At 39.8% G+C, this 61,741-nt stretch overlaps 3 protein-coding genes and 1 pseudogene across 3 annotated transcripts; all 4 read left to right on the forward strand.

Moving 5' to 3' along the window:
• The first annotated feature begins 5,977 nt into the window (after positions 1-5,977).
• On the forward strand, positions 5,978-9,062 carry LOC140944872 (peroxidasin homolog). Its single transcript, XM_073393975.1, has 2 exons — positions 5,978-6,257; positions 7,292-9,062. The coding sequence occupies exons 1-2, from the start codon at positions 6,017-6,019 to the stop codon at positions 8,437-8,439; spliced, it is 1,389 nt and encodes a 462-aa protein (XP_073250076.1). The 5' UTR covers positions 5,978-6,016; the 3' UTR covers positions 8,440-9,062.
• An 18,650-nt stretch (positions 9,063-27,712) lies between these two features.
• On the forward strand, positions 27,713-40,600 carry LOC140944886 (uncharacterized). Its single transcript, XM_073393987.1, has 3 exons — positions 27,713-27,977; positions 28,493-29,071; positions 38,856-40,600. Exons 1-3 carry the CDS (start codon positions 27,755-27,757, stop codon positions 40,001-40,003), a joined length of 1,950 nt encoding a protein of 649 aa, XP_073250088.1. The 5' UTR covers positions 27,713-27,754; the 3' UTR covers positions 40,004-40,600.
• A 1,721-nt stretch (positions 40,601-42,321) lies between these two features.
• LOC140944517 (uncharacterized) lies at positions 42,322-45,539 on the forward strand (annotated as a pseudogene).
• Positions 45,540-48,400: 2,861 nt separating this feature from the next.
• LOC140944881 (uncharacterized) lies at positions 48,401-54,255 on the forward strand. Its single transcript, XM_073393983.1, has 3 exons — positions 48,401-48,626; positions 50,813-51,385; positions 52,755-54,255. Exons 1-3 carry the CDS (start codon positions 48,401-48,403, stop codon positions 53,906-53,908), a joined length of 1,953 nt encoding a protein of 650 aa, XP_073250084.1. The 3' UTR covers positions 53,909-54,255.
• Positions 54,256-61,741: the final 7,486 nt, after the last annotated feature.

Here is a 61,741-nt window from a genome sequence, read left to right on the forward strand (position 1 = left end):
GTCAACTCTACTGAAATAATCAGGGAGACTCCAGATTTTGAACTGTATCTCCCGGTCTCCAGATTAGAGTCTGATATCTCCAGGATAATCGTCAAAGTTGCTATTTCATGTAGACTCCCAGGGGTTTCAATAAAAATTGAAGTAGCCAGCAGGTTTGAAAAATGTAACCGACTGTATCAAAAAGAGGCTTTTACTCCCCTTCTTCTAGAGGGGACTGGGGGCATGCACCAATGCCCTAAAAAGCGATTTCCAGCTTTCTGGGCACAAAATTGAGTAGAAAAGATCATGTATTTTTGAGCAATTTGGACAAGTAATGTACACTAAGTCCCAGATTTTCTCAAATATTTTAAATCTGAAGCAAAAAGTCTGTCTGGGTCCTGCAACTTGAATTTTAATATACGTTCTGACGGAATATTTCTTTAATTTAACACTTTATTTCCAGCTTCCAATTTAAGGGGGAAAAGTAGCCAACTTCTGTGAGCAAAGTAGCCGATTTGTTTTGTCGGTCGTCGGAGCTTATTGAAACCGCTAGACTCCACTTTCTGATCATAAAATTTCAAATATTATGCATTAATTAATATCGGAATCAACCAGCATTTTTGGCACAAATGGCGTTATTTGTTGTGCGATATACATGTAACATCATCTATCATTCCTTCCCTATCAATTCTCAATATTTGATGACATGGGGGCTTGACAGCCCTGCAAAATGTGGTAGACAAAAAATTCAATTCCACGAATATGCTGCAAGGCTAATCAATCCAAAAAATTCCCTTCCCCCTTCCTCACAAAATTGTAGTCTGACACAGGACCGCAAAGCTTGGAAGCGCATGGAGGTGGACTGTTGGCATCACTGGGAACCCCAGGAGCACCTCAGCCACACAGAGAGAAAGAGAGAGTCTAGAACTGATGCTGACAATGGCTAAAAACTTTTCAATTTTCAATGATTGTAACAACTATTTAATAATTATTATTATTTACTTCATTAAAGAAGATCTTACATTCCTTTGGCCTTTGCCATTGCTGGCTATTTGTCATTTTGAATTTTTTGATGCTCTTATCTTAACCAGGAGCCATGATCAGCTCCTGTCTTAATAATTAATAACTTTCACATGGCCCAGGTAGTTACACCGAATTCATGTGAAGTACCTAAAAAATTGAAAATATGATTAGTATTGACTGACGCTTCTCAGGCATTGGCACCTTCTTTTAATTTTGTGTTTCCGTTTTAATAGGTTAATTCTCATGAAGTGAGTAGATAATCTCATTGCGTGCGCGTGTACCGTACGTGGTCTTAGCCAGCTGCAAAATTGGATGCCTCATCTTTCTGTCTCTGAAAATATGCTTGGGGTCCGCCAGTAAAGTCATGTATTGTTACATCATAGAGCATTTTTTGTTTCAAGGCAACACAGACTTTGCTGCTGATGACTAGGGTGCACTTTCATGTTGTACTCATGAAGGGCTGATGTGTTTATTCTCAGTCCACAAATTCTGCCTGGATCTGATCTGGGTATCATGCAGTGTCAAAGATACCCAATATATCATCATAAACACGGTGTACCGAAAAAATGCATAGTAAGATAAGATGTGTCAAGTTTCGCAAGACTTATAAAACAGGACTTTCCTACCTAGAATTTTCAGTTAAACAGTTTGCAGGCTTGAAATAAACTCTTGGGATGGATTTGTGGACCTTTGGAGGTGCGGGCAAATTCACTGCGTCCACCTGGTTCGGTTTGCGTCGTGCAAGACTTAAAGTTGTAGTTCTTCAACCTACAGTGATTTCGAGTTTTGGGTGCTTCGTTTTCAAGATCTGGGTGCTTTGTGCTTCGATCCTCATTTTTGAGTGCTTCGTTTTCGAAACTATACCGCTTTTACTTGTTATTTTCAATGCAGCATTATCTCCTACCATTTCATTCACTCACTACGAATGACACACTTCACAAGTGATAATATTATTATACTTATTATTGAACATAGCATGGGTTAGCAAGGCGGTGGGTCTAAAATACAAGGCACTTTTCCACAGGTCAGAGTACAGGTCACTACGGTACAGATAAATGAATAGCCTTAAAAGTATCTCCTAGCCCTAATCTCTTAACAAAATACTCCATTAGATCGAGGGGAATCTGTGCGGTTTGGTAATTTATCGATGAAGCAGTGACCTGTACTTTAACTACATCTCACCTTCCAACAGACTAGAGCCAGTGTTGAAACCCGCCCTCCCAAGCCACACAATTTACTCCAATTCTCTCCATCCTTCCATCGCTGACATTTTATGGACCTTTGCCGCCCCCGAGCTTCGAGAGGTTCTGCGATACACGTATTTCTAGAATCGAATCCGGACTAAATTTCCTCCCAGCAGTTGCTCCTGCCGCTGCTGCCGCCATATTGGAAAACTAATGAGTAGAGCCTAGGAATGAGTCGGGCCAAAAGTTTTCGGAGCCTGGGACGAGACGATGATCTTCTTCCCACAGGTCGCGATCCCGATCCCAATAATCCTCTTCATTGTAGCCCTTACCCCTCGGTAGTGCACACACTCCTGCGGGTATTAGCCACAAGTAGTCCTTCTTTTCTTCCTCAGAACAACGCACGGCGAGTGAAACGGTAAAATTCTGTCTTAAACCATGAAACAAGAGAGTGCTCGTGACCTAATAACTTCCCGTATGATATTCCCTCATTTTCCTCAAAGGAGGGAGAGAAAAATCGGCTAGCGCGTGTTAAAATTGCCACCCGCCCGAGGAAAGTGGCAAGCCAAAGCGCTCTCCTTCTCCCACTTCTCGCCTCTCCCTAGACTTAGTCTCCAACCTTGAGTGTCTCGATGCGCCCGAGGTATTCCCCAGGGGTGGAGACTGAGCCTACCTCGACGCCTACCTCTCCTTCGGGGTGGCAATGTTTGTGCGCGCTTGTGCATTATGCAGTTTTTTCAACTTTTGAACCTAATTTATATATAGGGTGACGTCTTCTATAGATTAACTTGTTTGCTATAGGCTTTTTGCAACAACAAAAAAATTGTTGTGGTATTTAATAACGTAATACTCTTTGTTGTCCCTCCAACATGTATAAGCATTGTTATCAATTTCTCTTAGGGCGATTGTAAGTCACAAGAAAAATTGAAAACCATGCTTATACAAAATTTTGGAGGGACAAGAAAGAGTATCATGGTATTTTTTGAAAAAGGCCTGTTGAATTAACAAAAATGTGAACAATGATGACAGAGAGGATTTTGAGAACTATCCTCTAGCAAGCACTAGCCGAAATTAAGCGCGCAAAGTAAGTTGGTCACACAAGCAAGCTTTCCGTTTCGGTTAACGTCACCAACAAACGAACAAACCCTTTGAATACCAGTGAAAGACCTTTCAAAACGGTGTCAAGACTACGGCGCGACTCGACCTAGCCTCCTCCCATTCGTTCTCTAAAACAGGACAGTGAAGCCTGCGGCGGAGGCTTGACTCGACCGTTGGAAAAATGTTTCCTGATAATTTCTATCGAAGAATTCAGGGCAGATGCAGAACTTGACAAGCTGGTACTGAAGAGGGGTGAACTTGGTAGCCTGTAGTGTGTCATGACAAAAGCGGAATTCTAAAAGAGCGCCTTTTAAAACAAGATAAGACTAAAGGTATTGATTTCAGGGATGCCTGGAGGGGTACTCCCTTATGAGGGCTTAATGGGGACGTGCGGCCAGCCAGGGTATGTTTTTGGGGATTTTTGTCTTAAACAGGGTATCGAATTTATCATTTTTTGTCTTAATCAGGGGATCGATTTATCAATTTTTGTCTTAAACAGGATATCTTTTCTTGGACGATAAACAGGAAAATTTTTACAAGCTCTAATGTTAATTAAATGTCTTAAACAGGGTATCAAAAATCGAAATTCTGTCTTAAACAGGGTATGAAAATCAGCGATATTTGTCTTAAACAGGGTCAGGGTATGAGGGGCCGCGCCGCACCTCCCTACCCAGGGATATATCGAGTACCCCCCCCCCCCCGGGCAGGAATGACAGATTTTGCTCATTTAAACGATTACATCTTGCTGGCAAATACGCTTTTGTCATGACACATCAGAGGATTTGATCGATCATTTATTTATAAAATCACACAGGGCCGTTTCCTGTTCGATCGGCAATCTTGGACACAAAATCACGTTTTCCCAATGTGGCACTAACGTGGCTTAAATCATTGCCGTAAAGTGCGGACTACCAAATACAAAAGACAACCTACCTAAACGTCCACCGATATCGTTCCTTAAGTTCGCCGTAAGTTCTGTCTAAATCGCCTCGAAAACAGCCCAGATATACGCGTTTTAAAAGATTCAGCACCAGCATTTTGCCTCATAAATTTATCACTAGAAGGTGTCCCCCACGGCGTTACTCCTTTATATTTAAGAAAAGCCTTTTCTACAAGCGAACATTAAAGGCGGGAACAACTTTTAAGTTGTAGTCAGAGTAGTTGCCAACATACGCGTAATCAGTCTTAAAGCATGGCTTTGCAAAAAAAAAGACCTCGCGGGGGTCCATGATTACCGAAGCTTTATACGGGGAGGTCGAACCCTTTACCCTTTTATATACTATTTTGGACAGAAAAGGTACTCATTTTTTATAACTTGAATTGACTCCTACTAACAAATGGCACCTATTTCACATACCTAGTTTAGAACAATGCATCTCTTTTACTATGAATAAATCACTAAACCAGAAATTTTCTGGTCTCTTTCATATCCCTTAAAATGAGCCTGGAAGCCCATTTTGGTATCTTTTACAGACCGAAATGAAAGATCTCCCTACCCTTTCACATCCCTCAACTAATGAAATCCCTGCATGGCATATACCGAAGGCCTAATAAAGGTACCCCTTTTGGACGGAGACTCTCCGTATAGGCCATTCTAGGGAGTACCCCCCCCCCCCCTGCCCTAGGGTCACCTGCCCCAGGGTCAGATGGAAAGCCACACAGTAATTCGACCTAAACTTCCTTTTTAACTACGACAACCGCAACTGCGTACTGGAAGTTGTTTCAACTGTTTTATTGCAAGTCTTTTTTTACTGACTTTGCCCCTCTGAGCACTACATTTTACAAACTGGGTCTATTAGAATGGAGGCGAAGAAGCGTCCGATCGGCAACACTCTAGCGTGTTCGGTAGTTGTGTTCTCTTTTGCTCTCTGTTTCGTGACATTGATCCATGTCGAGATCGAGCTTCACGCTCATCGAAACATGCTTCAAGTCTTGACTCTACAGAGAGAAGAAAGTATCCATTCACGACGCACTGTGAACGATGAATTGATTACTTCTGCGCTGCGTAGTGACAATGGCAAAGGTCAGTGCTTTTTTTAATTGTTCCCAGATTTTTGGGAAAATTAGAATTGTTCCTTTTGCAAGGAACCTTTATTTCGTAACAATGCCCTATTTCGTTACATTAAGAAACTAAGCCGTTATTTATTGACTCTAAAAGGAACTAAAAAGGTCAGTTTCCTAATTGTATCTTATCAGAAAAAGCATTCTGTCGCATCGGTTTCACCTGTCGTGGTATCAAAGGGTTGAGAAATACTAATCTGCGTAAATGTTTAAACGTGAGCCGCAGGTTTAATAGCTCAGTACAGTCAGTACCGAAAAAATAATTTAAAAAAGTAGGACAGAAGGTAGTTTCACGGAACGATCATAAGAATAACGTGCTGAATTCTCCCTTAGTTGCAGAAAAAAACTTTCGTCAAAAACGTAACGCCAGAAATGTAAACAAGAAATCAAACGTCAGTGAAATCGTCAGTAGTGAGTATATCAAAAGAGAAGTTCGGCTAGCGATAAGTAACCTGGCCTGCGTGGTGTATTGCCCGAAGGGAGTCAGGGGAAGACGAGGCAAGTCTGGTCCCCCAGGAAAACACGGGCCAGCTGGGCATCAGGGACCACAAGGACCAAGAGGAACTCAAGGAGATCAGGGGCCTCCTGGACCTAAAGGCGATCCGGGCCCTTAAGGACCCAAGGGCGATCCTGGTGAATCCATCTCAGCTCCTTCGATTGTGTCACCTCCGATGTCCACGGTGATAAACAAAACTGGTATAGCGTCACTGCAGTGTGGGGTCAAAGGAAATCCAGTGCCCCAGGTCACATGGCTGAAGGAAAATTCCAGTCTTCCCTCCGATAAACGAATCATGCAATCAGGTGGTGACCTTGTGATAAGAGATGTGACGTCACAAGACGGAGGAGAGTACACATGTAGGGCAAGAAATATTCTTGGAGTCGTGACTTCATCGGCCACATTGACTGTTCAAGGTAATTACTTTTAATATTAAAATTAATATTAATGTCCCAGTGTACAGGTGAAAAAATCTACAGTAGCTTTGAGATAACAAAGCTTAGCCATTCATGTTCAAACTACAGATAATTCTACTGTCTACTTGAAAAATTTCTCGTAGCAGAGAGTTTCGACATCAAGCCCAAAATATCTTACATGTATGGAAAGTCTATGAAGTTTCTGCACATTGTATTTGGCCTGTGTTTTCGGCACGTTCCAATAAGTTATAATTGAGTATCCTGTTCCCACATCTAAACAAGCTGAATACTGTTACATTATTAGAAAAAGTATATATTTACTTAAGATTCTTAAGAACGAAGAATTAATCTCTGGCATGATATACGCTTGAGCCTGTTTACATGAACAAAAGTCTTGTACCCCATACCCCATAACATCCCAGAGGTTGTCAAGAAAAGATTAGGATTATCACACGAGAAAATTGAATCACTGGACCAATGCAAATAAAACTTATTATGGCTTACGCTCTGCACGATAAATCCGTAGTCAACATCATTCCTTTTGTAATTAAGATATCTGTCTCTTAAGCATTTTCTTCGACTACCTCAGCTTGTCTTAAGATATTGGCTGCAGTGTTGGAGTTGCAGTTAAACCGATAAACTCTAAGTCAGAGTCGTAGTCGGGGTTGTTAAGAGCCCTAAGGGTTGTTATAGGCTTAACTGAATAGCAATCGCAAGAATCAAAATGTTTCCATTTTCTTCTTACTCTCCTCGGCTATTATGGCTCCGTCGAATCACGGGCTCGTGATCGACGGAGTTGCAAGCGAATGAGACCGCTGTTTGTACTAAATCATCACACGTGAGCTTTTGCGTACAACCTAAACTTCGAATCTGTCATTAACAAAATCCAGCCCTTTCTCATCAGGAGCTGTTACTTTACGCTGGCTGCAATAAATGGGACGGAAAAAGTCGGTTACGAACTTCAAAGTGATAGTCTAAGTGCTAGGTTATTTTTTAAGTTAATTGACGTGCAGTTTTTTGTGTCTGTTAATCAGTTGCTGCCTTGGTCACAAAAAAGCCCTCGTCTGTTATCCTTGAAGAAGGAGAAAACGTAACCCTTGTGTGCAAAGCTTCTGGTCGGCCGATACCAACGATCAAATGGCAAAAACCATTGGGTCATTTGCCAAGAGGAAGGACTGCAGTGATCGATGGGAATATGACTATACTTAGTGTAACTAAAGAGGATACTGGGACTTACGTATGCTCAGTAAAGAATCTCCTTGGAGAAGACTCCGCTTTGGCCATAATAACAGTGATTTACAGGCTGAAATTTACCCTGACACCTCCTTTGAAGGTTGCTGTATCTGAGTTCAACAATCTGATGCTAAATTGCAAAGCCCAGGGAGCCCTAGAAATAACCTGGAAGAGGACCAACAAAAATCTTCCTCAAAACCATATTTTTATTTCAAACGGAACTTTGTTTCTCAAACAGGTGACCGCAAATGATGAGGGATCATACACATGTGTTGCAAGAAACTATCAAAGAACAATTGAGGCATCATGTGTTGTCGAAGTGCTCAAACCCGTGTCCTGTAGCAGTATAAAATCAGGCCACAGTGGAAGCTCTTCAGGTAATTTTATTATTGACCCTGATGGCAAAGGAGGCGTGGCTCCGTTCAGTGTGTATTGTGATATGAGTGACAAGGGACGAGTTGGCGTGACAGTCATAAGTCACGACAGCGAGAGGAGAACATATGTTGCTAACATCCCTGGATGTGAGATTGATAAACCAGGATGTTACAGTAAAGATGTAACTTATAGTGGAGCCAACACCGCTCAGCTAGCAACACTCACTCGCATTTCACAGAACTGTGAACAATTCATCAAGTTTGAGTGTAATAAAGGCGTAGGCTTTGTACAAGAGTCGGTTGCCTGGTGGACGTCACGTGATGGGATGAAAATGAACTACTGGGGAGGAGCTGGCGGATCAGCTAATATGTGCGCATGCGGGGTAACAAACTCTTGCTCAAGTGGAAAAAAGTGCAATTGTTACAACGGTGGCAGCGGCTGGAGAGAGGACAGCGGTCTACTAACGGACAAGTCAGCATTACCTGTGTCACAGATCAGACTGTCAGACCTGAATGACCCAGGTGAAGAAGGATATCATACATTAGGAAAGCTCAAGTGTTATGGCCTGGCATGAGATATTTTACAAAAATATTGAGATAATACATAAATTTTTGTGGTTAAAAGCAATAATGTCATGCACCTAAACGTCGCAAAGAAAACTGTCCTTTAAGCAGACAGTTCCATATTTGCCTGCTTCCCGGCATTTAGTTACAGATCGCTGATTGCGTCAGAATGGGAAACAACCCACTAGAATGCGAGTTGTTTAAGTGGTCTCTTCATTTATCCAACCACGAATAATCTCATTTACATCAGCTTTTCCGGACAGCACGTTTGAAATCGCCCAAACGGCTTGGAAACTAAAATTTGATAGCATTTTGTTTTGAATTAGGGCATGGGCATGATTTTCAATTGAACATGCCTAGCGAGCGTAAAAATTGCTTTCAGTCTGAGGATTAATGAGAGAGGCGAAATTTTATATATTTAGGCGTGTAAAAATTAAAGGGACCATTGGTACTTAGAAATAACATCTCATTGGCATGGAAAAAATGGGTTCATGCCCTCGCAGCCCAAAATTGACGTAGGTCCCAGATCTCTCTCCGGGCTGATGTTTCATTCCCAGTTTTTGCTCGTCCGTGAGTCTTGGAATTTGAAAGGTGGACACTATTGTTAGCCTAAAAAGGCTTGTTCTTGATATACAACAACATTTTATATTATTCCTGCTTTTTTTTACCAAAAATTGATGAAAAAAATTGAATTTTGTTACCAAAATTATGGGTTAACCCCTTTGCAAAAATCCGATTTTTTGGTTCTTTGAAAAATGGACATTTTTGTTAGTGTAAAAAGGCTTGTTCTTTTCCTACAAATACATTTTACATTATTTCTAGCTTTTTTCACCAAAAATTGATGAAAGAAAAAATGGAACTTTTTGATCAAAATTATGGCTTAACCCCTTTAAAAAAAAAACGAATTTGATTCTTTCAAAAGTGGACATTTGTTCTAGTCTAAAAAAGGCTGGGTTTTATCCACCCCATCATTTTACATTATTTCTGGCTTCTTTTCACGAAAAATGTTTTAAAGGAAAAACTGAATGTTTTGACCAAATCATGGGTTAACCCTGTCGGAAAAATCCAATTCTGGGACTCTGAAAAAAGAACGTTTCTTAGCTATAGTCCAGAAAGATTTTTTTTAATCTAGAACAACATTTAACGTTTAAGGTTAGCAATTGATTTTACAGCACGACGCCGTTGTTCAAAACAGCCTATTACTAAGTTGGTGAAGAACATGCAACTGCCACAGACAAAATCAATGCAATCAACGTTGAATACGGCTCAGGTAAAACTCGCAAAATATACTCCGCTACCAAAGTCATTTTAGAATTCAAGCGAAACAAACACCGAACAAATTAATGACAGAACCCCAACGCTTTTTCGTTTTTGCAATCTTTGCTAAGTATAAATATAGATATATCTGTTACATCCCAGACCCTTTACGCAGTTTTTCAACTCCTCCGTGGCTTTTACCATATTCACTGAAGGTCTTTGCATTTTTCCGCCTCGTATTTCACGCCTTGAAGTTACGATACAAAACGTCTTCGGCAAGTCGTCGGGCTTGTTCGGAATTGAACGTCGCATCAGGGATCATTTTATAAGAGTTTTCCAGGAACGGAATTGACCTGTTGCCATATTTTTCGTCTTCCATGGAATTAAGGATAGAGGGTGTTTGTTAAGTCGTCAGCGTTCGGCGGCGCGAAAGGCTTTCCGGTTTTTTCAGCTCCTCGTAGCGGTATCTCGGCCCATAAACGTGCTTACAGAGCTTTTCATTGCTAATCAAAAGTTTTGCATAAGCCGTTTTGCCACATCCTCGGATGCACACCTTAGAGGTATTGCTAGATTTTCCAAAAAAGTACTCCTTCTGAAAGCCAAGGACCTTCGTTTCTGGTTGTCAATTTGACCACAGAAAAAAACAAGCCTCTTGTTTGATTCGGTCAAATGCTCAGTTGCGTGGTAAAAACAACAATGAGTGAGTTTAATTGAAGCTAAATAAATGAGCCATTTGTTCGCTAAGTGGCTTTCATTTGAATGGCCACACTTAGTTAAGGCTGACTTATCCCTAGATTCGAAAGTTAGAGCCCCCTTTTTAACAGCCAAATAAACAATTTGAAAGCAAAGTCCCAGTGGCTCCTAAGTGTTTATCAGGGTGTTCTTACTGTCGTTCAGACTCTTATCGACATAATAGCCTCCTTGTTCTGTCTATAAAATCTGAAACTAGAAGACTGTACTCAAATTCCGCTCTGGTTCGATCGTTCTGCTAGAAGTTTCATTTCTTAGCAAAGTCTGGCTAGGAAGTGTTCACATGATTATGAGCTTGCGGACTGAAGACTTTAATTCTCTAAATAGTCTATATTGTGCGTGAAAGAGACAGTCAACGTTAATCAAATTTAGTAATGCGATTCCAACGATCATCTTGAGTTTATAATTATAAGAAAGTTTGTTTTAGCCAATTTTTCGTGCTCCAACAAAAAGATAATCTCCGTGTCCTTAATTTAAAAGCTTTCATCCTGAGGGGATTACAACGGCTTATTTTGTGTGTTTTTTCCGGAAAAATAATTTCGAGATAAGCTTATTATCTTTATACTGTGAACAGATATAAATCATGGACAATTCTGCGCGGAAAATAGGTCGCTGAAAGATAAGATATCAATCTTTCGAAAAGCAAAAAAGACACCGTTATGACGACATCATAATGGGATTTTATGGCAAGGCATTTGATAATGGTTTGCAGGCCAAGGCTGCAGGTTCCAAGCCTATCTTTTTTCCAGCCAATCAGAATTTAGGGCGTTCCGGACGTTATAATAGAGAGTTTTAGATCCGAGTTTACCGCGAACCTCTAACCGCGGTTTGCGGTTACCCGTTTGCGGTTCGACGTTCAAACATAATTCGATTTAGATTGGCGGTGAATTAAGAGGGCCGCCATTTTGAATCAGCAGCAGTGAATGGCACTTGTTTTCAAGATCCAACAGAATTTATCAAATTTAGCATTTCGCCCGAATTTGTGCCTCTGTTAATGGATAAAGACTTGCTCAACAAGATTTTTGTATCATTACGTGGGATAAAACAAGAATTGTACGCTAAAAGCTTTCAGGTGAATGACATACGTGAAAACCTACCTCCCCACGTTGAAAACGCACGTTGTTAACCTCAAACGTGACGCGAAAGACTTGTCACGATCTCCAGCGGTTAGAGGTTCGCGGTAAATTCGGATCTAAAACTCTATAACATTTCCATGCGCTCCTCCCTTTCGATCGCTCACCATCACGTTGCTCACATCGCTTGTTCGTTTGAACCAATTTTCTGCATTTTCCACCATCTCCCCTTCCGCCTGCCTGCGAATTAATTCCTAGTTTGTTTCTCTTTCTTGTCTTAGCGGGTGGCGGTTTTTTCCCCCACCTTTGCTGAGAGATATTAGTTTATTATATATTGGCAGATCTTGAAAATAAAGTTCGTCACCTTTGGTGGTCAAATTTTCCTCAACCTAATCCGACGCCGTGTTTACCTTCTCAGCAAACAAGTGCGCCGCCACGCAGAGCTCTTGGTCACGCAAAGTTTTCAGCGTCCTTATCGTAAAATTGCCTTGATATAAAAGGAAGAGGAGTTTATTAAACCAAGTTACCCTACGATAAGAGCGAGCATGTTCTTGTTGACAAAATATTTTGCGTCCCCTTCATGTGAACAACCGAAAAAACCAACACGCAAATAAAGAAGCTTAAGACGTTGCACTTTATTGGTAAGAAAAGTTGTTAAGAATACATGTATCATAAAAAAATAATAATGAAAATACGACAACACCACAGCCCGACACGTAAACCCCGAAAAACCAATTTTGGCAAAAATGGGGACCGTGTACCCCCAACCAGACTATGGTGCTGCCTTTGGGGTTTTAAGGCCTGCTAACTTATGTAAATACGAGAAAATATCAAACTTTAAGTTAACAGAAATAACCTCTTAGCTTAGCTAGGCTATAAGAAAGGAAAAAACCGTTTGCTCGCTGAGTTGTTGAGTAGGCAGGGCTGACCCCAGAGGAGCGCGCGCGACTTAATCATCTCACTACTGTCGCCGTTTCAAAGTGCGCAAACAATGATATCAAAGCGCTTTATGAGGGTATTAACCTGAATATCTGTTTTTGTGCCTGCAGAACTGAATTAAATCATGTTCATTGAACCAATGTAAAGGTTTGAAAGCTGGATAGCAGATATAGCCATTATAATGTTTTATTATTTTTATTTTTTGTTCAGGCAAATTCACATCAGCCAAAACATCTCATTGGAACCTCTAAAAATCTTCATGCATTATAAGGTTATTGCTGGTTATGTTACATGTTAAGCTATGGAATCAGCAAAGTTAGTGGCATTAATGAAGAAGAACTCAGAAGTTCCAAGTTACGCTGTTACGTTCGTGGCCGAATTGATAAATTCTAAATCTCTCTAAAATATCTTGCCAATTGTAAAATAGCTTTCTCACTTTACATCATGGTTCTCACACTATTCGTTACATATTGACCTTTTTTAATTATTCCATGTTCATCTAGCACGAAACCAATACTGTTAGGTACAAATAATCTACGGATTTTTATTATTCCTTTTGCTCTAACAGACTTTTGAGAATACTAAAGCCAATTCATGAACATCTATTTACTGTCTTGCTTTCTAGTTCGTAAAATCCTAAACAATTATTGTTAATACGAGGAAGTAGTGTTGAGAAAGTCTTATTTCCATGGTGAGACCATAGGGTTTGCTCAACAAACTCCGAGGTAACAAACACAATTTCTTTATTTTCATAAATGCTTTGGAAGAGTTCAGTTCGTATAAACCGGCCGTTAAACCGTATGATTCATCGACCAGGAATGATGTTACTGCTTCTTCCTCAGAACAAAGGCCCAAATTCCAAACTCGTTGCTGCTTAGAACCGTTGGCCGGTTTACAAAGTAAAATAAAAGGGGTCAAAGCTTAGTAGAAGAACAATTTGTCGAGTTTAAACCTTATAGAATTTGCTGAATCCGTTTTCTTCAACGATCAGTGTTTGCTAGCGAAACTGCAAGGGAGAGCGGTGCGCAGACAGTCTATCGTAGTTTAAAGTTCTTCTTTGCTTGGTTTCTCCTCCACGTAGGGTGTAAGAGTCGTGCAAGTACATCCACAATCTCCCTCCAATACGAAATATGGACTCTTAAATTGCACTCTTTCCTCATGGGTGCTGTTGGGACAAAACAGTTTGGAATCAACTTTTTTCAATTTTTAAATAAGAATCTCTCAGGTTTATTTTACTATAGCTGCAGAGTATTTTCGTGGTGTATTTTGTTTTAGTAAAATCCAACTAGTGGTCTTTATGAATGCTGCGTTCTGATTGGTTGAGCTACTACAAGGCTATAAGTTAAAGCCCACTAGTCATTGCCGAAAAGCGCCGGCTTTGAAAAAAAGAACAATAGCGGCTGAATCGTGTTTTGCCAGCAAAAGTTGTTTTGTCTCGATATTTTTGTCCAACTAGTCGGATTTTACTAAAACAATTATTCTTCTCGCCCTCATGGCCTCTGAGTCAATAGCTTATTCGGCCTTCGGCCTCATGGGCTATTGACTCACAGGGGCGGATCTAGGGGGAGGGTGCAGGGGGTGCGCACCCCCCCCCCCCCCCCCCCCTGAGATGACCTGCGGTTTTCTAATACAACTGGTATTCTGCAAAAAGAAAAAAAAACTATGTGGTTTATTGGTGTTGAAGTAGAGCAAGAGACGAGTGCACCCCCTCCTAGAAAAAATCCTGGATCCGCCCCTGACTCAGAGCCCATTCGGGCTCGAAGAATATTTGTTAAATATCCTTAATTTTATTATAGGGGCAGGTGCTTTCAATGACATTTCTAGTTTCAGTTATAGGTCTTTGCCTTTACTATTATAAAGATGACTCGTTCTCAGCCTTCTCTTTTGACTCTTTTGTTCAGGGAATGGTCACGTGAGACTTGCGGCATCTGAGCGAGAAGAGAGGCGACTGGAGATCGAGTCAGCAATTGAAGAAGGAAAAAGGTGCTCACCAGGTGAAGACGCCATGGCCATTTACTGAGCTGTGGGGTTCCTTCAAGTACAAGAACAAAACCATCATTATCATCATCATCATCGTCAGCATCACTGACATCGTTAGCGTCATCAACTAAATAGTCAGCACCCGTTATTGTCAGCATCATCATCATCATCATCATCATCATCGTCAGCTGCATCATCAGCATCATCGTCAACGTCATGAAAATAATCGTCAGCATTCGCCACGTCATCATCATCGTAATCATCAACATTACTATGGTCATCATCGTCGTCAGAGACATCGTCATTGTTAGCGTCATCAGCATCATCGTTAGCATCTTCTGCAGTCTTTGTCATGATCTTCATCTTCATCATCCTATTTGTCAGCACATCAGCATCAGCATCATCATCATCACAATCTTTATCTTTTCATCACCATCATCATCGTCAACATTGTCGTCCTCGTCATCATCAATGTAATAGGCAGCACATCGCAATGCCACGTCAGGCTGCTCAGCTTGTTCATGTTCACGGCTCCTAAATCTCTCAAGACCAAGTCAAGACGACACGTTTAACACTGAAATTATTATCAAAGCTTACTAGCCCCCCCCCCCCCTCCCCACTCCTTCCTTGAGTCCTCGCGTTTGATCAGCTATAATAACAAAACAGCAAAGACAAAAGCTATATTGCGTTTTCAGATATTGCAGATGGTCAGGTCGTGTTTATAAAGTATGACTGTAGCATAGTTGAAAATTTTATACAATTGTTTAAAACTTAAAAATAATACAGGTCAATAGGGATAAATCTTGAAAATAATGACTTGCTAGCAAAAGAACAAAGAGAAAAAAGGTCAAAAAAGTAAATAAATTTAAAGAATGTAACAAAAATGAACTAACTTTAAAATAATACTTAATAAATAGAGTTGATAAAATATATTCAAATAATAATAATAATGATCGTATATAATGATTGTAATAGGAAAGGAAAGCGTTAATACTCTAGCTGAATTTTTGAAACGTAACTGCTTAGTTACGTTGTCAAAAAATCAGTCTAGTTTTTTTTGTTGTTGTTGCAGCTGCTTGTTAAATCCTTTTCTATTATTATTATCATTATCGTGATCATCATTACTATCCCTATTTTTTTCATTGAAATTTGTATTTAGTTTCATTATAGGACATTTTATTATTTATTATTTTATCACTATTTATCTATTTGTTTTTTTATTTTCTTTTATTCATGTCATTTTAAATTCATTTCTGCTCCATTTTTCTACATTTAGTTCCTCTTTTGACCTTTTTCGTTTCTTTACTTTTGTGATTCCAATCAGTCCACCCGCATTTTAATTAATATTTCAAATGTTATCCCTACTGGCCTTAAAATCCTCCGAGAAGAACATCTAGACCATCTGAAGTATCGGGAGAACTCAGGTCGCTTTTGTCTTTGCTGTTGTGTCAATTACAGTTCGATCGTTTTAGTTAAAATAACTGCATTTGGACGTCGTCTAAATTACTAAAGTTTCAATGGACAATTTCCCCTGTTGAAGAAAGACATGGCATCTCCATCATCGTCGTTGTTTGACGTCATCATTACCATTATCGTGGTCGTCCTCATCATCATCATTGCAATCAACAAGATAATTAGCAATTACTGAATGAGGTTTTAGTGATATCCGGAATAAGGTCGAGGTAAGTGTTATCAGCCCAGCAGAAGGCTGAGGCTGATAACACTCATCGAGACCTTGATTATTTAGGATATTACAAAACCGAATTTCATAATTGTTTCATTGTACGTTGTTTTGAAGAGAATGACGACAATCACACCCGACGCATGGAACCTGAATTGCTATTGTTAGTGGCGCAATCTACAGATTACGGCAGTTATCTACTAACAGATAACTAACTAATCTGTAGGTTGCATTGATTTCCAAAATTAGTTGTAGGCACCTAGTAGCCAATGAGAAGACAGGTAATGAGTACAATGTACAATAATTATCATAATCGATGAAAAAGGGTCAGCCATTTACCTAACCTTCTACTCACCGACGTTGCCTCGTCAGACTGCCCCTAAATCTCGCTAGAAAAAAAACTTGGCGGTAAGCAAATTTAGTGAAACTTCGGACAGAATAAAGGTTTAGCGAAGCACTTTTACTCCTTGATTATTGCAGTTTTAGCATATGTTTAGTCCAGTTAATTCCATACAAAACTTAAAATTCCCGCACGGTTTGGATGCCGCCAACCGAATTTCTTTAATTCTATTCTTTGCAAATTAGATGGAGAAAGATTTTACTTGCCTCTGTCGAGTTATGCAAGGCAGCTCCTTCACGATATTTTCGAGCCACTCACTGCAGGCCAGACGAGGTGCGACATCTGAAATCTTCTGGATCTGTATAAAATAGATTTCAAGAACAAGATATTTAGCTTATCAAAGGGATATTTGTTACTCAGCGACTAAGAGGCTATTACATATTTCGCTCTTTTTAGTTAAGTAGGCCTGGGTTTGAATTCCACTAACACCTTGTATTTGTTTGAAGTAACGTCACAATTAATCAAAGTTCATGGATTAGACGTCCATTGAAGGAGCAGAAGTGTTTAGGGGCCTTCAAATGAAAGTTACGATTTTTCTCTAGGGTACAATTAACAGCTACATGCAGCCAGCATAGACTCCTCTTGTTGCGGGTCCTTTCTGTATATTTTGCAATATGCAGTTTTAGTAGACTTAGTTGTGACCTAGTTCACAACTTGAGTAAACGCACATTGTGAGTTCTTTTATCATCACTTTTCTTTCCTGGTATTTTTTGGTGGGGCAAGGTTAGGTTGAACGTGTTCGTATTTTCTCTTCTTTACTTACCTATGATCTGCCAGTTGGGTCGTTCCAATCACTTTCTTTGTGATAGTCAAAGAGAGTCTTCTAGGTTGCTTTTCCGCTAGATGACTTCTATCAACAATTTTCCGACCTAAAGATAAAGTTTCTCAAAAACATGGATTAAGAATGCAAGCAAACGTTTGCCATTGTTTTTAAAGAATAATTCTGTCACTAATTCATTTTAATCCTTGGTTGTTGCTCCTTTGCCTTTTGGTCTACCTAAGTGGTATCCAAACCCTGTTTCGGGTAACCTCTTGGCATGGATTTGCATTCCATTTAAACGTGACATTTATTAATTATCTTGATAGAGGTTCGAATACGATAAATATTAGAGTCAAATTCATGGCTTGAAATGGTAATCAAAGGCTTCATTTCCTTTCAGAATGCTTGGGTAAAATCATCCGAGGATAAGTGCATTACCTTTCCACTACTTACCTCGGATCTGGTAGCTGGGGTCACCTGTCCCAATGTCAATGGGCGGGCTACGACAGCGGGTTGGAAACAACTTCTGGAATTGCACAGACCTGAACAAAAAGCTTCTTAAAAAGGGATTATCAAAGCAACAGTTTTAACATGGCAGTTGAAAGTATACAACTTCGGTCTCTCAGACACCCTAGCGATTGAGTCTTATTAACGCTTCATAACGATTTGCTTACTGATGAAGCAATGTTTATGGGTTGGAATCCCTGACTGGGAAATAGTATTTCCCTTCAAAGTTACGACTTTTGCTGCAGTAGGAGCACAATTGCTTACAAAACTCTTTTTTTAAAAGACCCTGTCTTTTTGTGGGTGTGTTTAACCTCTTAAAGACAAGGGATTCCTATATTCTTCTACTTACTGGTCGCACGTCACTGCTGGACGTCTCCGACCTAAATGAAATATTTCTTAAAAACAGAATCAATAAATAACATCAAAACACTGGCTTTGTTGCACACTTGGAAACCAATCGCAGACTCCATTTGCTACTGTCAGCTATTATCAAACAGATTCGAATTCAGCCGAATATCATTTGGAATTCCAAGTCTTGAAAATTGCTTTCTTTGGTACACTAGGAGCACCAGTAAATAAAGAAATGTCGTAGGTTGGAATCCTACTACAGTGTGGACGAATAAATTCAGTTTAGTATCATCCGAGGATAAGTGTATGTATCAGCACTATACTCACTTTCCTTTTCTGTCATTCTTCCTTGCATCTTAGACGCTACTGTCGAACGCACTAAATCTGAAACCCAAAGATATAATCTAACAGTTAGAGCATAAACAGATCTGTCTTACCTTTAAAACTTTGACTTGTTTTCCAGTCTTAATCAGCATCGACATGCGTTTCTTCAGGAACGCAGCCAGAAAGAACTTCCAAATGAGCTTCTAGAGAGTATGCGTTACATGCATTCTGTTTGCTGTAGTCGGTCTTCAGAGGGCGCGCCCAAAAAGACGTCTTTGAGGCGGCGATGTTCGAGCAAAAAAAAGATTTAAAAAACGACATACGATGTTCCTGAAATGAAACTTTTTAACTATTTATTATCGGTTTAAAGAATAAATACAATGATGAAACGGCAATGTCTTGGTCACACTTTATTATTTTTCTGAGAAGCAACTCCGTTACAACATAATCAGTACCTTATCTAAATTTGTTAGTGCTGGTTTAATTAACTAAAAAAACCCAAATAAACAAACAAGCTGATTATATACCTTTCGTTTGTTAAACTTTATTTTTCATCAACTTTTAATTACGTACAATTCAATTACATTAACCTTAATATTAATGTTTCTGCCCTTCCTTCAGCACCTCACGTACGACTTCAAAATAGGTAGTGCCATGCGTTTCTTCAAGAACGCATCAAAAACGCAGTACAATGGTCGGAAAAAAGTCATCTTGAGAGGGCGCGCCCAAACAATTTGCGTCCATTCAACCTCGCAAAAAGTGGCGGAGGAGTCCAAAAACGATAAACTTATTGATTTTCGACGCACCTGAAATTAAATGAGTTAGTTATTTGTGTTTTAATAACGAGCAGACTGATGGGACACTCAGTGTCACTCAATGAGGTTAGTTAAAAGACATCACACTCACAACTCAGTGTTTTATTTTTGTTTTATTTTTTCTTTGCCGTTGTTACATCAAGTGTTATGTAATATCCCTGCAAATTAAATCATCATTAGTATTTATAATTAATTACCTAAAGATTTAGCTGTAAAGTAAAAGAAAAAACCACGAAGACAACACATTAGATGAAGTGTTTTTATTAAATTGCGTTGGCTGTTTACAGAAATGAAGTAGTCTATATAGATGGGGTGCTAGTTATTTGTGTTTTAATAACGAGCTTACTGATGCGACACTCGGTGTCACTCAGTGAGGTTAGTTAAAAGACATCACACTCACTACTCAGTGTTTTATTTCTGTTTTATTTTTTTTGCCGTCATTACATCAAGTGTTATGTAATATCCCTGCAAATTTAATCATCATTAGTACTTATAATTAATTACCTAAAGATTTAGCTTTAAAGTAAAAGAAAAAACCACGAAGACAACACATTAGATGAAGTGTTTTTATTACATTGAGTTGGCAGTTTACAGAAATTAATGAAGTAGTCTATATAGATGGGGTGCGCTTCTAAGAATTTCACGTCTGAGCAAGACCGAGGAGTGTGACATGCGTCCATAAAACCTTGACACCTCGAATGAAGCACACCAGGGTCCCCCGGACGGTACGCAGGGATATTTGGCGGCTTGCTATGGAAACTTTGTCTATACCAAGCCTTCACAGTTTTTGAAGCCGAATCCGGAATCAGATCAAAAGTCGAATGGAAAACCGAAAAAAGACGAAAGGACCGAACCGAAAATCTAATGGCCTAAAATACAAAAAAAATCCACATACCTTGTGCCACATTGGATTATTACTTGGACTGATTGATGAGGTGCAAAGTTTACATAAGCTACGAACCTTAGCTTGTTTCAAACAAAGCGTTACGAGGAAGTTCAATGAGCGGCCGATTTTCCTATTTAAGACCGAGCGAGTCAGCTTCGCGTAAAATTTGTACCAGCATAAATCAGCCCTACCTTATATGGGCTGCTGTAAACTGTCATGTTCCTCCACCAAAAGACCAAGGAGACTGAGATCCACAATCCAAAAAAAGGCGTAGGCCATTGGGGAAAAAAAAAGAAGTCGTAGAGGCCCATGACGAGGTGAAGTTGCCCAAAGGTGAAGTTCGGCCGGCCAATTAGATTTTAATTATAAAATATTGGTGGCTGTCTTAACTAACATTGGACTATGCGAGTTTAACAACCGCGCAACAAGGTATCAGACATGACGAAAATTCAACTAATTTTAGAATTACGGTGACTAAGAATTTTTATGAAAAATTGAAAAGGGTTGGGGGAGTGGATATGGGCCATTACAGATATCAACGTTAGTTAAGACAGCTTATTTAAGTTATTGCTATATGCTGTCTCCTTTGTCTTTACCTTGCCTTCCTAATGATGAAGTCGTTTTCACTATGATGTCATCGGCTTCTGTTTGCAAAATAGCCAATTTACATTTTAACGTGATTTTCTTCAGTTCAATTATGACCCTAAAGCAACGGCAAATAAAATAACTTTTAGTAGAAGCAGAATGACGTCTTAGCTCAAGCGATCATCATCATCATAAACGTCGTCATCGTCATCGCCATCCTCATCATCATTGTCTGGTTTGGTCCTATGCGTTTCTTCTAAATTCATCGCCGCAAAGGCAGCTACCTCGCCTACTTAATAAACTGGACTATCTTTCTGTACATCTGGAGGTTCTTTGTTCTTCTTTCTTCGGCCGGCCTCTTCCCTTAATGTAGCAATGGACCCACAATATAATCACACACAATACGATCAAGCATACGATCACAAGCATTTTATTTATATTTGCAAAAGCAACTATTTCTTGTTACAAGATTCAGGGAAAAAAGTAAATAGACAGCGTACTGCCTTAGGATTCACTCCCAGTCATGAAGTACTTCAAGAGTTGTCTGGGGTAGATCGGGAGCACTGCAGGCCACTCTCGGATGAAGACTAAGAAACCAATACCCACGAACGGTCGACTTGAAGACTACGTACGCCTACCATTTGTAGACGATCTGTGCCTGCGTAGTGCAATGCAGGACTTCCTAAGAAGAAAACTCTCCAGCAAAGCAAAATTAACAAGAAGAAAAACTAAATCGTCTTAATGTTAACGATGCCACGCCAGAGTATCCTCTCCTGCTATTCCTGTGGCCTCTGAAAAACTATCTATAACCTGCGAGGTTTTCACCTGAATGCCATTCAGGGACACGCATATCAAGGTATGGTGGGCGTTCACATGTGTTTCCCTGAAATATTCGGCCTAGTGGCATTCTCGTAATCACTCCGCGGGTTAATAACGTTGCTAAATGCTGATCGGCTTGTTCGTGCTCCTCCAGCGATGAAACTGCGTCGTAGATTGGTCTCGAAGACTTCCTACGCTTACGATTTGTAAACGATCTAGCCTGTGGTGTGTGGATTGTCCCATGTTGCCCTGGCAACCTGCAACAAGGTGTTGGCTCTTCATGGGAAGAAACGTCTGATTGCAGATTACCTTCTTTGTAAGACTAAACCTGTCAACTGATCTATCCTCACAAGTTCGAAGTCTGAAAATCAACGCGCATCAAACATGTTCGCTTCGCATTCGCACTGTTTAACATGAAAAGTCAAATTGGTATAGGTAGGTGCAGACTCGAATTTGCGAGACTAACCTGACTATCTACCTGTAACCAGAGAGACCATTGAGCCTGTAAGTGGAGGCCAAATGAGGTCCTCTCACTGCAGTAGCTGAATGGTCTTATGTCTCTAGTTTACTAAAGTTTCGTCTTAAAATAATAACTGTCTGGTTGAACCTTGCGAGTGAATGCTTCACTTGCCCAGCGCAATGACTATCAAGTGAAGTGTAATGAATTGAATTTGGCGCAACTAAGCGGGAGACTGCAGTGACGACGACGACGACGAAAAAAGGCGGTGAGTCCATCCGAAAAAGATGAAAGAACGTGGTCCAACCGTTTCCTAGAAGCCAAGCCGAATCCTAAAAGCCGAACTTATGTCGCTGACCGAACACCTGCAAAGGAACCCAACCTATGAAAAAGGGCAGGGGAGGCCCTTATCAGCCCAGGGAGCCCGCTAACTGATCTAACTACAGTTAAGTTAAGCCGAAAAAGATGTCCGAAAACTTCAGGCCGAACGTGTGTGGAAAGTATATGCTTTGCAAGGTTCATCCAGAGCTCTATATACCCCCCTTGACCCAACCCACAAACAATGCACCTGACCTGTACCATTTTATGAGGTTGGGTGTGCTGTGCTGATTTGAACTGGAGCAGTCATGGATGGTAGTCTGTGGGCTGATCTGATCTGGTGGTCTGGTCTGACGATGGTCTGATGTGGGAGTTGGTGCATGGTCTGATCTGTGGCCGGATATGAGACTCATCTGTTTGTCTGTTGTGGTGGTCTGATCTGGGACGGATCTTATGGCCTGCCGTTGTGGTCTGGTTGCACGACCTAATCTGAAGGACTGACTGAGGAAGATGGTCTGCGCTGACGGCTGAAAATTAAAAACATGAGAAGCTGAGGTAACAGTAGTGAAAAGGCTTTAAACGCTTCAGAGAGCTACGTAAAGAGAAATGTAGAAAAAAATACGGAAATACTTTACTTTTCAAATTCAGTTGCAATCGAATACTCTCATGCCCTGGAAAGCTTTGCAAAGACTCAATCAAACTAATACAGGGCTGTGCTGACGATCTTTTCGAATCTTTTCCATTTGTATTAAGGATCGTATATTGTAATATTCGTCGCCATGGTAACAATCCAGGCTCGGCTGCAATATATTCGCGCGAGAGATCGCGCGTGATGCAGTGAAAAGGTAAGGTGAAGGGAAAAGGTTTGATTACAAATGGTTGGTACAAACCGGTTTTTACCATGGCAATTAAGCCGAAATCTGGCTAAATATAATGAAAACTATCCAACTCATGTGAAAACTGATCACTAGTTTACAACTTTATATGGCAAGTCAAAAGTCATTATTGATTCCAATCTATTTACATATCGTAATTTGTCTAATTATGAATCGTATGTGACTGTTTAAATTTATTCTAAACGGAAAGTTGCATGCATGCATATCTTGTTTCGTCAATTCACTCAATTAACTACGGTTCGTTTTTTGCACGACCCTGTTTGAATGTAGGGGCAATCTCATTCAACGTAAGACAGTAAGAAATCAATAATTTCTGAAAGACATCAATAAATTTCCAAAGCTGTTTAGTAGTTGTACTCGAGGAAGCTAAAACTCAAGAAGCGAGTTTACAAAAAGAGTTGTTTGAAATTGCCGAACTAAAAACGTTGACAACCAAAGTACTAACTAATGAAGTCACATTTTCCCATCCTCCCAAATTAACTTTACTGTGCAAGGTACTTTTTCTTTATTCTTTTAAGTATAAATGTTAGTTCAAATTCATGGGAAAAAATTAAAAAAACCTTCGGCAAACTTTGAAGCTTTCCGTCCAAGCTTCTATTTAGGAGCACCTAACGACGGTTTCCCCCCAATGCATTGAGAACACTTTTTGAGACTATCCAGAATACTTTTAGACCATTAAAATGTATTCTAAGCGGTGCTATACAATTTGTACCTGTTCGTTTATCCTAGGGGAACTTAAGCATTTTCGAAATTTCAAGGGCTTTAGTATTATTGTCCCGAAAATTTTAGATGCAATTTAGCGCATTACGAAAGTGAAAAATTTTTTATTCCTCTCTCCATCACATTTTTGAATCCGAGATTTTTAGGTTTCCTTTTTCCTTCGCAAAATAGTCTACCCTGGCGTGGAAATGTGAAAAATTAAAACTTCAGAAAATCGTAGGGAGCTTATTAGATAAGCTTTGAAAATTGCACATGAATGGAACGGTCATCCAAAAATTTTTAGCTGTCCTTAAGTAATAGAAAATTCTGATTAAATTCAGATTAAATATTCTCGCTATCATGTTGCCTAGTATAGTACCGGGGAAAGAAAATGAATCAAATTTTCTGTTTTTCATTGTGAATTACTTTGTCTGTGTCACCAGTATGAAATTGCATGAATAGCAAAATATGATTTGCTGGGCCCAATTTTTTATCAAAGACTCCACTGAGCTAAGCTTGTATTTGAGAGGGCCACGTGTTCGACATGTACGGAAATACGCAGGGCTTTCAAAATAATAATAATAAAAAAAACTAATAAATTTTACTGAGTGAGCATTTGGCTTCGTTTCTACCCGCTATGTCTCCTCTCGGAACTAATTAGTTTAAAACAAGAACATTCGACAACTAAAATAACTTAATTTTAAGTTGGACTCGTCGGACCACATATTTCAGCCGTACTGATTATAAATTTAACAAGACAGTATAATTTACCTCATGCGCTGGTTTTAACATTCCAGACTGCTTCGTTCATAGTTAGCCGTCTTTGTGAAGCTGAGAAAGACGGCTAGGCAGTTTAAACGAGAGAGTCTTTTTTCTTCTTCGTGAGCAACCTTCGCCAGCTCTCAAAACTGAAGTTACCAATTTTTGAATATGGTGCGGAGCACCGTTTTAATTTGCATAATAATTTCTGATTGGATTTTCGTACTGCACGTGTCTATGTAGCAAGCCAACAAATTAAAGATTGTTTACCACGTACACCATTTGGACCCATTTGGGACTTGTAAGGTTAATTAACATTTCAAATAAATTCTTTAAAAAGGTCTTGGGGGAGTAAACCATTTTAAAGGCGGAAAAATCGGTCAATTTATGTGCTTGGTAAGGAAAACTTGCAAAGTCGTGACATTTTGCTCCTGTGTATTACGTCGTAAATGAGACTTGACAAATGTTTGCTTGGCAAAATAATTGCAAAGATTTCCTACGTTAATACAGCAGTTTGCGGTCTTTTGATGCAGCTCAACATAAAACGTCACCCAAGGTTTTCAAAAACATTATTAATACAAGAAATCTCTACGGTGAAAACATTGTGATACAACAGCGACAACAATAAGCTTACCCCAGTCCATTCCGTTTAAACTTTCTTTTCTCCGTATGATAAATTTTTCGCTGTCAACTTGGCGACGTGCTTTACATTTTTAGGGGTGTCAGTAAGATGCGGGGTCGGGGTCTATCTTTTTAGAATACTGTTTTAGAGTTAGGGTTGGGGTTAGGGTTAGGGTTTTCCCTTGTATAGATGAGATGTTCAGAAAGGGTTGCTTGTGAGATGGGGTCAATACTAGGAGAGAGGTTCTTCTGAAGGGAGTTGTTGTCCGAAATGTCAATTTCTCATTTCATTTTCATTTTTTCATTTTATTTGTTTCTCCAAAGCTTAGTAGATGATAGTACAGAATTGGATATAAGGTAAAAAAAAATATCAATGATAAAAAAGTAACAAATAAAATTTACAAGGAAAAAAAAGTACAATATAACATTACAGCACTTATATTAAATCACATTGTATATAGGAAGAAGAGCAGAGGGGCACATCGAGATAAACTAATATTGTGCCACTTAAAGTTACGTCAGTATAACAAAAAAGCCGATAATTTTAATTTTTACTTCCAGTATTACTTGAAAAAGCAGCGTAAGCAGACACTGCATACGTACAAAAACCATGACAAGTATCAGGGTTTAAAAACAGTCTACGAATGTAAGTAGATGACAAACATGGAATGATATGTAACTAATGGCTCAAAGTTAAGGCGCCATCAGCATAGGTTCAGTTACAATGTCATCAATGTACGGCATATGTTGTGTACCGCTTGTCAAAAATACTTTTTTCAAATCCCACCCCTCCCAAAAAAACTTTCAGATTGTGAATCTAAAAAATCCGGACTTGGATTTATGGATTCATGATGTAGATCCACCTTTGGATTTGCCAAAAAAAATTACTGCAAAATACATTATTATTACATTATTCATTTCGTGAATAAACTACGGAACCAACGAATGGAAAAAAATTGCCATTAATGAATTTATTAGTCCGTTAGCGAAGGGAACGCTTGGCCTGGTTTGACTGTAAGAGAAGTTCTCATAAATGGTTTTCTGATCAGTACTCCCACACGGCAAATATGTAAAACAGTTTTTGAGAATTCTTATTAATTAATTTTCTATCTTAGACTGATGTTTTTAACCGTGTATAAATAAAATTATCATTCATTCATTCATTCATTCATTCATTCAGTTGTTTTGCTTGCTGTTTGTTGTTTGTTTACTTCAACATGATTTCGCCTGTCGTTTATTATATATAGTCTTAATTAAGAGAGGGAGCTGATAGTAATAAGCCTCTTCGATTTAAATTTGAGCTTCCCCGCGCCAAAAAATTAATATTTATAATACTTTAACTAATGTAATTTAATTACATCACCTTAGACCCTCAACTATTATTATTATTTTTTTTCATGCAATGTATTGAATGTCTTAATTTTTCCTGGTAGATAAATGAACTAAACTGAACTAAACTAAACGAAATTTTGAAACTTTTAAAGGCCAAGAAGAAACCTTACCACTGGTGAAAGGGTAGAAAACGTACCCACCCTACCCTCCATTCCCGATTATGCCTGAGTAAGCGCATCCCCTCCCTCCCCTCGTTATATTTTAGTTATTTAATAATGAATGAATTTATTTATTTACTTATTTATTTTGTTTCTTCTTTTTCGTGGGCCCATCTTAACAAATGACTCGTTTGGTGTAAAGTGAAAACGGGGTAAAATTAACGAATACTCAATGCGAACAATGAGTGTGTTCGGTTAAATAATTTTCGTTGTTTATCAGACTTTTGCTCTGTTTCTATCAATCTATCGTTTTAGTTTGTTTCAGACTTCACTGTGTAGTCTTTTTAACGAAGGGATGTTTTCAAGATGATATTCAGGGATGTTATGAATGCAGTAGCTGGTTAACAGTCCAACGGTAGACTATTTAGACTATTTAGTTCGCTTAACAGCCCTTTCAATTGCATACTTTCATCTCCGTGATGTTGTTTTACGGTAGGGTGTTGGTTGACAGTATATCTTAGCCTGCGTGAAATTTCCTTCCTCCTTCCCTTTCGAATGCTAGATGCCTTACTTTAGTGCTCTATATACCCAGAGCGTTCTAATACCCAGCCCAGCAAACTCGACTCTGAGTTACAACACTGACAAATGAAAACAAAAAAAAGTTTAAGTTCAGTATGATAAATGTGATATAGGTTAGATATCGTATGAGTATTAGTGAATATCCTCCTTTAGTTCATTGGATAAAAAGGTTAAGCGTGTTTACACAAAAGGCCTCCTCAGCCACTTGGAAGACAGCCAGTATTAATAGCCGGAAAAAGGGTCAGAGAGAGGGCCCAAGGCACGACTCGTCTGCAAAAACATCCTTTTAAACTACAACAGCCGTAACTGCGTTCAAGAGTTGGTTCCAGTTCAACTGACTGGCTTTAAGCCCCCTGATAACCACAATTGACTGCGTTGTTGAAATGGAAACGAAGAAGCGACCGATCAACAACCCTCTAGTGTTTCCGTCGATAGTTTTATCTTTTGCTGCCTGCTTCGTGGCATTGATTCACGTCGAGATCGAGCTTCACGCTCATCGAAAAATGCTTCAAGTCTTGACTCAACAGAGAGAAGAAAACATTCACCCACGAGGCACTGTGAACGATAAATCGATTGCCTCCGCGCTGTGTGGTGACACTGGTAAAGGTGAGTGCTTTGGTTTACTGGTTTGATTCTCGCAGGCTTGGAGTGCGAACTGTTGCCTCACAATGGACCTTTTTGTCAAAACTTTAAACTCCTCAACAATGCCCTCAATAGTTAGATTCAGAAACTAAGCCGTTATTTTTTTACTCCAAAAAGAACTGATTTTTTTAATTGTACATAATACTGATCAGAAACGACATTCTGGCGTATCGGTTTCAGCTAGTTTGGTACAAATCGAGAAGATTTCCCTTTCTCTTTTGAAGGGCTGAAACCTAACGCCGTGACAAAGCGTAAGATATGGCTCTTCAATTTCAGTATTTGTTGATTAGAATGTTCTATTCTTTTTAGACCATGAAAATATATGGCATGCAGTCCAATATAGAAAAAAGTTTGTCTTGAAGCAGTGTTGTAAGCTATGTTACTGCATAATTTAGTTTCAGTTGTTACAGGGGGTAATTGAATCGACCAAAACATTCTTTCACTGAGAGATCATGAGAGTGACATAAATTATCCCTCAGTTGCAGAAATACAAATTCGTCACAAACGCAACGCCAACAATGTAAACAAGAAATCAAACGTCAGTGAGATCATTAGTAGAGAGGACATAAAAAGGGAAGTTAAACTGGCGATAAGTAACCTGGCCTGCATGGCGCATTGCCCAAAGGGAGTCAGGGGAAGACGAGGAAGGCCAGGTCCCCCAGGCAAACATGGACCAGCTGGGCCCCAGGGACCACACGGACCGAGAGGTTCTCAAGGAGATCAGGGGCCTCCTGGACTTAGAGGCGATCAAGGCCCTCAAGGACCCAAGGGTGATCCTGGTGAATCCATCTCAGATCCTTCGATTGTGTCACCTCCGATATCCATGGTGGTGAACGAAACTGGTATAGCGTCACTGCAGTGTGAGGTTAAGGGAAATCCAGTGCCCCGGGTCACGTGGCTGAAAGAAAATTCCAGTCTTCCCGCCGACAAACGAATCATGCAATCACGTGGTGGCCTTTTGATAAGAGATGTGACGTCACAAGATGGAGGAATGTACACGTGTAGGGCAAAAAATATTCTTGGAGTCGTGACCTCAGCAGCCACAGTGACTGTTCAAGGTAAATTTCTTGTATTTATTTTCCATTGAAGTCTTAATTCACCGTCATTTTCTCTTACTGTCATACATTTAAACAAGGTGAATACTGTTACATTACTAACGAGGGTAGGTACATATTTATCTTCTGAAGAACTTAGAGGCTCTTATAAGGTATACCGTTGAGGCTGTTTACGAAAATCTTGTTCCCGATACCACTAACAGCCCAGAGGTTGTTAAGAGAAGATTAGGATTATCACAGGACAAAATTCAATCATGGGAACAATGCAAATAAACTGTATGGCTTGCATTTTTCTGCAGTCGTCGTCAAGATATATTTCTTTTTAAGCGTTTTCTTCCATAAGTTTGTCTTTAGATATTGGTAGCCGTGTTGGGTTGAATTTCGCAGTCAAACCTAGAACAAAGTTTTTAAGCCAAGATTCTCTCTTCTTGACATGAGGGTCCCTAATAGGGTTCTTCAATCCCGTAATCCCGATCCAAAATTTCGTGCAATCCCGTCATCCCGACAGTTATTTTAGATATTCTAACTGGCACGCATGCTTTCAATCCCAAATCTTGCCCGATTTTGCTTTAAAATCCTGAATGCCGAGCTTCAAATTAGGGTCGTGATAAAACGTGTTGAAAGTCTAGCCCCTTGTTTTTTTGTAGCAACGTAGTCAGAATGGTAGTCGGGGTGATAGGAGCACTTGACCCAAAGTCAATCAATAATCGGAGTCGTACTAAGCAGTGTCATTATAAGCTCACAGGAATTGCAATGTTAAATGAGGATGTTTTCATTTTCTTCTTTCGCATCGCACTAATTATGACTCCGTCCAACCTTGTTCCCAGGGTTCTCTTTTTCTCGTCCGAAAGGAGCAAGAGGAGAGGATTCCGTACACTTTTTTCAACAAGATTTTGGTTTAACTTGTTCCCATGAACTGTATAAAAAATGACCTTTGAGACTCATTTATTTCAAAGCCACACTTTCAACTAACCTGGTTACGTTCAATAGAGACAAATCTCGCACTAATCTGCCCTTCCTCTAAGTCGTTTATTTGTAATCTCCTCTCTCTCACTTAGGTAGGGACGGTTAGGAGAGAACCCTGGGAGCGAAGTTGGACTCGAGGTCGAGTTCAGAGTTTCTTAAAACGAGTCCCAAGCAGAAAAGAAAAAAGAAACCATTCCCAATGCCACAACAACAACAATGACGACAACAACAACAACAACAACAACAGCAACACCAACTTTATTGGGGTAAACTGAAAAGTAGTGGAGGAGGGACCGGTTACACCGGTTCTTTGCGGGGGAATTTCATTAACTTGCGGGGGAATAAATTAACGCAAATGACGTCATGCATCTCATTAAGAGAGGATGATGTCATAGTTTAAATTAATGCCGTTGACGTCATGCATTCCATTAAGATAGGATGATGTCATAATTTATTTTTAGCTGGCTGACGTCATGCATGTCATATAGATGGGATGATGTCACAGTTTATTTGTAGCTGGCAAGGAGCAAGTGACGTCAGAATTTCCTAGAGTTGACGTCATCAAAAAATGTTGAGATCATGATCTATAAACAGAAAAGTGATTTTTATATAATTAGCTATTTGCTACAGTCTTTCTGATTAGATATTGTTTGCTATAGTCTTCTGATTGGATATTGTAGAAACTGTCATGTGTTCAAAATAAAAACGGGCAAATTTTGAAGGTGTTATCTTTGCAGATTATACTAAATGAAAAATCTTTTATCATTAAATTATTTTCACTAAAAATCGGGTATAAACAAAACCAAGACACGGAAGTTAATTGAAAAATCTTTACTTCAAAAGAAGGAAAAAGGAGGTTAAGCGAATGCGAAATCGTTCAAATTTTTCAGGCAAAACATGAAAACGAGGTCGAAGCTCAGCGAAGCGAAAAACTGCCTATTGAGCAAACATGTCAATCTTTGTTTACTTGACTCTGTAGAAAGTATTGCACAGGGTATGAAAATTCTATAGAAAACAACAGGTGGTTCTAAAGTAAACCTTAACTCTTTTGGTTCTTAAATAAACCCCATTCTTGTTCCTAATGAGTGGAAAGTCTATTTAGAAAAATAGGAATAAGAGGTGCGATCGCCTAGCAACACATGTCTTCTTAGTTAGCGCTAAAAATCGGATATATAACAAAACACACACACACATATACAAAAAGTGGAGCTGAAAGCTCTCTACTTCAATTTTGACTCACCATTGCAAAAGCGTTTTCTCCGTTGTATCTCGAGGAAACTCAACGCTTGGTGAGCTTATGGTCTTGTCAATTCACGCGTCGTTAGCGTTAGTCAGTTAATTATGCGGGTTAACAAGCCCAAAGTTGAATACAAATTAGTTCATCTCTACAGCTAGACCTAAGGGAGCACCTTGACTTATTATTGTAAAAGCACAAACAATTAATAACTTAACAAGGATCAATCTAAACACGCGCCACAAATAAATTGACAAGACAGGAGATACAGTTTTAAAAACTTTATTGAAAACCAGTGACAAAAATAGTCAAATAAACAGCGATTTGGAAGGGATGGAAATTAGACCTCCTCTTCGTTCTCCTCTTTAGAAGGTGAAGAAAAATTGGTTTCCAACGTCTTGGCGTTTTTTTGTGTAATTAATCCACAATCGTGACACCGAAGAAAGCCCTCTTGGATGTGTTTTCTCTCCTCGGGGATCTGGTGATCGCATATAGGACAAATCTTGTAGTTAACGTGCCAAAAGCATTTAGGACATTTCATGATCAATGTGGAGTACACATTAGAGTTTTCGCAATGCTCACAGGGACTTTTAGAGTGAAAGGTGGTGGATGTTTCAGGGCTACTACTTTCTGTTTCCTCACTATCTTTTTCAGTGTCGTTGTCGCTCTCTTGGGTGCCTTCAGTTTCAACGCCATTCTCAGAAGCCACTTCCTCCTCCTCCTCCTGATTTTCAATATCCGATGAACTCTCCTCATTATTAATCTCATTATCGGATGTATTTTCTACATTTCGGTAGCCTTTTTCCTTTTCTATTAAATCACTTAACAACTTTTTGTTCTTGATTAATCCTTTATCGATTCCTAACTTTGCAAGTCCATCTAGAAACGTATTCAACGCATGGGGCTTGGTAACCTCATTGTTATGTGGGAGTAACACATACTCAACTAGCTCAGCGATGTTTGTGACGGAAATAGTGCGTTTATTTCGTAGTAATTGTCCGCTGGGAGTCTAGAAAAGAATATCTTTGGACGCGGCCATACTATGCAACAAATCGGAAGCACGCTTTTCCGACACTGCTCGGGAAAGATGACTCAAAACATCTTTTATTCTTGGTTCTTCTTTTATTCTTGGTCCTTCATCCTCGCTTTCATCACCAGAACATTCGTTTTCTTCATGTTCACTCTCGTGTTCTTCTTCAACCAAATCTATCTTTCTCTTCATTTTGATGAGTACCCGTGACAGACCGTAGCTTCAAATGAGTAACTTATAGTTTCGTTTCCTCTTTTATAGCATCAAAAATCCTAGACTTGTAACAGCAGGTACCAATAGGTCTTGAATAAAACCATCACCCTCTTGTACAATGATTCGCTTCTTTGTTTGGTAAGGGACATTTGCTTCTGCTAGGTTTACTAGAGCATCCTTATATGGCAACACGTTCCGCTAATTTTCTTCGGGGATAAGAATGTATTCCTTAAGTATATTGTATAAGACTTGGACTAATGGATGTAGTTGTTGTGGACTGGCTGTCCGTAAAAGAAACTGTCGCTGATGAGCTGGACAAACAGCTAAGAATTGAAGAAAACCACGATTGTTCTTGACAACTTGAGACATTAGGGAACTTAAGAACCACGACGAAGTTCACGACGACGACGTCTGTTGACTGGGAAAGGACTGGAACGAGAACGTCAGTTTCGGCGGGAAAAAGGAAACTTAAGATGCAGTCGATCGGTAGGTCGACGACGACGACACTGAATGTAAACAAACATGTAGAAGTAGTACAACTGTGAGGTTCGTTCGCAACAAAGTTTTTTCGCAAAGGCGTCTTTTAAGACGATGCAAGATCTTATTTTATAAGCCGTACGTCTACTTTCATTGACGACGAACAATTTTTAGTGTTGTCTGACCTTTTCGAATGGAAAAATCTCTGCTTTCCGTACGAAGGTTATTCAACTTTCAACCTGAATGACATGACCGAGTCCGATTGTCTGTCAGAGTTTAGATTTGGAAAAAGGGACATTCCGATGCGATAGCTGTTTTTTATATAAAGTTCATTTCCTGTATATTAAAGATATATGATTTGCCTGACCTAAATACGTACAAATAAATTTGTCACTTACGAGTTCGCTCGCTCGGCCTGCACAGCTCAGTGTTGTCTTCGAAGTAAACACAATTCATCAGTCAAATTTTCAATCAACATCGCTTGTTAGCAGAAAAAAGAAAGGATACCTGGATTTACGAGGTGAAAAAATACAAAGCCCTTGAAAAATCGCTTAAAAACAGGGAGTTATACCTGTCGAAGCTTGTGGACTGCAGGACGACGTGACTCTACTGTGTTTGGCGTCGTCGACGCGCAGTGCACGGTATCTCACTTCCGGTCGTCGTCGACAAAGTCGTCGTCGTGGTTCTTAAGTTCCCTATTGCGAGAAACTGAACTTATGATTGTAGTTTGCAGTCTTTTATTGACTGTCGTGGGGAAAAACAATGGAAATGTGGTGGCGGTGGTGGTGGTGAAGGGAAAACAATAGAAATGTGGTGGCGGTGGTGGTGGTGGAGGGAAGGCAATAGAAATGTGGTGGCGGTGGTGGTGGTGGTAAAGGGAAAACAATAGAAATGTGGTGGCGGTGGAGGAAAACTATTGAATTTTATAGCCTTCAAAACTATATCAATGCGCATTATGCTATCATTTTCTCAGTCTACATTCTGCTCCTGAGGAGCTGACATGAGTTGGTTCTGTTCCGTTTGCGAAAAATCGTTTAGTAGAAAGGATAGCATGCAAAGGCACGTTATGTCTAAACACCACAATGTTGGTCTCACACCATTTCAAACAGCTCTGTTTTCACAGAAATGTCAGCGGTTTCGATTCGAGCATCCTTTTACCTCCATGATTGCCGGAATGACCGGCTCAGGAAAAACGGCCTGGGTTCGATCTCTATTGCAACAAGCTTCAGAGACAATTTACCCTCCCCCGGAGAGGATTGTTTGGTGTTATTCACAATGGAAGCCTGCGGATACAGAAATGCTAGTCGCCATGCCACACATTGAATTCGTCAAGGGAATTCCCACGGCTTTGGAGCAGGATTCCTATTTTGATGTGAACAAACAGAATTTGATCGTGTTTGATGATCAAATGATTGACGCCAATAAAGACAAGCGAATTGTGAAGCTCTTTACTCGTGGTTCTCATCATCGCAATCTAAGCGTGATTTATATCGTGCGGAATCTATTTCACCGGGGGAAAGGTAGTCGCAGCATAAACCTAAAAAGCCATTATTTGGTGTTATTCAAGAACCCACGAGACAAATTGCAAATCTTGACTCTTGCCAAGCAAATGTATCCCGGACAAACTGATTTCTTTTTAAGTCGGTACGAGGAGGCTGTAAAAAGACCTTTTGGTTATCTGCTGATTGATCTGAAAACTACTACCCAAGACAATTGTCGACTGCGAACAAACGTCCTGCCCAGTGAAGAAGGTTTTAACCAAGCAGTGTTTCAAGAAAATATTCCTCACGAGCTTTTAAAATATCTAAAGCAGCAAAATCTTTCGCCTGTCCCACTTCTTCCAGCTATGCAAGAAATACAGGGCAACATGGATGACTTGCTTTCTCGAAACGATCTTCTGGACGATGAAAAAGCTAAGACATACTCTCGGTTGCAAAACAGATACCTGGCTTTTAAAGAACAATTAAATACAAGAACCCGACCGGAAGAAAGCACTGTTCCAGACTTAACATCAAGCACACAAGATTCTTTGACCGCAACGGCAGCATTCTCCACTCCCATTAACCCCTTCAACGCAACACCTAAATTAACAGAAGCGGCTATCTTACAAAAACCTGAAAACGAAAGCTCCACCCAACCTCTAACCTTAAATCCTGCTTTCCTGACCCCTCCTTCCACAGTAGAAACCCCATCACAAGTCCCGAAGCGCAAAAGGCGTCGGATTCAATTTGTAAATTATTTGGATGATCATAATACTCATGGCAAACAGAGGCATAAGAACATCGGCATAAGAAATTTTGAGTTAGATTAATTTCCATCCCCTTCCAAATCGTCACTGGTTTTCAATAAAGGTTTTAAAACTGTATCTCCTGTCTTGTCAATTTATTTGTGGCGTGTTTAAATTGATCCTTGTTAAGTTATCAATTGTTTGTGCTGTTACAGTAACAAGTCAAGGTGCTCCCTTAGGTCTAGCTGTAGAGATGAACTAATTTGTATTCAACTTTGGGCTTGTTAACCCGCATAATTAACTGACTAACGCTAACGGCGCGTGAATTGACAAGACCATAAGCTCACCAAGCGTTGAGTTTCCTCGAGATAGAACGGAGAAAACGCTTTTACAATGGAGAGTCAAAATTGAAGTAGAGAGCTTTCAGCTCCACTTTTTGTATGTGCGTGGTTGTGTGTTTAGTTATATATCCGATTTTTAGCGCTAACTAAGAAGACATGTGTTGCTAGGCGATCGCACCTCTTATTCCTATTTTTCTAAATAGACTTTCCACTCATTAGGAACAAGAATGGGGTTTATTTAAGAACCAAAAGAGTTAAGGTTTACTTTAGAACCACCTGTTGTTTTCTATAGAATTTTCATACCCTGTGCAATACTTTCTACAGAGTCAAGTAAACAAAGATTGACATTTTTGCTCGATAGGCAGTTTTTCGCTTCTCCTTTTTCCTTCCTTTGAAGTAAAGATTTTTCAGTTAACTTCCGTGTCTTGGTTTTGTTTATACCCGATTTTTAGTGAAAATAATTTAATGATAAAAGATTTTTCATTTAGTATAATCTGCAAAGATAACACCTTCAAAATTTGCCCGCTTTTATTTTGAACACATGACAGTTTCTACAATATCCAATCAGAAGACTATAGCAAACAATATCTAATCAGAAGACTGTAGCAAATAGCTAATTATATAAAAATCACTTTTCTGTTTATAGATTATGATCTCAACATTTTTTGATGACGTCAACTCTAGGAAATTCTGACGTCACTTGCTCCTTGCCAGCTACAAATAAACTGTGACATCATCCCATCTATATGACATGCATGACGTCAGCCAGCTAAAAATAAATTATGACATCATCCTATCTTAAAGGAATGCATGACGTCATCGGCATTAATTTAAACTATGACATCATCCTCTCTTAATGAGATGCATGACGTCATTTGCGTTAATTTATTCCCCCGCAAGTTAATGAAATTCCCCCGCAAAGAACCGGCGTAACCGGTCCCTCCTCCACTACTCTGAAAGATGCGCAGTGGCATCCTTGTATTTTTCCTTGTGGCCCTCTTGTTTCCATTCTCAGTTTAACAAATAGATTCCATGTTGCCGTGCGTCTGTTCAGTAAAAGATCACAGATGACGTCAAAATGTCGTAAAAACAAAGAAGTGGTACACGAGCCGTTTTTACCACATTTTGACGTCCTCTGGGATCTATTACTGACGTCCTCTGTGATCTATTACTGAACAGACCCACGGCAACATGGAATCTATTTGTTTTATACAATGATCAGAAAAGAAAAAGACCGATACACATACCTGCCTCGAACCGCTTGACCTTTTGCGGATTTGCGCTAGTTTAGGCATTTTTTAAGTCCCAAACCCAACTTTTCACCTTAGCTTCTGCTTTATCTTACTTGTGTACAGTTTCTTCGAAAAGTTTTTCACCGTCTTTTCTTGCTCAAAGAAGAATAATAGCGAAAACATTTTGCAAAACAGCGAGTCTCTCGTAGCGTAGACACACGATGGCAACTGTTGTGAAGATTTCTTGTAGTTTAGGCATTGTCAAGTAGTCAATAGCTTTTTTGGTCTCCGTGTCTCCATTTTTCTTCTTTGTAAATAGCTCCAGCTAAACTTTTTCCGAAGCTTTCACTTGCCTCAATCCGAAATAATCTCACAAACATTTTCAAAACCGCGTGCCATGTTGAATAAAACAAAGAAAACAACTTTCCCGTGATGTCATCCATGTATCTGTACGCTAATAGATCATGGGCAACGACCAATCACAGCGCGCGTAGCATTCACATCATTGTATAATTAACAATTATTCCACGAGGGCGCGTTGGATATGAGATGAGAGATAGTCAACGAGGCGCGTAGCGCCGAGTTGGCTATAATCATCTCATATCCAACAAGCGCGAGTGGAATAATTGTTTTATTAAAAACGCTCTAAAAATCTCGTTGAATCTCCCCGACTAGAACAAACCGGAAAAGACAAGGGACTTCCGCTATTCACATGTCACACGTCCATCAAAACTGTCAACGCGCGAACGGACTCGCCTGGACTGCATAAATGAAAAATCAAAACATTGTAGCGATGAACATTAGTTTTTTAAAATCTCATCGGGATTCTAGGATTTTACACAGCAGAACGGCTAAAAAAACCTGGCAGATAATGTGAAGGAAAAGAATTTTCAAGTGACAGCTGTCGAAATTACTGTGAATTTGGATTTTGGGGGCAGTTATAAAAGTAAGAACAACGGAGAAAAACTATTACTTCGGTCGCTTGTTATGAAATTGTTTGAAGCCACAAGCTGGTTTTGCTGAACGAGAAAAGAAGCTATACTGCCGCCTCGCTTGCTCTAGTGAATGGGCTGCATAGCCTGTATTTGTAGCTGGTTACTTGTGATTTATATTCTTGATGTCGGATAAGCAAGCCGCAGTTATCTATCGGCGAGTGACTCGATCGGCGAATGGCTTCGCGATCATAAAGAAACAACACTTGTCTTCTTTCATAGTTGGTCAAGGTAGTTTAGTTCCATGTGTTTTTGGGCAAACTTTCAAACAAGCTCTTGTGGCTTTTTTGTTTGTTTTTGTCTTTTTTCTTTCGATGAAATTGCATGTCTAGTATTCTAAGAAATCAATTAAAACAATTTGCTTCGGGCGCCGTTCTATCCTTCGCGAAAAAAAATCTCAGCTAGCTTCCAATTTTAAACTGTCGCGTACACCGACCATATATGGAGAGCATGGTATAAGAGCTCATATACCATAACGGCTAAGCCAATCAAAATGCCAGAATTGCATTATCCAATGATTCAGTTTTTAATAATTTATGTTATAACATAGCGCGCGTGCTTGCCCTATACAAGTCCTATTGAGCCGCTATGAACAAATTCTGCGCACGAGCTACTCTTACGCATTTTTTGTGTTCTCCAAACTTCCCGCGTGCATCCATGACTCGATATACGCACGCTAAGTATGAACAAATTCTTAATTCGTTTAGTTCTTCCGCTTCCGATCCGCTGGCGACTTAAAAATTTGGTTTTCATCAGGAGCTCGAAATTGACGGAGTTACAACCGAAATTGGAGCACTCTTTCTATTAGATTTTTACATTGCACTTTTGATCGCAACTCTAACTTCGACTCTGTCACTAATGAAATCCAGCCCTAATTCATAATTAACCGTAGGCTTGACTCCTTAGGGGTGCGGTTGCTTTACACTGGTTACATACAAACGCGGAATAGAGAAACTGAAGTGGGCCACGTACTTGAAATCAAGATGATCGACTAAGTTGTAATAGAGGAAATTCCTCCAGGAGGGATTTAACGTTTTTTGGTTTGCATTTTTGTTTTTGTGTCTGTTATTTTCAGTTGCGGCCTTGATCACAAAAAAGCCCTCCTCTATTATTGCTGAAGAAGGAGAAAAGGTGACCCTACTGTGCAAAGCTTCTGGTCTGCCGATACCAACGATAAAGTGGCAAAAACCATTAGGTCAATTACCAAGAGGAAGGACTGCAGTGATCGATGGGAACATGACTATATTAAGTGTAACTAAAAAGGATACTGGGGCTTACGTATGCTCAGTAAAGAATCTCCTTGGAGAAGACTCAGCTTTGGCCGTGATAACAGTGATTGACACGCTCAAATTTACCCTGACACCTCCTTTAAAGGTTGCCGCATTTGTGTACAACAACCTGATGCTAAATTGCAAAGCCAAGGGAGCCCTAGAAATAACCTGGAAGAGGACCAACAAATATCTTCCTCGTACTCACGTTATTTTCACAAACGGAACTTTGCTTCTCAAGAAGGTGACCACAAATGACGCTGGATCCTACACATGTTTAGCGAGAAATTATCAACGGACAATAATGGCATCATCTACTGTTGAAGTGCTCAAACCCATGTCCTGTAGTAGTATAAAATCAGGCCCCAGTGGAAGCTCTTCAGGTAATTATATTATTGACCCTGATGGCAAAGGAGGCGTGGCTCCGTTCAGTGTGTATTGTGACATGAGTGACAAGGGAGGAGTTGGCGTAACAGTCATAAGTCACGACAGCGAGAGTAGAACTCATGTTGCCAATATCCCTGAGTGTGGTGTGACTCCTGGATGTTACAGAAAAGATGTATCTTACACTGGAGTTAGCACAGCTCAATTGGCGGCACTAACTCGAGTCTCAAAGAACTGTGAGCAGTTTATCAGGTTTGAGTGTAATAATGCTGTAGCCTTTATACCGGAGTCAGTTGCCTGGTGGGTGTCACGTGATGGAAGGAAAATGAAGTACTGGGGAGGCGCAGGTGGATCAGTTAACACGTGCGCATGCGGAGTAGCAAATTCTTGCTCTAGTAGCAGAAAAAAGTGTAACTGTTACAACGGTGGTAGTGGCTGGAGAGAGGACAGCGGTCTACTAACAGCTAAGTCTGCTCTTCCTGTGTCACAGATCAGACTGGCAGACTTTGATAGCTCAAGTGAAGAAGGATATCATACATTGGGAAAACTCAAGTGTTATGGCCAGGCATGAGATATCTGATTCGCCAAATATCCATAGACATTGCTAATTTTCATGTTTAAAAGTGTTAAGATAAATAATAGCTAAATAATAGTACTGAAAACGGGGTGAAATTAATAATCCAGTACAAAAGCAGAGTTTGCGCATTGGTACATATATATGCAGCGTATAACTCAGTTAACTCTAAGCATGCCCATCCCGCCTCTTCCAGCTAAGTGCGGTTGTCGGGGATTCGTCAGGTCGTGTAGAGAGGAATTCGATAGCAAAGTTCACCCAAGGGTGGGAAATTTTGTTAATTTTTCCGAATGCGACCAGAATTGATGACAGGACAACATGTACAGTACATGTCATTTTTACATTTACATATAAACAGAAAGTTCGGACTTCAGTATACAATGGCACCACGGGCTTCCACTGTCGGTCCATTTATAAGCTCACTGTATGATTATTTGTGATACGTAAAGCCGGATGACAGAGGTAGAGCTAGACCTCACAACCAGGAAAATGTACCCTTCTCTTCTCGAACAGTAGTGTGGGTTCTTTAAGTTCACCTTCGAGTTCACCTGATAAAGGAAGAACAAAGGAGAGAAGGTTTAAGGCTTAACGTCATGACCCGTAATGTTAGTTTTTCTTTCAGTAAATGACTGAACAGGTTTGCGAATTTCAGCTTCATCTTTGTTTTCGATTTTCTTCTTTAATAATCAGGTTGAAGTAAAACCAGCTACAGAAAGCATGAGGGACATTACACATTGAGCCCTTCTCGTCCTAATGCACCCCTCCTACATTTCGCGCGCGCGCTCTCGGAGCTCTGGGGCCCTTGAAAAAACTACAGTATTATTGCAGTTTTATTCTACTCTCTTATACTTTTTTTGTAATAACAAAATAGTCGAGCTTTTGAGCGCGTAGCGCGACTGTGAGCGCGAAGCGCGGAGCGCGAAGTGCGAGCGAGCGAAAGCTCGACTTGTTTCCCTTGCAGCGAATCACATCAAGTGACGTGCCGGGTCCTACCACACCAGACCAGAAAACCAAGCGAACGACTTTGAGAAAGTCTACGATTTTGCATAAAAGGTCTAATTATTACTTCATGATGATCAGTGTTGTATTGAGTAGGTCCTAGATTTTTCTCAACATCTTTACTTAGTTTGAAATTCACATAATTGGTCAAATGACTCACACAATTGCAAGAAAACAATGATAAACATCGACGTGCTTTACATTTTAGTTTCATTATCCTGTGATAAAGCCTGCTAAAGAAAGACAACAAATAAGCTTTCTTGGGTATGGCCATTTTATTTAAGTTAATTATCTTTGGATCGCGTTTGTTATTACATTTATATCGTGCATGATAAAGTTTTCTCACCTTATTAACATAGCGATGGAGCTTTGAAGACTTCGGTATGTCAATCGTTGAAATCTTTTTGAAGACAAATTTTGATAAGTGTTCGCTTTGATTCTCGATAAATTTCACGATGGAAGGTTCACTCAATTTCTCGATAAGTTTCACGATGGAAGGTTCACTCTTAAGTGATCGCTCGTAAATTTGTCTCTCCAAATATTCACTCTTAAATTTTCGCTCATAAACTAGTGCATCCAGGAGCCCATCATGGTGCATCGTAAAGGTTGGGGATCGTGCTCTTCAAAATGGCGGATAAGATTTCACTGAGCCAGCGATGTAACAATGTAACGTTGAAAAAACGACAGAAACCGTCTGCATTTTATGACCGGTGTCCAGCCTTCGGCTGGGCCCCGGTAATAACCGACGAATCACGTGAGCGCCGAGGGTGCGAGCCACCAAGGGGGTCTGGAAGCATGTTATCCGAGAAAATTTTGAAATTTAGATGCTCTGAAACGTTATTCTTGTGTTCTGAGAGGCGATTTCTTTCTAAAATGTTCGCTAAATTGAGTGTTATTTTTATGCTGATTTTTGTTTGCGCGTTTTCACATACAAGTACTCGATTTTGTTTTATATTCTTTTAAATAAACAGTTAAATGTCCAAAAAAAAGAATGCCTTGTTCTTTACCAAATTGAGGTCCATTTCTGCATGCTTAATCAGTTGCGGTTGCGTAATAAAACTTGCTGCGTAGATTGAAATAACTGGTATTTCAAAATAGATGCTTCTGGAAAATTTCCTCAGAGGGCCGGGAAGTAGCCAAATTGAAAGGTGGAAACAAGGTCATGTTGAAACGTCAGTCCTTACAGGACAAAGCTATTTTTCGGCAAACAATAACAATTGCACGAACTTAGCTATTCGTTTAACAGTGGTGTAAAATCTTCCAGTTGTTTTAAGGCAATCATTCGCCAATAATTACTTACCGCGTAAAGTTGAGTCATGGAGTCGTCGAAGATGCGCCGGGGCCCCAACACTTTGGCGTTTTCTTCAATATTTCTCTCCCTTGTTGTCTGCTTTGTGGCACTGGTTCACGTCGAGGTCGAACTTCATGCTCATCGACAAATGCTTCAAGTCTTAAGTCAACAAAGAGCGGACAAATTTGAACCACGCAAAACTGTTCAAAATGAGCCGATCAGCTCGTCCTTTCACAGAAACTCTGTTGAAGGTAGGTTGCGTCATTTCTTATATTTTATACTGAAACTGTTCACTGACTGAGACATAGCGCGTCGAGGATGCGTCGCATAAATATTTTCGTTCGAGGTAAGTATTTGACCTCGTTTTTTGTTTATCTTTTGACATGGACAAGGTAGGGAACGTCCATTGACTCCAATGAAAAGAGCGCCCTAAATTAGTAAAAGTGCTAAGTTCGAACGTGATTTGTTAAAAACTTGCTAGCGAATTCGAAGATATAGCTCCTCAATGTCTTTAAGACATTCAATGCATGGTGTATGTATGGCATGGTATCAATATCCAACAACTAACAGCAGCAGCTCAGCAACCCGCAGCAGTTTGAAAAATATAACATTGCTTCCTGATACTGAAAAAAGTTTGGCTTTTCATAGTGCGCAATTTAAGGGAATCTTTGATCTTGTATCCGTTTCAGCTGTTGTGCTATCGAAAAGACTTAATTGTTTTTGTCTGAAAGGATAAACGATTGTCAGTTACATAAGGTCACATCCGAGATAGTCATATTACCATCAAGTCAATACGCAATAGAAACACTCCCAACTTGTCATGGCGCAATGAGATACTGATGACCGGATGATGATACTTTTAACAGCATCAACAACGTAAACAACATTCTCAACAAAAAAGACTTAGGAAAGGAAACATCAAAGAGTTTGATATCAAAGATATAGTAGGCCCAGGCAAAGGAACGCGGACGACCAAAATTCCCCTAACTGAAGACATGTGATCAGATAAATAGTATTTAGGGCAGCTCCAAAATAATCAAACAGGCTTTTAAAGCATAGGGAAAACCATTTGAGAGAATTCTGAGGTATTTGGTCATTGGGTGCCCCTTATCAATAACGTCAGTAAAAACCGGAAATGATTTCTTAAAAACCTGCAACAAAGTAGAGCGTTTTGGGGGTGGCATTAGGCCATTTGCACGATAACATAATTTTACTACTATGACCCTTGAGGGTATTGCTTTCTTGTGCAAATAAGGGCTCTTGTTTTTTAGACCTTACTGGGACTATCAAGTTCAAATACGATGAAAAGAAAAGTGAGAAGGATTCTGGTCGTAGTAGTACAAGGTATAATGTAGCCATCGTGCAAAGAAATGGTCTATTATCCTCCCTATTTATTATTAACAAAGTATAAACATCACTGTTTTTTTCTTTTCTTTCCTTGCAGTTGAAGGAGTTCACAGTCGCCAGAAACCCAACCACAAAAATGTAAAAAACAACTCCAGTGCAACTGTCAGTCACAACGATCGTGATGGCATCAAAAGGGAAGTCCAGCTTGCCCTGAGAAGCCTGGCCTGCACGATGCATTGTCCAAGAGGTATTAGGGGAAGACGTGGCAGGCCTGGTCTCCCAGGTAAGCATGGTCCACCCGGACCAAGCGGGCCCCAAGGACCTAACGGAAACAAAGGTGCACAAGGAGATGAGGGACCACCTGGTCCTGAAGGCTAAGATGGCCCTCCAGGACCTAAGGGCGATCCTGGTGAATCCATCTCAGCTCCCTCTATTGTGTCACCTCCGGTGTCTATGGTGGTAAACGAAACTAATATAGCGTCACTGAAGTGCGAGTTTAAAGGAAATCCAACACCTCAGGTCACGTGGATGAAACAAAATTCCAGTCTTCCTTTGAACAAACGAATTACACAATCACGTGGTGGACTGACGATTCGGAATGTGACATCACAAGACGGAGGTGTGTACACATGTCCGGCTAGAAATATTCTTGGAGTCATGACTTCATCGGCCACATTAGCTGTTCAAGGTGATTTACTTCCCAATCCTAATGTCCCAGTAGTCTTAGTTCACTGTCATACAACTAAACAACTAAAATACTGTTACAGTATTAGCAATTAAGTATATTGCACTTAAGCTTCGAAAGAACTTAGGGTCGATCTCTTGGATATGCAATTGCTAGAATATCTACTTGCACCCCATGCTACTAGGCCCCAGGGCATGTCCAGAAAAGATCGCGGCTATCTTAAGCGGAATCCTTGACGAAAATCATGACGCTGTGAGATTCTGATTACGAATATGACATCCGACTCCGTCGCTATCGAAAACCAGCATTAAAACGAAACTGTAGCCTTAGACTTCACAGGGGCGACGGCCTTACGCTTGTTGCATTCAGTGAAATAAATTTTTTGTTCACTAGTATGAAATTACTGTATTGCAAGGTTGACTCAAAGAAAACTCCTCATGGGTGCCTCAAAATTATCTGGTGATATGCTCTTTCGTGTTTATTAATTGAAGTTGCTACCTTGATCACACAAAAGCCCCCCTCTGTTATCGTTGAAGAAGGAGAAAACGTAACCCTTGTATGCAAAGCTACTGGAGTGCCGATGCCAACGGTTACGTGGCGAAAAAATCTCCTTGGAGAAGACTCTGCTGTCACATTAGTAGCTGTGATTGACAGGCTCACATTTACCCTAACGCCTCCAGTAAAGTTTGTAGCCCCTCAGTTAGGTAACTTGATGCTCAATTGCAAAGCCCAGGGATCCATAGAGATTTCTTGGAAAAGAAAAAACAAAAATCTTCCTCAGAATCACGTTATCTTCCCAAACGGAACTTTATTTCTAACTCATATGACCATAAGTGATGCCGGAACTTACACATGTGTAGCTAAATAAGGCATCGTCTGTTGTTGAAGTGCTAAAGAGAACGTCTTATAGCAGCTTTAAATCAGGCGTCAGTGGAAGTTCATCAGGTAATTATATTATTGACCCTGATGGCAAAGGAGGCGTGGCTCCGTTCAGTGTGTATTGTGACATGACTGACAAGGGAGGAGTTGGCGTAACAGTTATAAGTGACGACAGCGAGAGCAGAACATATGTTGGTAACATTCCTGGATGCGGGTTTAATAACCCTGGTTGTTACAGTAAAGATGTGACTTACAATGGAGTGAGCACCCCTCAGCTAGCAGCATTCACCCGAGTGTCACAAAACTGTGAACAGTCTATCAAGTTTGAGTGAAAAAAGTTTGAGATAAAAATTAAATGCCCGTCCTTTTTGGCGATTTAATACGAACTGCTAAGTTTCTTTAGGGGCCCTTTATATTAAAAGATATATACGATATTGTTATCAAAATCCTACAAATTTACATCAAGTGACCTGTCTAGAGTGCTGAATGAAGGTGATAGCTCCACGTCTTCGGCATTCTGATTGGCTATATTTTAGCGGAGTTTACGGTATAATGATAATTACGTTTGCTTTAGTACCCACAAGGCAGTGTGGTCTCACCCTTCCCGGTAGAAGTTGGCTTCCGGATGTTGTTCTCATATAAAAAGATGAAGCTCATTGTATTTGTAACACATCTTATTTAAGTAACATACTCGTAATCAATATGGTTTTAAGTTTAATTAAGCAGGTTAACAAAAAAGAAAAAGGCCCCCTCAGCAACCTGGAGGAAAGTCGAGCCAGGTGTAAATCAGAATGCGAAAATAGGCTCAGAAAACATCCTTTTGAACAATAGCAGTTGTTCAAAGGTTTGTTCATAGCACTCATAGCGCTATCCACCGGATAAATCACTATCCAACGGATAAGTTTTAGGGAAACCAATCAGGCTATCCAGTGGATAGTGATTTATTCAACGTGGATAGGGTTATCCAACAAGAGAGAAAAAAATACCTACCATTAACTCGCACTGTGGTCGTCATATAAACCGATTGCTTTTAACTGTTGCTTAGCAACACTGGTAATGTAGGTAGATACTTTATTGTAGTTATTGGCAGCTTTTCGCAAACTTAGAGCTGTGTTACTTTGCATTGCAGCTTTTTTGTCAAAACATCAATAACTTGATTCCCGTACTAACAATGGTGATATGTAAGACAAGAGGTCTGAAGATGAGCTATTGCCATCAGCTTGACTCTGACTTGTTTTCTTCTTTTTTGCTCACTCTTTACGTTTCCTTTTGTACCTCAGGCCCTGAGTTTTCCGGCTCTTTCTTCTCTCTAACTCCCACGGACTAATTTTAGGAGACCACTGCCATGAAATTTAAACTTACTGACTGAAACCCCGTGATATAGGGTTGCGTAACAGACCTCGCCACGCTGATTTTGGAATTTAGGAAATGGATACATTTGAGAAAAAGCTTATAATAATCCTCCCTTAAGCGGTCTGGAAAATAGCCAAAACTGAAGGCAGAAACATGGTCAGGTTTACATGACACGTCTAAAAAACCAAGCCACTGTACGGAAAGAATGAAAATTGTACGAGCAAGTTACGTTAAAATTTCGTTTAAGACATTTAAAGCTGATACACCGTATTCACAAATGGCGGACACGCGGGAAAAAACTGGTGCCTAGTCATGAAAGCGAGGCGTTGGAGGATAAACAAAAATTGCAAATGAAGACTTTCAGTGAACTTGCAGAGTGTTTAGCACGGATTCCACCTAAAATAACTTTCTACGGACTTCTTTATAAATACAATTACGTGGGATGTCTTCTGCTTTTAATGTTTAGTAGCGATTTGCTGTTTGCAATCAAAAGGGACGCGTATATCTTCAAGGAAACAGAATGATTTTGTAGGCTTCCGAAGCATCAGAAGCTTGACAAGTGGACGATGGCTGGAGAAAAGCGGCAAACATGTTAACCCAAACTTCACTTTGAAACCGAGTACGAAAGCCAGCTCACTGCAATTCGGTGAAACAGAAATATAAACAAATCTTGGTGGCAAGAAAAAAGGAAATAAGCGACAGATGTATGGCCTACTTGCAACTGTTAACGCAAGAGACGTCTGCCGTTGAACAAAACAGTTCAAGTCGAGATGGAAAAAAGGAAGACAGGAAAGAAGAGGTGACTGAGGTTTCGATGAAGTTATGTTTGGTTTTTGTTTGCCAGGACGTTATTCTCTGGTCTTTATCAATAAAGAACATCAATTAGACAGCGGGGTTGACCTTTTTTTTAAGCGGTTTTTCGGTAATTTATTTTTAATGTGCGGAAGCGATCGAGAGGACTACGCTCAAAATTTCAACTTGTTACTCGGCAGACTCGGTAAGCCGGCCACATATCATTTCAGCGAGTAATTTCGTATTTCTTACCTTTAGCTGTTAAGAGTTTTAACTTTATGTTTCATAATATTTTAAAGTTGAAGAATACATAAATAAATAAAATGATGGTCTTCTTAAACTGATCCAGACTCGAATTCAATTATTCGAAACAGAAGCTTGCCGTGTTCAGTCCTGACAAAAACATTGCCTTAAAATTTTAACCTAGTAAAATGTAAGCTTTATACCACTTTTTTACCAAGAGCTCTCTGAGATAATGCCCTAAAAGAAACCAGGCAAATAGCAAGCCATAAGATTCACACACTACAGCTTCTAATTTTGATAAAATTATTTTTAATTGTTTCGCAATGACAAAGAAATCATGAGATGTTTGCTAAGCTCTGCCAACGTACCTCTAACAATTTCCTCCAAAGCGACGGAATTAATCTAATCCAATACAGAATTGTAGTGATCCGGCTTTCGTATTCGGTTTCAGTGTGAAGTTTGGGCCAACATGTTTGCCGCTTTTCTCCAGCGATCGCCTACTCTTCGAGCTTCTGATCGATGCTTCGGAAACCTACAAAATCATCCTGTTTGCTGAAGATATACGCGTCCCTTTTGATTGCAAACAGCAAATAGCTACTAAACATTAAAAGCAGAAGACATCCCACGTAATTGTATTTAAAAAGAAGTCCGTAAAAAGTTATTTTAGGTGGAATCCGTGCTAAACACTCTGCAAGTTCACTGAAAGTCTTCATTTGCAATTTTTTGTTATCCTCCAACGCCTCGCTTTCATGACTAGGCACCAGTTTTTTCCCGCGTGTCCGCCATTTGTGAATACGGTGTATTGATGGATTCATCAAAGACGCACCCAGTCTCCAACACTTTATCGTTTTCTTCAATATTTCTCTCCCTTGTTGTCTGCTTTGTCACACTGGTTCACGTCGAGGTCGAACTTCTCGCTCATCGACAGATGCTTCAAGTCTTGAGTCACCAGAGAATGGATTATTTTGGGCCACGTAAAACTGTTCACGATGAGCCGATTTCGTCCTTACATAGCAGTGACGCGGTTGAAGGTAAGAAAATGGGTGAATGTTTTTTATTATTATTATTTTTTTTATAAACTGTTCACTGGCTGAGACATAGCGCCCACATGTACAGTGCATGACCCAGGGATATATAAAATTAAATTTTCACGAATTTACTTCAAACATGTGCGAAAACAACTCAAACATGTACAGTCGAACTTCTATCACGCGGGCAGTCTTGTGGAAGGGGCATGTGACTGTGTCTAGGGCCAGAGCGTGACCGCTTTAATTTATATCTGTGTTATCTGATAATGCAACCATCATACAAGCGTCCAGTCTCCAAAACTCTGGTGTTTTCATCAATCGTTTTTTCTTTTGCTCTTTGTTTGGTGGCACTGGTACACGTCGAGTTCGAGCTTTACGCTCATCAAAGAATGCTTCAATTTTTGAGCCAACAGGGAGAAGAAAATATCTACTCATTAGGCAAATAAACCGATTGCTTCCGCGCTGAGTTGTGAGAGTTTCGAAAACTGAATGACTTATGGGTCCTTGTATTTGAGTTGAGGCCTTTCATCAAAGAATCAAACATTCTAACAAAGTGCACCGTAGAATCAATAACTGGGAGGTTTTTTATTTGGTTCTGGGTAGATAACTCAAACGTTAACTGCTTTATCAAGGGAAGACTTTCTTGAATATCGGTTTCAGTAAAAGATAGTTGTGGCGTTGTATCTAAAAGTCTTCCGTTCCGTTCCCATACATACACGTAGTTTTAAAAGATGCTGTTCAATATAATTTTATGTGTGCTAAGAATTTCATTTTCCTTCTAATTCATTAATTGCTCGTAAGTTTTTAGCCTTCAGTACAGGCGTCTTCGGAGGAGGGGTGAAGAGGTGCGCAAGCACTAAAATTTCCTTGGTTTGTAATCTGAGTATCCCGCTTTCCTTAGGTGTTAGTTGAGAGGAAATTTTGAAGCAAATGAGGAGAAGGAGTCTGACTGGTGTCTCCCCTTTACCTTTCTGGGGAAAAGGGAAAGGAAAAACACCCTTACAAAACCAATGTATTTTAAAACTGATTCTAAAGTATCTAAAATGTAGTTTTACTATTTGAACACTATTTTTAAGCCACCTTCCTGTAATTTAATGCTGTTTTACATAAACGTTTAAAATTTCGCCAATGTTTGAAATAGATCTTAAGTGTAGTTAAATTGTATTATTTTCATAAAAAGGAGAAGCTCTCTTATCAATTTACAATGTATTTTGTTTAATAAATATGATTAAAATAGGGTATTTAAAATGTATTTTGTGCAAAGAATTACTAACATTGTCACTTGAACAGAGTTCAAATATACTATTTCAAATCTGTTGTAAGACCTTCAATGCTGACCGTATTTTAAGTACCTTTAAATAGGGTACTTATCAAAACACAGTTTTGAGCTGTATCTAAAATATATTTTGAGACACATCCACTAAGACTATTACAAACAGAGTTAAAATAGACCATTTGAAATCAGTTTTAAGGCCTCAAATAATGACCATATCTTAAATACTTTTGAATAGGGTACTTAAACACTGTTTTATTTGAATTGTATTTTGAAGACTTAGGAACGCCCCCCCCCCTCCCCCCACCTTTCTGTCTATCCCTTCGCACCAGCTCTCCTCGATAATTCACTGATATCCAAGGTAAAAGCCAACAGGCGTTCTCTGCTCGGTCAATCCTGGACTTTGCCATAGGCTGTAAGGAGAGAGAATCGAACGCCCATGAACTAGATATAGGCTGCCACGGCAAGTAAGCAAGTAAGCAAGCGTCTAGCAACGGACAGTTTCCTGCTTTCGAAACTTGATCAAAGACTTCGCGCCACTTTTGAATGTCGTCTTAAAATATACCCATCTTGTAAATTAAGGGAAAAGTGACCGATAATCTGAGTATTTCGATATTTTTAAATATTTTTAGTTGAAAAACAAAACAAAATGGATACACCTAACAATTTGTTAACAACCAATAGCCAGAGAACGCGAAAGACCGAAGGCAGATCGAGTCTCAATTCGTGTCAAATTGTTTGCAAAAGTAAAATTTTCTATACCGATGGAAAAAAGTAGCTGGCTGCTTTTAGAGTCAAATCCAGAGAGACTGTAGTGCATTATAGAGTTTGTCATTTTGTTACGCGGGTGGTGTTGGCTATAGTGTTACTATGAAAAAGTTACAACTGGTAACACGAAGTTTTCTTTCTGTTGCAGAAACACAAAGTCGCCAGAAGCGAAACTTGGAAAATCGAAACAAGAATTCGAACGCCAGTGTAATCATCACTCGTGAGGACTTCAATAGAGAAGTTCAGCTGGCCTTGAATAGATTGCTCTGCAAGACGCATTGTTCAAAGGGAATTAGAGGAAAACGAGGAAGGCCTGGTCCCCCAGGCAAACATGGACCAGCCGGGCCCCGGGGACCACGGGGACCAAGAGGAACTCGAGGAGATAGAGGGACGCCTGGACCTAAAGGCGATCAGGGCCCTCAAGGACCCAAGGGCGATCCTGGTGAATCCATCTCAGCTCCTTCTATTGTTGTACCTCCGGTGCCCACAGTGGTAAACGAAACTGGTATAGCCTCACTGCAGTGTAAGGTCAAAGGAAATCCAACACCTCGGGTAACGTGGCAAAAGCAAAATTCCAGTCTTCCCGTAGGTAAAAGAATCGTGCAAACAAGCGGTGGACTCATGATTCAAGATGTGGCTTCTAGGGATGGTGGAGTGTATACGTGCAAAGCAAGTAACATTCTTGGCGTGGCGACATCATCGGCCAAGTTAACTGTCCAAGGTAGTAATTCGAGGGGGTGGGGGGGGGGGGGGGTAATGGGGGACAATCCAATGATTTATTAAGAGCAATAAAAATTTTCGCTTATCATACCAACCAAATTGCTTACTGTTATTCCACGCTGTGGTGTTACGGATATTCGAGCCAAACCGCAAATTGTAGCAACTTTACCAATTTAAAAGCTGGGCAAAACTTCCTGCGTAATGTTCTTACTGCCAAACTGCCAACACATAATGTTGTCCATGTATTGGTCTTATGGAGAGCTACCTCTCATCTACTATGTAACGCTTTAGTCATAAGGATAGTGCAGATGCTCGTCGCCGCTTTAGGAGCCGACCATTGGAAAAGTTATGGCGGAGGTGAGAAGTTTTTGAGCTGCATGATTTTGGTGGAATCTCTATTGAGGAGACACCCTTCGGACCGAGGCAATCGTTCCTTGAATAGAGGTGTCCCCTGAATGGAGGTTGGGCTAGAGCTGGCAAATAATTAACCCGCTAAGAATCATTAACTTATCCCTGCGACATTACATGTTGGCCGACGAGGTGCTTACCCAGGTTCCTATCACATCAATTCAAATAACATTAATTTTTATAGTGAGATAGTTAAGTTTGCGAATCGAAGCTTCCACATTGGTCATTAGTGCAAACTTGAAAATGTCAACACTCTTTGTGGTCAGTCAGGTTTTGAGTGCTAAGGTGTCCTCTGAATGGAGGTTAAACTTGGGCCTCGGGACCCAGAAAATGTGTGCCTTTTCCCTGAATGGAGGTGTCCCTTTATACAGGTAACAGATACAAAGATTATATGGGTGTTTTTCCGGGACCAAAGTTTGTGTCCCCTGAATGGAGGTGTCCCAGAAGAGAGAGGTTCCACTAGATTTTTTCACTAGAATATCGATCCCTTATTTCTTCAACAAATTTTCCCTTGCATGAATAAATTTTTCTGTACTTCGCTCCCCTCCCGCCTTTCTATAACTTTTCTAATGGTCCGTTCCTTATCGCACTCACGTTAAGCTGCGCGTGTGGGTTGACTCAGTACCTACCTTAATAAGGTAAGCAGCGTACTGTAAGCACTAAACTGCTAGGAGGCGTGGCAGAGGGTAAGTGAAGGAGAAACGTCTTTTGCCTTTTCCTTCAATTCTAGATAGTTCACTTTTCAATATTTTATAAATAATTCTTTTTTCTTACTTATAGCAACCTCTACGAACGAGAGATAAAATAATATTTTCTTAACTTAGGGGAATTCAAATGGTGTAAGAGTTAAACTCGCAATAAAAGACGTCTTAAGTTAGAGAAAGAAGATCTTTCTTTTTCGCCCTCAAGGGAACAGAGGGATATGCTCTACAAAACTCTTGTGTTTTTTTTTTTTATTGCAGTGGGAGCCTTAATTATTCAAAGGCCGTTGTCTGTAATAGTTGAAGAAGGAGAGAACGTCACCCTGCAGTGTAAGAATAGTGGTGTACCTATACCGACTGTCACGTGGCAAAAAGCGTTTAGCCGGATACCAAAGAAGAAAATGGCAGTGGAAAATGGGAGCCTTACAATACTCAAAGTAGAAAAAGCAGATGGCGGGACGTATGCATGTACTGCAAAAAATCTCCTTGGACATGACACCACAATCGCACAGGTGACCGTGATCAACAGACTTAAATTTACCCTGACTCCACCAATTAAAGCTGTCACCTCGGTGTCTTGGAAGCTGATTTTGCACTGTGAAGCTCGAGGTGCAATAGAAGTTGACTGGATTAGAGTGGGGAAACATCTTCCACGAAATCATATTTTGTATCCAAATGGTACTTTACTTCTTAGGAACATTTCACCAAATGATGCAGGATCCTATACGTGCGTGGCAAAAAACTCTCTGCGTTCAGTAACTGCGACATCTGTTGTTAAGGTGATTACACCTAAGTCTTGCAGCAGTCTTAAGTCAGGTCGCAGTGGAAGTTCATCAGGTAATTATACTATTGACCCTGATGGCAAAGGAGGCGTGGAACCTTTCAGTGTGTATTGTGATATGAGTGACAAGGGAGGAGTTGGCGTAACAGTCATGAGTCACGACAGCGAGAGTAGAACTCATGTTGTCCATATCCCTGGGTGTGGTGTGACTCCTGGTTGTTACTGTTGTCACAGAAAAGATGTATCTTACACTGGAGTTAGCACAGCTCAATTGGCGGCACTCGCTCTAGTCTCACAAACCTGTGAACAGTTTATTAAATTTGAGTGCAAAAATGATGTTGCCTTTGTGCAAGAGTCGGTTGCCTGGTGGGTGTCACGTGATGGAAGGAAAATGAACTACTGGGGAGGCGCTGGTGGATCAGCCAACACGTGCGCATGCGGAGTAACAAACTCTTGCTTAAATGGCCAAAAGTGTAATTGTTACAACGGTGGCAACGGCTGGAGAGAGGACAGCGGTCTGCTGACAGATAAGTCTGCTCTTCCTGTGACAAAGATCAGACTGGAAGACTTTGATAAATCAACTGTGGAAGGATATCATACATTAGGAAAGCTCAAGTGTTATGGGCAGGCATGAACTGATTTCTGTAAATAGTTTTGGACACATGGGCATTTCTTGTTTTGCAAAAAAAAAACAGTGATAGGGTCATGCGGCTAAATTAATCATATGCAGCTAAATTTTGCAAAGAAAACTTTGCTTTTCAAGACAAACAGATATTTTTGTTTAGTTATATGGATCGGCAGATTGTGTCAGTATGGGTAACGAGCAGCCGGCCCGAATGCGGATCTCTTCACTTACCCACGATATCATAAATTACGATAACTTAAAGGTTATGGCCTGGCAAGTGAATTCTAAGTGATTTCTGTAAAAGTTTGGATACCTTACCAATTTTTGTTTTAAAAAATGATAGTACCTTATTATAGAAAATTAACGCTCTACGAAATTAACCGCGAATTTCCAAGCTCGCGTTAATTTTAGTCGCGTTAATTTATGTTAATGTTAATTTCTGTGCCGTTAATTAAGTTTACTGTTAATTTCCATGACCTTAATTTCCATTATTATGAACCCAATTTCTTAATACCTTCTGACATTCTTGACACCCAAGAAGGAGGAGTATTTTAATCAGGGTGGAGTTCCGCCAGTTACAGAGAAACTGTGTAGAACTTGAGTGGCCTGATTTCTTCCCGTAAACCCTTCGTACATTTAAGGAAAGAGCCTAATCAATGCTAATCAATAGTTCTGTATAAGCCGTTGTTTTTCCCCATCCTCTGACAATATATGCACACCTTAGAGGTATTGCACTGTGCTAGATTTTACAAAAAAGCGCCGCTTCTGAAAGCCAAGGACCTTCGTTTCTGGTCGTCAATTCACCGAAAAAACAAGCCTCTTGTTTGATTCGGTTAAATGCTCAGTTGCGTGGTAAAAACAACAATGAGTAAGTTTAGTTGACGCTAAGTATTAAATGAGCCATTTGTTCGCCAAGTGGCTTTCATTTGAATGGCCACACTTAGTTTAGGCTGACTTATCCCTAGACTCGAAAGTTAGAGCCCCCTTTTTAACAACCAAATAAACAATTTGAAAGCAAAGTCCCAATGGCTCCTAAGCGTTTATCAGGGTGTTCTTACTGTCATTCGGAGACTCTTATCGACTCTGAGCTTGTAATAAGAAGTTAAAGAAGTTACATAATAGCCTCCTTGTTAAGTCCAAAAAATCTAAAAACTAGACGACTGTGTTCAAATTCCGCTCTGCTTCGATCGTTCCGCCAGAAGCTTTATTTCGTAACAAAGCCTGGATAGGAAGTATTCACATGATTATGAGCTTGCGACCTGAAGACTTAAATTCTCTGAATAGTAAATATTGCGCGTGAAAGAGAGAGTCAAAGTTAATCAAATTTAGCAATGGGTTTCCAACGATCATCATAAATTTATGATTACGGGTATAAGAAGTTTGTTTTAGCCAGTTTTCTGGCGCTCCAACAAAAAGATAATCTCCTTGTCCTTAATTTAAAAGCTTTTCATCCTGAGGGGATTACAACAACTTATTTTGTGTGTTTTCCTGGAATAAAAATACGAGATAAGCAGATATAAATCAAAAACTGTGAACAGATATAAATGAAGGACAAACTGAGCTACAGGATTCGCTCATGAGACCTAACATTATTCTTCGCGGCAAATAAGTCGCTGAAGCATTAGATACCAACCTTTCGAAAAGCAAAAAGAAACAGGAGTTTATTAAACCAAGTTACCCATGTTCTTGTTGACAAAATATTTTGCGTCCCCTTCATATGAACCAAAGAAACCAACACGCAAATGAAAAAGCCCAAGACAGCACACTTTAATGGTAAGAAAAGTCATTAAGAATACATGTATCATAAAAAAATAAAAATGAAAATACGAGAACACCACAGCCGGACACGTAAACCCCGAAAAACCAATTTTGGCAAAAATGGGGACCGTGTACCCCCAACCAGTGCTATGGTGCTGCCTTTGGGGTTTTAAGGCCTGCTAGCGCATATAAATACGAGAAAATATTTAACTTAAAGTTAATAGAAATAACCTCTTAGCTTAGCTAGGATAAAAGAAAGGAAAAAACCGTTTGCTCGCTGAGTTGTTGAGTCGGCAGGGCTGACCCCAGAGGAGCGCGCGCGACTTAATCATCTCACTACTGTCGCCGTTTCAAAGTGCGCAAACAATGATATCAAAGCGCTTTATGAGGGTATCAACCTGAATGTCTGTTTTTGTGCCTGCAGAACTGAATTAAATTAAGTTCATTGAACCAATGTAAGGGTTTGAAAGCTAGATAGCAGATATAGCCACCATAACGTTTTGTTATTTTTATTTTTTGTTCGGGCAGATTCAGAGCAGCCAAAACATGTCCTTGGAACCTCTAAAAATCTTCATGCATTATAAGGTTATTGCTGGCTATGTTACATGTTAAGCTATGGAATCAGCTAAGTCAGTGGCATTAATTAAGAAGAACTCAGAAGTTCCAAGTTACGCTGTTACGTTCGTGGCCGAATTAATTGATAAATTCTAAATCTCTCTAAACTATCTTGCCAATTGTAAAATAACTTTCTCATTTTACATTATGGTTCTCACACTATTCGTTACATATTGACCTTTTTTAATTATTCCATGTTCATCTAGCACGAAAGCAATACTAATAAGTACAAATAATCTACGGACTTTTATTATTCCTTTTGCTCTAACAGCCTTTTAAGAATGCCAAACCCAATTCATGAACATCTATTTACTATCTTGCTTTCTAGTTCGTAAAATCCTAAACAATTATTGTTAATAAGAGGAAGTAGTGCTAAAAAAGTCTTACTTCCATGGTGACACCATAGGGTTTGCTCAACAAACTCTGAGGTAACAAACACAATTTCTTTATTTTCATAAATGCTTTGGAGGGGTTCAGGTCGTACAAACCGCTCGTTAAACCGTTATGATTCATCGACCGGGAATGATGTTCAAGGTTCAAACTCGTTCCTGTTTAGAGCCGTTGGCCGGTTTACAAAGTAAAATAAAAGGGATAAAAGCTTAGTAGGAGAACAATTTGTCGAGTTTAAACCTTATAGAATTTGCTGAATCCGTTTTCTTCAACAATCATTGTTTGCTGGCGAAACTGCAAGGGAGAGCGGTGCGAAAGGCAGTCTGCCTTACTTAAGAGTGTGTCCATGAGAGAACCAGGCAGGAGGTGATAATGTTCAAATCACGGATTTCGCTCAAACTTGGCACAATTGATGGGTGTGGTGAGATATTAACCTCGACAAAAAATAAGGTCGCAATATTGAATTCCCTGGGATTTACAGGGACCCCCCCTAAAAACGACAAAATCTACTCATTTTTGCATAATTAATTAGCTGACTTTGGTTTGGCTGTTCAACAAGAAGAAAAGACAACTTCAAATCTAATCAACTTTATCATCTTCTATGTTTATCAAACTTAATGCTCAGTAATTTATTTTTACTGTCTAATTCGATCTCTTCCTATTATTTAGCCTAAAGTAAGGACATCTTCTCACTGTTTTGACCAAACCCTAAATTTAAGGTATTTTAGTGGCTAACATCTCCCATGAGCAACAACCTATGTACTTAATTCTCACATATTCTTTGAAAGACATCTTTAAGGTTATCAAATCAATCATAAAATATTTGGGCAATCTCATACTTTATCAATAATGACGTATTATGTACATCTGACTTGACGCTTATTTGTCATTTGACCAAAATTGGAAGAAACGTAACATTCGTTTTTTTAAACAAAAATATCACAAAGTTGGCGAGAAGTCACAAATCAGATGTGTCATTATCGATACTAATAGCGGACTTGTTAGAACGTGTCACCTGAGGCATGTTTTCTGTGTTATTTATGGACGTTTGGATGGATATTTTATGGAACGCTTGAGTAAACACAAGGAGCAAAAGAGTTAGTTCAAAACTTCGATCGGTCCAACTTGTGGGTGAAACAAGACCCAACAAGCTAAGGATATCAACATACACGTCTCTCAGGTGCTTTAGTCCAGATTTGCTGCTCCAGTTTCGTCTGGTCCTTTGTGGCGTTACTTCGTGACGAGGTAATGAAATCGAAACATCTTGAAACATTGCAGAATTAAATGTGTCGGCTTTTCACCGAACATTCGAAGTCTTTGAAATAAGTTGTAGTCAGAAAGAACAAAATCATTCTCAAAGGACAAGAAGGATCACTGACAATCCGTCTACATCTACAGAAAACAACCACCTGCTCGAACACCCTCCATCTTTGACTTTAGACTCTGCCAAAAAGATGGAATCTGTGACGCCGGACTACCGGACTCCGGAATGCGGAATACGCTATCTATTGTTTGTCAAGCCAATATCCTGTTATAACTGGTTTGTTGAAAATAGGTTGTGAAAGTCGTGTTACTTGAAATTTTGAGTTTATTCGATGTTGACATTAATTACCATGATAATAAGGGTCCATAATAGCCCTTTTTGTAGTCAGACAGTGCCGTGCAATTTTTAGACAATTAATGACTTGCCACTGGGTATAATTACTTACTTAGTTGTATTTTAATCCTCGTAGTCTTACAACTATACAGGTTGGTATCTGTATCTGGGTATATTATTGACTACAAAAATATAATAATAACCGTTTATGAACGTGTTGAGGAAAACCTTCTGAGGAATACAAAAGACCCAAAAGGGGGCACTAATACATTGCAAAAAAGTCGGCTAGACTTCTTTGGCTATAAAGAAGGTGTAAAAGAACAGTTTCTTGAACACAGACTAATACACTATATTCACTTCTCATTTAAGCTGTCATTTGCGGATTCATACAGTAGATTAAGTTCTCTTGACGGACACTCTCGTATATAGCGAATAGCTCTACTTACGACCGCCATCACAAAATCCCGTTTCAACTCCCACACAAACTCTGGATTTTTACATTCCCGTAGGCGGCCGCGGACACTTAAAGGGTTTACCGGCGAATTAGATGTTAGCTTTGATTTAAAGCTCTCCTAAGCAGACACTCGAAAAAAAATCTTATCCGCCCCTGAATGTTTTTTTTTTTTTTTTTCATATTATGTCCATAGTCATATGGCTGTTTGTCACTGTTATGAATCATTCTTATATGTCCGTTTCAGAGTTACCGTTTTTTCACATACTCATCCGGTTACACATGAAAATACAAACTGACTTGTATGCTTTTACCTAAATTTCAACAAGGCAAGAACATCAGCGTAACCATACACTAAAAAACGGTTTTTTGCTATTACCAGTGTTAATTTGTAGCTTGGAGGAGCTTCCGTAAGCGGCCATCTAACCTTTACACCACTTTTAAAGTGACTGAATTCCACTTGCATAACTATGCTGCATATGAGATTCATTCTTGTAAGCGGCCAGATCCAGTTAAGGACACCTTTTTCTCGTCCCGAGGGCGCCCTCGTACGAGAGCTTCCACTGTATTACAATTTAGGATTTCTCTTACATTTTAACAAATTTTCGCTTAACGAGGCACAGTCGAACCTACGTGCGACCACCCAACTTAAGTGACCACTTCACAATAAGCGCTCACTTATTCAACACACCAAATATATTATCAAGTCAAAGCGCTTGTAGTTGGAACCTCCTGTAAACGAACACATCCACATCCAGTAAGCGACCGCGACCACTTTTTACGATGACAGTCTGATTGAGAATTTTCCATGATGCAATGGTCTGATCTCTGCGTTCCCTGTATGTCCTAAGCTACTCGGAGTATGAGAGGAACTTTGGAAACAAATTAGATTTATCTATAGTATATTGTAACTTACAAATTGCATCTAGTACATTCACTGCAAAAAGTAGATGTGTCCGCACTTTTCCTCGTTAAAGACCTCCTGCAGTTGGACTCTCGTAAAACCCAAATTTTCGTTGGGCAACCCCATGGGCATTATTTACTGGGTTTCTTCCGACCACGCACGGACCGGAACATCAAATGTCGGTAACTTAATTGTTGTGTCTGTCCATAATTCAACATCTGCCTGCCTCAGCACGGCACACGGCTGGGCACTAAACTGGTTTTGGTGCCCAAGAGTACGCAAAAAGGCCCTTCCGAGATCGATGTCTAGGACGAGAAAATTGACCTTACGTGGGCAGGGTGAGAAATTTGAAATCGAAGTACAGTTGAACTATCTCTCGGAGGGAATGTGGGAAGGGTGTTAAACATATGGAAGCGGTTGTTTGAGAAAAATATCTAACTCAATGTGAAAGTGTGGTGTATTTTGAATTCTACTTGGGAACATTAGTGCCACAGTTAGGCTTTATAAGACCCCCAAAAGACCGTGCGAGATAAAAAAATTCACTGTTTATGACAGTCAAATCTGGTGCCAGCAGGGTAGGGCATTTGTACGCAATTTGGACACTCCCCCGGGGAGAAGGGACTCCAGTATGAAAAAAAAATGGAATTCTTGTCGCAAGCCAATCTGGACGTGTCTCACGCTTTATTTGTCTCTTTGAACTGGTCTGCACCAACATCCGGCTTCACTTCGCTGTTATTTCACGTGCAACTAAAATAGAAAAAAATAGTTCTTTCCAAAACACGAAGACAAAGCGACTTCTATCTCCGAGTTTGAGAAGACATGGGATCATTTATAATCATGGTCTGAATAAAGTTGCCAATAGATTTGGAATTCTAAATTATTTATCAGCATACAATAACAATAAAATAATCTCAGAGAATGTCGGAAAGTCATTTTGTTCACTGAACTCTGGCTCCTGGCTCCTGGCTCCTGACTCCCGATACGATATTTCCGTATGGTGGCAACCGCTGCTTAAAATTGCGGGCTCCATTTAATGTCAAAGATGTCGGACGTTTGCAACATTTTTGAGCTACGACAGTGGCAGAAATAATTCTTTCAATGGGTTAAGAATCGGCTTTCTACCTTTCGTATTGTTTTGTCCTAAAACAACTTGATTTAGATTTTGGTGCGTAAACTGATGGCTAAGGAATTTTAGTCGTACAGCGAGATCACGACGCTGAACTACGCTGAACTGGACATCGAAGGTGGCATGAAGAACAAATCAAAGCGGGCACAAACTAGCAGTTGAGACATCTAAGAGATACGTATATGGATTTTATTGATCGTTTATATTGTTTTTAGGGTGAAATTGTTAAAGTAAGTAGAACTGTGAATTAAATCTTTGTATGTTGTTTTCACTTGAAAAGATCGCGTATATAGCTATCAAAAATCATCGTTAGCGTTTCTTGCACAACAATTTTTATGATTTTACCCTTATTAATGCTAAATCATTGTCTGATTGTTTTTTTTTTGTTCGATTTCTCCTCATTCAAAGGCAAAGACACGAATATTGTGTGGGCCTGAATTTTGATGAAATATGCAAAAGTCGTTCAGTCACATGAACAGTTTATGTCAACACATGGAAGAAAGTGAATTGCCCAAACTTTTTATGATCTTTTTCTCAACTTAAGCGATGGCTTTAACTACTCGTGCAAAAGTTATAAAGATAAGCGGTTGCACATCAGAGATATTTGGGAATAAAATACCCTAATTTTACGTCTACTCAAAACTTGGAAATGATGACCCAACTTAAGGGGGCTAAGAGGGGGGAAATCGAATCGGCGACTTTAAACAGTTTATTGTGGTTAAAGTCTTATGATGTCAGATTATCTCTCAGTGCATTTAAGTTCCAGGTGGCTTTTCTGTTTGTTGCACTGGTATCGTAAAGTTAGCTAATTAATTATCGAAAACGGGCAAAATGGCGATTTTTACAGGGGGAGCCCGGATCTCCCAGGGAATTTAATATTTTGACCTGACATTCTGTCACATAAGCTAACTCCTGATACCTAACATTTGTGCCAAGTTTGAGCGAAATCGGTGATTTGAGCATTATCACCCCCTGCCTGGTTCTGCCTGGTTTTCTCATGG

Source organism: Porites lutea, chromosome 7 (genome assembly GCF_958299795.1).
Source record: "Porites lutea chromosome 7, jaPorLute2.1, whole genome shotgun sequence".
Classification (NCBI taxonomy): domain Eukaryota; kingdom Metazoa; phylum Cnidaria; class Anthozoa; order Scleractinia; family Poritidae; genus Porites; species Porites lutea.

What these genes read in the sequence shown, in the direction of transcription:
- LOC140944872 (XM_073393975.1), top strand. Translation starts at nt 6,017, where the DNA reads ATGTCCACGGTGATAAACAAAACTGGTATAGCGTCACTGCAGTGTGGG. An exon ending in GGCCACATTGACTGTTCAAG is followed by an intron (nt 6,258 to 7,291) that starts GTAATTACTTTT and finishes TCTGTTAATCAG; the next exon opens with TTGCTGCCTTGGTCACAAAA.
- LOC140944886 (XM_073393987.1), top strand. Translation starts at nt 27,755, where the DNA reads ATGGAAACGAAGAAGCGACCGATCAACAACCCTCTAGTGTTTCCGTCG. An exon ending in GTGTGGTGACACTGGTAAAG is followed by an intron (nt 27,978 to 28,492) that starts GTGAGTGCTTTG and finishes ATTATCCCTCAG; the next exon opens with TTGCAGAAATACAAATTCGT. An exon ending in AGCCACAGTGACTGTTCAAG is followed by an intron (nt 29,072 to 38,855) that starts GTAAATTTCTTG and finishes TGTTATTTTCAG; the next exon opens with TTGCGGCCTTGATCACAAAA.
- LOC140944881 (XM_073393983.1), top strand. Translation starts at nt 48,401, where the DNA reads ATGGATTCATCAAAGACGCACCCAGTCTCCAACACTTTATCGTTTTCT. An exon ending in TAGCAGTGACGCGGTTGAAG is followed by an intron (nt 48,627 to 50,812) that starts GTAAGAAAATGG and finishes TTTCTGTTGCAG; the next exon opens with AAACACAAAGTCGCCAGAAG. An exon ending in GGCCAAGTTAACTGTCCAAG is followed by an intron (nt 51,386 to 52,754) that starts GTAGTAATTCGA and finishes TTTTTATTGCAG; the next exon opens with TGGGAGCCTTAATTATTCAA.